Here is a 72,089-nt window from a genome sequence, read left to right as displayed (position 1 = left end):
TTTATATCCATTGATTAGCTTGTAGTGCAAATATATTCAATCAGAAGTAAATTGCTTGCAAAGACATAATATATTATACTTTATTGAACATCATCGTTTAACCAGTAAATGATATGTTACAGTAATTAAATATTTATATCTCTGGATTATGAAAGTTAATATTAAAAGTATTGTAGCCAAGAAAATATAAATTCTATTATGAGTCTGATCTAGGCGGCACAATTGTTACTTCCAAATTTTACAATTTTAGCGATTTCAAATTTATCATCCTACGATTACTATATATATATATATATATATATATATATATATATATATATATATAACTACTTCATTTATTCACATAAATTCAATATACGTCTACCTAAAACCACTAACCTAGTTCTAAAACAGATCCTTTGTTTGATAAAATGCATGCCCATTGACTGATAGGAAGGGGCGCGGTGGATACTAGAAAGCTGATTGGCCAACTAGAAATCCTCAACATATATAAAAACAAGAAGCAACCACAGAATTCGCGCATAAGCCTGACGAATTCTATAGTTGGATGAAACGCAGAATATTCAGTGTAGCTTAATCGCCATATATATTTTATAAATTACTAATTACTATATATATATATATATATATATTCAGACAAGTACTATTGAATAGCACAGAGTGTTCTTGTTTAATGAGCTTTTTTGTAATTTTTCAAATTTTCAAATTGTCTTTCTTGTTTCCTTATTTCTCGATTGAATCTGTGCAAAGTTAGCTTGTAGTGCAAATAAGTTGTTTGCAAAGTCATAATATATTATACTTTATCGACCATCATCATTTAACCAGTAAGTCATACGTTACAGTAATTATATATTTATGTATCTGGATTATGAAAATTAATATTGAAAGTATTGTATCCAAGAAAATTTAAATTCTATTTTATAAATAGTGTCTGGGTGAATAAATCGTTATAATAAGTCAAACATATTTATATCCCACACTTCATACACATTTTTATACGAATTAATTAAAGTAAACTTTTGTATAATGTGATTTGCCTTTTGTGAAAAAACGAATCACATTCTACACAGTAATATTGTTTCCCTCCTTCATAAGTTTGGATATGTCGCAACAAAAATGACTTCTGTGTAAAAGAAGAACATACTTCACAAGAATGTTATTTGTCGCATGTTTGTGTAAAAATATGTTGCACAAAAGTTGACTTCCGGGTAAAAGAGGAAGGTTTGTCTCCTGTATGCGTTTGTATATGATTCAACAAAGTTGACTTCTCTGCAAAATATGATTGTGGTGTTTCTCCTATATGAGTTCGCACATGTTGCAATAAATTTGATTACATCTAAAAGAACAACACATACTTCACATGAATTTAGTTTGTCTCTTGTACGTGTAAACATATGTTTCAACAAAGATGACTTCTGTATAAAAGAAGAACCACATATTTCACAAGAATGTGGTTTGTCTTATTTATGTGTTGACATATGTTGCAACAAAGATGACTTACATGTAAAAGAAGAACAACATACTTCACAAGAATGTGGTTTGTCTCCCCTCTTTTTTCATTTTTCTTAAACTTTTTCTTCTAGGGATGGGACATCCAACCAGATGTCTGACATTTACCCCTATTTTAGTGAGTCCAACCAAGAGATCTTTTCAGGATTCTAGCCGTCCCTTTCAGTGCAATCGTTTGTATTTCACTTGCACTTGGTTCACCGGGTATGCTTGCTATGTACTTTTAAAAGTTCTTTTTCATAAGCCCAGTTGCTCCTATGATGACTGGTATAATTGAAACGTCTTTTAATTTCCAATTTCGTTTCATATCATACATAAGTCCTTGATACTTTGTTATCTTTTCCCTCTCAACTCTGTTAAGCCCTGTATCATTGGGTACACTGACCTCTATTACGGTCGCTTTTTTGTTTGCTCTGTCCCAAATCACTATATCTGGTTTAACAGCTGCGTTTTCAAGATATGTAGCAGTAGGGATTATGTAGTCATGTTGTCTCCTGTATGTGTTCGCATATGTCGCAAAAAATTTGACTTACATGTAAAAGAAGAACCACATACTTCACACGAGTGTGGTTTTTCTCCTGTATGTGTTAACATATGTTGCAACAAAGATGACTTCCGTGTAAAAGATAAACAACATACTCCACAAGAATGCGGTTTGTATTCTTTATGTGTAACTATATGTTGCAACAAATATGACTTCTGTGTAAAAGTGGACCCACATACTTCACAAGAATGTGGTCTGTCTCCTGTATGTGTTAACATATGAAGCAACAAATTTGACTTTCGTGTAAACGAAGAACTACATACTTCACAAGAATGTGGTTTGTCTCCTGTATGTGTGCACATATGTTGCAATAAATGTGACTTTCGTATAAACGAAGAACTACATACTTCACACGAATGTGGTTTTTCTCCTGTATGTGTTCGCATATGTTGCAATAAATTTGACTTCCGTGCAAAAGAAGAACCACATACTTCACAAGAATGTGGTTTGTCTCCGGTATGTGTTTGTATATGTCGCAACAATGTTGACTTCTGTATAAAAGAAGAACCACATACTTCACAAGAATGTGGTTTTTCTCCCGTATGTGTCAACATGTGTCGCAACAAATGTGACTTTCGTGAAAAAGAAGATCCACATACTTCACAAGAATGTGGTTTGTCTTCTGAATGTGTTAACGTATGTCTCAATAAATGTGACTTCTGTGTAAAGCAGGTACTACATATTTTGCAAGAATATAGTCTGTTTTCCATGTTACTTTGCATATAGTAAAATAAACTTAAGTTTAATTAGAAAAACATTCAATTATATAAAATTATTAGTCTATAGTATATGTCCGAATATTTCACTAATAAAAACAAGCTACATTTACTAAAAAAGTTTTATTCTTTTCACATTTGTTTCTATTTTACTTAACCGTTGTATGTTTCTTAAACATTATAGATGTAGGATTTTTATTGCATTTTTTAATTTTGCACGTATTTTTTACATTGATGGTAATGCTATATGTAAAAGAATTCATACACTTAACAAGAACACTGTTTTTAACGACTTTCTTTTCAATGATTTCTTTCTTTTTTACATTTAGTAAAGAATTGTTTCTTTTCCCTTTGTTTCTATTTTACTTGACTCTTTGATACACCAGATTTTTGCAGAAACAAGAAAATCTTTTACATTGATATGTAAAAGAATTCATACACGTAACAAGAACAATGTTTTGAACTTCTTTGCATCAAATTTGATGTCACGTGTTTCTCAAGTCTATGATTTCTTTGCTTTCTGATATTTTCACGAAATTTATATGTAAATGTGGATATTTTATATGTGGACATTTCCAAATATGTTATGAGTTTCTTATATTATCAAAGGAAAATGAAGATCCATTCTAATCAAATAACTGATTTCTGTTGATTGCTGCAAACTCTGAAAATATAAAATAAATATATAAAATAGATTTCATGCGATATTATTTAATTTTTCAACATATTCTTATAAAAATGTAAACAAATTAGTTAAAAAAACAAAATATAATCAGTACTTCTTCTTGTAAACAAAATGTCCTTTATGTTATTTCTTTGTAAACAAAATGAATTTTCAGCTCCAACTTTTGGAGATGAGTTGTAAATGCTTGTGTAATTTGATTAATCGGACTATTATTATTCTGATCTTTTTGGCATTAGTACAACACTTGGGTGCATCAGCTTGAATCGTATTTATATATAGCTAATAATAATAATAATAATAATACCAGATGTCATACTAATTAAATAATAATAATAATAATAATGATAATAATAATACCAGATGTCGTACAAACTAAATAATAATAATAATAATAATAATAATAATAATAATAATACCAGATGTCGTACTAATTAATTAATAAATAATAATAATAATAATAATAATAATAATAATAATAATAATAGATGTCGTAATATTTAACAAGAAAAAAATCCTGTCAAATCGTAGACTTTGCTGTTCTAGCTGACCACAGGGTGAATATCAAAGAAAAGGAGAAATGGAGCAAAAAACACAGAGAGCTGAAAGGGATATGGAAAACGAAGAAAATCAAAATAATACCAATAATAGTAGGAGCACTAGGAACAATTCAAAAAAACTTTGAAAAAAGAATGGTAGAAATTGGAATCAAAGGAATAACTAAAAAAATACAACAAACAACAATAATGAAAACAGCTGAAATATTAAGAAAAACCCTTGAATGTGGAGCATAACACAGATGAACCAAAAGTGTAGACCAGACAAACTGCTACAGAGACAAAACATGAAGTGCTATATGGAACCAAGAACATTGAAGCAGCATACTTACGAAACTATTTAAGCGCTGCCTTAAGGAGAAGTGCTTTCCGACCCCCTGGAAGACCTCATCAGTTTGCCCTGTATTTAAGAATTCAGGAGATAAGTCATCTCCCTCTTAGTACAGACCAATAAGTCTTCTCTGTGTTATGAGTAAGTTGCTGGAATCCATATTAAATAGAGAAATAGTCAACCACCTCAGCAGGAATAACCTTCTTAGTGACACACAATATGGTTTCCGCTCTGCAAGATCTACCGCAGATGTGCTGACGGTTATATCTCACAGGATTAGTGAATCTCTTGACAAAGGCTTTCTTTCTAGGGCAATTGCTCTTGACATATCAAAGGCCTTCGACAAAGTATGGCATAAGGGTCTACTTCACAAGATTTCCAGCTACGGTATAACTGGAAATGTTTTCTCAATCATTAAATCATTTCTCTCCGATAGGCTCATAAAAGTAGTGGTAGATGGTCAAAAATCAGAGGTCTGCAATATAAATGCTGGAGTCCCTCAGGGGTCAATCCTGGGCCCAACTCTCTTCCTGATCTACATCAATGATCTCCCAAAACACATACTTAAATCATTCGTTGACATCTATGCCGATGACACGACCATCTATGGCAACACATCAAAGGCTGTAAATGACGAAGTTCTCTCGGATTCTCTCTCCTCTGATCTCGAGCGCGTGGTTCAGTGGGGGAAGATGTGGCTAGTTACCTTTAATGCATCCAAAACCAAACTCCTATCCTTACATCATCAACGCTCTGATCCCCAGCTGGCATCAATTGTGATGGATGGCTCTTGTCTGGGTGAGGCCCCGTGTTTTGACAAGCTTCTGGGTTTGACCTTTACTCCTGATCTGAAATGGAACACGTACATCAAGTCTGTTGCCAAGGTCGCTGGAAAGATGGTGGGATCCTTCTACCGCTCCAGAAGATATCTCACTACTGATGCAATTCTCTATCTATATAAAAGCCAAGTACGGCCAAGGATGGAATACTGTTGCCATATCTGGGCAGGAGCTGCCAAAAAAAGCCTATCATGCCTTGACAGAGTACAAAATAGACTTCGTGGTTTAGTGGGGATGCCCTTTTCTCTACCCTGCAACCCCTCTCCCACAGAAGAGACGTTGCAAGCCTATCCTTGTTTTATCGTTATTTTCATGGCAAGTGCTCATCAGAACTCCAATCCCTGGTCCCCCCTCGCCAATCTTTCACGAAAAACACCCGTCTAGCTGAATCCACTGTGAAAAATTTCCCCCCCTCTATATCTGTGCCTAAATCAAAACGCGGATTTCATGAACAAAGCTTCTTTCTTAGAACTGCACGCCTGTGGAACTCTGTTCCGTCTGCCTGCTTCCCTCCGGACTACAACTTGGATGTCTTCAAGTCTAATGTTAACAAATTCCTAATGAACCGCCCCCTTAAGTAAACACTTCCTCAAATCTCCTCACTAACGTAATGTACTTGCAATAACTCTTATCCCTGAGTGGCTTCCGGGCCTTGATAAGTGGTGATCTCTGTGTAAAAAAGAAAAAAAAATACATATACATTCTCTAACTCCATACCCATACCCCATTACCACATCACTGTTCCCCCCCCCCCAAAAAAAAAGAGTGAAACGAAATAGTGAAGTAGTCAAGGAAGAAGGAAAGATCTAGGAGTGAGCACTTACAAGACCTCCACTCTGTAAGTGCAAAAAGAACTGGAACCTTGGTGAGGCACTGCCAATGAGAAATCAATGGAAAGCAGCTGTTGCGATAATGCAAATTGATTTGCAAATGTTATCGAACGTGGAGAGTACTAGAAAATCTGGGGAGACTTGTTGTCACTCAGATTCCAGGAGACACCACAGGTTTTATTCAATATCTTTAATAAACCGTGTGAAAGTTCCTTATGACCCACAATAATAACTCCTGACACAGTTCGAAATGCTTAACTTTAAAAAACTCAGATCTTTCAGACCGTGTTTATAACGCAGTGCATAAAGGTGCTGATTCAATGCATGTATGCAAGTTAATTCACAAGAGCCCACCATTATATAATAATATTTTTTCAGATACTCTTTCGTAGGGACCCCCACGTTAGAAAAAAAACGGGAACTTGTGCATTACTGTTAGTTGGACAATATATTTGTTTTCATTTTTAAAGAACCTCTTTTAAAGGGAAGTCAATTCAAGATCACCCTATTCAAAAGATTTGTGTAACTTTTAGTTAAAGAAAAACTTATTTAGAAAAGCATTCGGACATGTGGAGGGAATTTGTTTGTAAAGTCGAACAGAATGATTGGCTGATGATGAACGCTTGGACAATAAAAGGAGTATGTTCAGAAGATCGAGGACAGTGTGTATCAACTGCATCAGTGTGATTAGAAGTTCGACGTGTGTGTTAATCAACTGCCATAGTTGCGAAATTCAAGCTATTTCGGCAAAATGGGGGAAGAAATTGACCTCAAATTAATGCCAGAGTTTTATGGATCGACCCCGGTACTTGACTGGGTGGAAAAGGTTGAATTACATTGCCTTTTGTCTGGCATAAAAAACTTCGAACATGTTGTTCCTCTGCGTTTGTCTGGTGGCGCCTTTGCAATGTATCAGCAGCTCAGCCATGAGGGCAAACAGGACTACCAGAAAATCAAGGCGGCGCTGTTCAAGGCGTTTGCAATTGACTCCACCACTGCTTGAGAGCAACTTGAGGCAAGGACCTTACATCCAGGCGAAACGGTCGACGTGTACTTGGCAGAGCTGACAAAGTTGACAGTGTTGTTTAGTGGACTGCCTGAGCGGGCCTTAGAATGCAAATTCCTAGCAGGACTCCCGATAGGAGCAAAGCAACTACTACGAGCTAGATTCGTTGCCCCTTAATGACCTAGTAGATCAGGCCAGGACTGTAATGAAGAATTACTCCGAGATGAGGGAACCAGTAATTGCTGCTGCTCAATACACACCGAATGATAAGAAACCGTATCAGGGACCCGGTCCACATGGTGGAATTATATGCTACAGATGCAATGGACAGGGCCACATTGCAAGGAACTGCCGGCAACAACCAACGGCTGTTCGCTGCTACCGGTGTAAGGAAACTCGCCATATAGCTCAAGACTGTCCGGAAAACGGAACCGGGGACAAGGTGTCAGCGTCGACCTCTTCCCCATGCAGAAATTAAATGAGACGCTGCCGATCATCCCGATATATTTCAATGAAACACTGTGCTCAGCATTCCTCGATTCTGGGTGCTCCCGCACTATCGTATGTGCAAATCTCTGCCACATTTGGAGAAAGAAGAATGTCAGAGTGACTACCATCAGTGGAGAGACGCGCACATGTTACAGGGTGGGCAATGTAATCATTTGGATGAAAAATTGAATCTCCGCTAACCTAGAGGCACTGGTAGTGCTCGAAAAACCACTGAGTTTTGACCTGCTCCTAGCTATCTATCGCCATCTGTGCTGAAGTTATCAGCCATGTCATCACGGCAATGAGCCGTGATGACATGGCTGATAACCTCAGCACAGATGGCAATAGTTCCAGCGCCATTCTGAGAGCCCCAATGACGATGGAGCCCAGCGTGATGGAAGGACTGCTGGCAATGTTAATGGCGACAGGTCTGTTACCCCTTCTGAGAGCTTGGATGAAGATGGAGCACAGCTGGATAGTAGGACTGTGAACACTGACCCAAGCAGCTCCGATGAAGATGAAGAAGTCCAGCTAATCCCCCTCCATAGGAGTGCCCATAACAAACGACCGCGGCCGCAATGCCGCATGTGTGATCTTGAGACCAGGGGGGGTGTAAAGTCGAACAGAATGAAGGAAGAAAGCAACCACGTGTCTGCGCGTGTTGTCTTACCTGCTGGGAGGATCACAGGGAGGGAAGAAATTAAAAATGGCGACTGTGGTTTTTGTAAGATTATTGAGCAATGACGTCAGGCCTCACGTGACTGTTTTTCTGGCCACCGATTCGCTAATGACGAACGCTTGGACAATAAAAGGTATGTTCAGAAGATCGAAAACAGTGTGTATCAACTGCATCAGTATGATTAGAAGTTATTATTTAGAAAAGCATGTTTAATATGCATGACAGTTGTACATGTTTAATATGCATGACAGTTGTACATGTTTAATATGCAGGCAGTTGTACATGTTTAATATGCATGACAGTTGTACATGTTTAATATGCATGACAGTTGTACATGTTTAATATGCATGACAGTTGTACATGTTTAATATGCATGACAGTTGTACATGTTTAATATGCAGGACAGTTGTACATGTTTAATATGCATGACAGTTGTACATGTTTAATATGCATGACAGTTGTACATGTTTAATATGCATGACAGTTGTACATGTTTAATATGCATGACAGTTGTACATGTTTAATATGCATGACAGTTGTACATGTTTAATATGCATGACAGTTGTACATGTTTAATATGCATGACAGTTGTACATGTTTAATATGCAGGACAGTTGTACATGTTTAATATGCATGACAGTTGTACATGTTTAATATGCATGACAGTTGTACATGTTTAATATGCATGACAGTTGTACATGTTTAATATGCATGACAGTTGTACATGTTTAATATGCATGACAGTTGTACATGTTTAATATGCATGACAGTTGTACATGTTTAATATGCATGACAGTTGTACATGTTTAATATGCATGACAGTTGTACATGTTTAATATGCATGACAGTTGTACATGTTTAATATGCATGACAGTTGTACATGTTTAATATGCATGACAGTTGTACATGTTTAATATGCATGACAGTTGTACATGTTTAATATGCATGACAGTTGTACATGTTTAATATGCATGACAGTTGTACATGTTTAATATGCATGACAGTTGTACATGTTTAATATGCAGGAAACTTATTTTTGTAATTAACCATTGACTGCTTAAACATTTATAAACTGACGTGCAATTCTTTGTCATTAAACAATTGTAACCAAACTAATTACATATGTGCTGTTGTACAAGTAGTTTAGAATTGTAGTGGCTAATATATATATTGGCTTTTTTAAGTTCTGTTGTACAAGTAGTTTAGAATTTTAGAAATTAAAAAAAGAGTTGTCGGTACATTGCTCTAAAAAATTGTACCATCAAAAATAGATCAATTAAAAATTGTCTATTAAAAATACGTCACCTTCACGCACACAAAATACATTTCTGTTATACAAAAAAAAAACGAAATAAAACCAAAAATATTTTTGTAAATCTTTACTATCTAACCCAACATAGTTTTCCCCTAAATCTTTAATTTGTATCTTTTGGAGGTTTTTATATTTCAACAGCCTTAAAATATACGAACTGAAGTAATTAAAAAATAATAAATATTTTAGGTCTTAGCATAGGAAATCACTTTCCTATATAAATTAAACATAAAATTGAACACTGACTTCATGGCCAGTTAGTGATCAACCAGGCATGTAATTAGTTGCAATTTCTAATTAGTGAGGGGGGGGGGTAATATATGTTTTGGCTTTTTTACGTTTCTTAAGGAGTATAAAAGCCCATGTGTTGTTAACTAGTCAACAATTTTCACCAACTAATTTATTAAACAAAAGATACCATAATTTTTACTCGTACATTTTTTGTTGTTCTGTTTTAAATAAAAAGAACATTCACCAATGTTGAGTTGAATGTAATAGTCAAAGAAGCAAGCGCCCATGTGTTTGTGCCTTGGGTGGCTGTACAACTCATCTTCTGAGAGAGATTAAAGATCGCAGCTGTGTCAGTTTTTTTTTATTAATAAAAAGCCTGTTGGTGAGAGGCAGGCTGGAAGTTGAGAGAGAAAATTGTAAGGATGAGGAAATACAGTGATGAATTCTATCTGTAAACTTTTTTTATCAAGGCCAAGAGACCATTCGAAGATAATGATTAACAAGTGTACAGTTGTCAATGAGAAATATCATGGTAATCGTCAGTAGTTGAAATCGGTAAATTTGTTAACTAAGTGGAATGGCTCATCAAGAACTTGTTTATGTTGGACTTGAAGACGCCCATATTGTAGTCAGCTGGAAAGCAGGCAAACAGAAGACAGTTCAACAGGCATGCAGTTCTAAGAAAGAAACTTTGTTCATGGAATCTATGTTTAGGTTTAGGCACAGACAAAAAGTAGGGTAAATCACTGATAGTGTTTTCAGCTAAATGGGTGTTTCTCATGAAAGTTTGGCAAGGAGGAACCACAGATCGGAACCAAGACGAGCACCTGCCATGGAATATATAACAAATGATTGTTACCAAAGGCAACATTAGTAACTCTTCTACTTATTTGAATACGCTTGTTTTGTGCTTTAACTTATTTTGAAGTGTTTATTTACTTTAAAAAATCATACAGAGTCTTATGTTAAAATTAGATAAATTGGGTGACATAAAACAGCCATCTAGGAAGTTCCAATAATCATTCGAAAATCAATAATTAAACCACCAAATATATGTCACATGTTTTTTATGCGTAACGATTTTTCTTGTATCTTTGGTTTATTAAATTGTTAGGAGGAAGTACAAAATAGTTAAAACACTTAGGATCTAATCCCCATCGAAAAAAAAAACGTAAGAAAGCAAAAACTGACATGAGCGTCACTCTCTTCCCCTCCAACAACAAAAAATTACAGATATTATTGACTGATAACTGGTCATGAAGTGAGTGCTCATTTTACGTTAAATTTATATAAGAAAGTGATTACCCACCCCCATAACTTCAATATCTGTGATTTCTAAGATTCTTTTTGCGGATATTTTAAAGCTGTAAAAACGTAGGGGTACTAGTGCATAAAATGATCTGGACGTAAATAATAACGTTATTATTCAAAAAGCCATTCCTAACATGGGGAGGGGAGGGTGTTTTTGTATCTATTCTATACTTAAACCTTACAATTGAATAAAAAAAAACATATCATAAAACTTTAATTAAATTTGGAAATACGATTTAAAAAAATAGCGCGGATCACTCTCTGCACGGTGCTTGTGCAGAGAGTGATCCATGCTATCAACGTAGGTGCCAAAATAAAGGCAGCTTTTTATAAAAGGACCAAAATACGCTGGGTTAGATTGTACCGTTTTACAACTATTTTTTTATATTAAGTTTCTACTAATTGGTGATGGCCAATAAATGTGTTTATTTTATGTAAATTTATCAAAGAAAGTGATCCCCATTCTAAAGTTTAAAGGAGAAAACATAAAAAAATCAAACGGAATTCTCTAGTGAAATAAAAAGTTATGTAAACATATATATATATATGTTTATATATATATATATATATATATATATATATATGTAAACACATATATATATATATATATATATATATATATATATATATATATATATATATATATATATATATACATACACAAAAATGTAAATGTCAGGTTAAATAATATAATTATAGTAGCTTTTTGGTGCTCCTTTAAGATAGACTCGATAGATCCATTTTTTAAATTATGTCGTTTTAAGCAAAAACGTACTTAACTAATATATCGAAAATAGTAATATTTTTAAACAAAAACATTATTACGTACTTAACTAATATATCGAAAATAGTAATATTTTTAAGCAAAAACATTATTACGTACTTAACTAATATATCGAAAATAGTAATATTTTTAAGCAAAAACATTATTAGGTACTTAACTAGGCACCGCCAAAAATGGCCGCAAAATCAAGTTGTTGTTGTTTTTTAAAACGAAATTACATTTATTAAAATCCATTATTTCCGAGTAACTTTTTTTTTTCCAGAAAGATAAAACCCTGAATTTTATCATATAGAAAACAGAATAATGTAAAACTTTATCTACTATTTTTAATTCAATTTTAAATGTTAAATTTTCCCAAAAAGTTAACAATTGACATTTTTTGTCTTGCACAAAAAACGTACTTAAATATTAAAAAAAAAGTGTTTTTGAAATAATTAATTAATTTATTTATTGTCTAACTAAGATTTAGGATGATTTTCTAGGAGAATATGCAAAAATATTATAATATAAGTACCTGAATTTCAAATAATTCCACTTATTCATATAGGTAACCAGATATTTCGCGTTAACGTAGAGTTCAGATCGACTCTGTGTTTACGTTTTCGTTTGATAAACAGCAAACTATGGAAGACCAAACAGGCCAAAAAAAACTTATTTTTCAGTGACGAAAAATTTCAATGTATTATTAAGCTGAGGCTGGCCAGTACCAGATGGGTGACCATTTGTATGCGTTTGGTTTTTAATGTGTATGTGTGTGGGGGCCAGGCTCCCCAAAATGGGGGGGGGGGCAATTTAAAGCAGAATAAAAAAAAATTATTTCAGCGCGTTTGGTCCACCATAGTCGAAAGGCGGCAAACGTTTTCAAACGGGATCGAAAAAAATGATGCTATTTTTAACACAAAGGGCACAATATTTATCGAATTTTTTTTTTTGGTATCGATTATTCAAAGCATGCCCTGTTTAATAATGCCCATGCATTATTCGGCTCGCTAAAAAAAAATTGTTAATTTATTTATCAAAAATTTTAAAATAGCTTTTTTCGTATAAATATAAATTTTTTTTTTTTTTGTTTTGCTTAACTTAAATTAATTATTTTACTTAACATATTCACCAAATTTCACACTTCAAAACTCAAAAGCGGGATAATTAAACACAATCGAAGTTCTGATATTCAGACGTCAAAATAAGGTATGCCAACAATTTTTTTTTTTTTTTTTTTTGAATCTATAATTCTGTCCCTTACAACAACACAATATGTTGATTTCAGTTTCAGATGATTATTTTAAGCATATTTGTTCCCACTTCAAAACAAGGGGGGGTTTTGTAAGCAAAAAAATATATATATATAAATATCGTTTATGAAAAATAAGTACACTGTTATAAAGTTCATTCTTCTCTTAATAATCGCTGAAAATTTCGTATTGATCGGATAATTACCTGATTTTTGGTAGATTTTTAAAAAGACGGTCCGTCAAAAAGTACTTACCTGCCCCCCCAGTTTTGGCGGTGCCTATACTTAACTAATATATCGAAAATAGTAATATTTTTAAAAATTACAAAAAATTTTACAAGTGAAAACTATTTATAGGTAAAAGTAACTTTTTTAAAACAGTTGGATAAAATTGCATTTTTCTTAGATGTCCTACAGTAGACAATGAAGATTTCAACGTTTAGATTAAATCAACATTTATACTTTATAGTGATAGACTTTTTTTTTTTTTTTACTAAAAATACAAAAACAGTTGTTCAATTCAATGAGTTTCCGTAATTTTTTCATTTTTTTTATTGAATTGCAATAAAAATAAATGTTTAAAATTGTTTTCAAAGTTATTGAATTTTTAAATTGTTTAAAAGTAAAAGAAAAAACTTACCTTTTATTTCAGGAATTAAAAAAAAAAAAAATTGGGATGAATTCGTTTTTTTCTTTTTTCTTTTTTGTTCAAAACAGAAAAATTGTTTTGTTTTTTATGATTTCTTTAGTAAATTGATGTAATTTTGTTTTGTGTTTTCAATTCATTAAGAAATAAAATACATGAAAATATAAAAGAATCAAAATTAAAAGATGAAAAACACGATTTAAACGTGAAATTATTTAAAAAGAAAATCAACTGCTAAAGAACAAAGGATTTAGGTCATCATGAGACGGTGTAATCATTATTTTGTTCCTCGTGTAAAAATGTCCGTTTATTAGTTAAATGTGCCGAATTGTTTTGAGTTGAGATTTGTTGTTTGTTTGTTGCAATTCTTCTAGAATTTATTGTGTTAAATATCATTTATTAAAAAATAAAAATTATGAAGATTTATTTTGAAAAATTCATTTTTTTAAATACAATTTATTTGTCAATACTTAAGGTTTATTTCGATTTATTTCGTAAAATATTTTTTTTTATTATACAATTTATTAAAAATAATATATATATATATATATATATATATATATATATATATATATATATATATATATATATATATATATATGAAGATATTTATTGTGTAAAATTCATTTTCATATACAATTTATTAAGAAATAACAAAAAAAAAACATATGAAGATATGAAAACCAGGTTTGTTTTCTAAGATTGTTATATTAAAAATAAGCGTACCGTAGCAGGAAAAAACCAGACAATATCAGTTTAATTTTAAGTGATTGATTGTTCAATGTTTTGTTTTTTTTTAATACCAAAATTAGATTTATTTTTTAAGACAGAACATTTCATTATTATTTGAATTAATCGAACTAATGTTAACATCCAAAGTCAGAATAATTCAAATAATCATCGCATAAAAAAATTAAAAACTGAATATTTCGCATAAACAACTCAAATAAGAGGGAAAAATTGCACAAACAGCAAAGTCAGTTAAATTACAAAATTAATAAACTAAACGATTAAAGTGTAGTAGCTGTGTTATATTAAAAATAAGCGTATGGTGGCAAGAAAGAACCAAACAAACAATATAAGTTTAATTTTAAGCGATTGATTGCTCAATCGTTTATTTTTAAAATAAACTTAAGAAACTAAAAAAAAGAAGTTCTTCAGTTCAACAAGAGTTTGTCCCTGCTGTTAATATTATTCATTCAACATAGTCCTTATCGGCGATAAAAGAAAATCCATTTTTGTTCACGTTCTTCCTTGTTGATAAAATACGTCAATATGTGTTATTCCTTCTGCTGGGTTAGGTTTTCATAATAATATCGGAGAATAAGAGTTTGGGGTTCGATGAAAAATATTCAAGGGAGACAACTTTGCATAAACAAATTTTTTTAAATAAAATGTTCAAGAAAGATAACTTGGTTTTTGTATTACTGTACACATGAATTCGAAAAAGTTGTCAAAAAAACAAATATATAACAAATAAATGTTATCAAAGGAAAGATAAGTTACTTTTCTATCAAACTGGATATGTTTTTAGTGTTTATATTTAATGGAACATGTTTATTCAGCTCGAAAAAACATACAATGTTTACCGATGTATTGGGAAATTTTAAATGGCTGCCGACTCTCTCTTTGAGGCGATAAGTTTGGGGAAATGAGTTATAAATAAAGGAGCTCCGACGGGATTTGCCTCCGCGCTAGCAGACGAATTCCGTTCTAATCACGTGATCTTATTTCGTGCGGTAACTACCAAAAAAGTAATTGGAAATAAAGAAACGAAATAAATATAAGAAATGACGCGCTTTTCTTGAATTTTATTTGAGTTTTTACGTAATATATTGTTTTTACGCGTGTAATTATGATTTTCGTTACTTTTATATTTACCTGGCTTATTTTTTTTACGATATATGTATTTTTTATGAAGTCAGGTGGCTACTCGAATTAAAAAAGGATTAATATTTGATATGAAACAAACATTTTAAAACTACTTTAAAATGCCATGCAGGTAGATTATTACAAAGTAATTTTTATTGACAATACATTTATCTGTTGTATATTTGCTTTTAATTTGATTTTATTGTAAATTTGAATGGGAAAATTTTCTTTTGGTTTTCTAGTTAGCCAATAAACGAAATAAAATAAAACTACGTAAACACTAAAAAAAAAATTGAAACTACGTAAAAACTCAAATAAATGAGCCAACGTTATTATTTAGAAAACTATTACTTAACATTGGAAGGTGAGGGTGTTTTGTAACTATTCTGTACTTTCACCTAACAATTCAATAAAAAATATATCGTAAAACTTGAAAATGCTATAAAAGCAACTAAAATCATAATTACACGCGTAATTAGCTATAAGTACACGCGCAATTATTTCAAATTGAACAAAAGCTGGAGAACCCATTTATTTGCTATATATTTGAGATAAATGTTTAACAAAAACAACAACAACAACAACAACATAATTACAAGCGCAACAAACTACGTAAACACTGAAATAAATGAGCCATTGCGTTTCGTATTATTACCCTTTCACTTTTTTGCAGTCGCCGCACGAGACCACGTGATTAGAACGGAATTCGTCTGCTAGCGCGGAGGCAAATCCCATCGGAGCTCCACATCGGTAAACATTGTATGTTTTTCGAGCTGAATAAACATGTTACATTAAATATAAACACTAAAAACATATATATTTGTTTTGTGACAACTTTTTCGAATCTATGTGTACCGTAAAACAAACCCGACAACTTAGCACAAATAATACATTTTTTATAAAACATGTCAATATACGTTATTTTTGTGCTGCTGGGTTGTTTTGGCAACAATATTGGAAAACAAGAATTTGTTTTACGATGAAGATTTTCAAGGGAAGCAACTTAACATGTTTTGTTTTTAAAATATATCAATATGTGCTATTCTTTTGTCGTATTGTTTTGTTAATAATATTGAAGAATAGGAGCTTACTCTTTAATGAAAAATGTTCAAGGAAGACCATGTAGCGTAATTAATATGGCGTTTATGTCAACGGATCATTTAATCTAAGGGAGATAACCAGAAATTAAAAAAAAAAAAAAAACTTGTTAATTAACAAAAAAAAACGAAACCTTTTTGAAGGAGATTTTGAAGTATTTAAACCGTCATTTTAATTTTTTTTAAACGAAAATAAAAATTAAAAAATAAGAAATTTGTTTTTCTTTATTTCAGGTAATCAATCAACGTCATGATGATTAAAACTTTTTTGAAGGAGATTTTGAAGTATTTAAACTGTCAATTTCTGGCTATGATTCAAGTTTTTTTTTTCTTTACTATTTTGTAGTTTCGTTTTACAAGATATGATTTGGGGCGCATAGTAATTAACGTACACAAAACAACGAAAATAGAAAACGTTTATGAAGGAGATTTTGACGTATTTTAACTGTCAATATTTGTTATTCTTTTATTGTGAAGGTGTTAACAATGTCGAAGAATAAGATCTTGAAGTTTGGTTTTCAATGAAGACAATTTAACAGCTTGTCATCTATTTGACGTGGAAATATTATTCAACTCACGTTTGATGGGGCAGTTGTTCAGATGCGTTTTTCACGGCTTTATTGATCCTAAACTTAAGATGCAGATTTGTCGTCTGCCAAGTTGGTGATGTCAAAATGCTGTCCCCGGTCTTCTCTTTGGTAAGATGCTGGAGAAGTTTGGGTCTTCCCTTAAATATTGATCAGCTGGCTCCCAGGACGACTGTTTTTTGATTGGTTGAAGTTGGATTACAGTAACCAATCAAACTTTGAACTTTTAACCAATCAGACTTAAGAATTTTACATAATTGTCTGTTTTTGTTGTTTTCTGCTAATTGCTGCTGCTGTATTTTCGATAGGACCAGTGTTGCATCGTTAAGAATGTGTTGAAAGAAAAGCAGAGAGAACACAAAGCCGATATTGAGTTAAGAATGTGCCGCAGCTTTATTGCCTGAATGAATGGTGTCTTGCGAAGTCGTGTTTTCATACGTATAGTTTTGCAGGAGTTTGTAGTCGTAGCTACATACTTACATACTCCATGTACGTACTACATACTCCATAACATACCTCTTCTTCTCTATTGGTTTTGGTTTGACTGAAGGAAATGTGTGGTGTATTATAGTCGGTGTGTGTGTGTGTGTGTGTGTGTGTGTGTGTGTGTGCGTGCGTGCGTGCGTGTGTGTGTGTGTGTGTGTGTGTGTGTGTGTGTGTGTGTGTTAGAGTGTATAGTCTGTCAATCGTGCAGGGGGTTTGATCACCCGCTTAGAGCTACACAGTTGTTTCTCATATGTTGGGGATCGTTGTAGTCCTGGGTTTGTCTGATAATCTTTGTTTCAGATGCTGTGGCGTGGCGGCATGTTGTTATATGGAGTCCATACCCGTTGGGAAAGTGGCGGATGTGGATTCTGTTTCTTCTATAACATCCTCCGTTTACTTCGACCCCATAACTGCCTTGAGCTACATTACTAATGACTGTGCCCAATTCCCAGTTGCTGTTAGGGATTTGTGGGTGACATTTCACCCTTACAGGCTGTCCTATGGTGAGATTGGGTAGTGGCTTGGTATGACGGTCATAATATGTTTTTGTCATTTGTCGCTTTTTTATGAGGCTATCTCATACCTCTGCTTGCACTTGCGGTGTGTAATCTGTGGTTTTGCAGAGTAGCATGGGGCGAGTGCGCCTGGAAAAGAATCTTTGTGCTGGTGAGCTATGCATACCACGTAAGAAATCGAAGTGACCGTTCCAGACGGTCAAGATCAAAGGGACTCGCTATTGTTTGACCAGGCCTGAACGTGACCCCGAACATTATGACACCAATTACGCAGGCGATCCGGTGTCAGAATGAAGATGTGCAACAGGCGACGTCATCGTATATTGACGACATTTTTGTGAACGAAAGCCTCATGTCTGCCCATGTGGTGAAAGAACATTTTGACAGCTTTGGGATGTCGTGCAAGGGGCCAGAGCACCTGAAAGATGGAGCAAAAGTTCTTGGCTTGCATGTAAGTGGCAGCGCAGACGGACTCCGCTGGGGAAGAGGTGGTTATATCCCAGAAGTTCTAACCAACATCACACGTCGGAGCATTTTTTCCATCTGCGAAAAACTGGTGTCCCACTTCCCTGTGTGTGGGAGGCTTCGGGTGATGGTGGCGACCCTATAGTGACGTGCAACTTCCATGTCAACGGGATGGGAGGATGAGGTGCACGATCCCTCCCTGTGAAGCATGCTGGTGGAAGCTGTGGCCAGTGTGACCAAGGATGACCCCGTGCAAGGGATTTGGTGCATTGATGGGAGTGAGTTTACAGTTTGGATGGACGCCAACTCACTCGCCCTTGCCGTTGCTCTGGTTGTCAACAGATTATCATAGAAGAGGCCTGCTGGCTTGTGCCAGAAAATGACGCTAGGCACATAAACCTGACTGAGCTTGATGTTACACTAAAAGGAGTAAATCTGGCACTTCAGTGGCAGGTCAGAGTGCTGCACATCGTAACAGACTCTACGTGCGTGCATCAGTGGATAACCAATCCTTTGAGTGGGAAAGCACGGTTGACAACGAATGTATCGGCCAAAATGCTAATATGGAGATGACTTGCTACCCCGACCGAGATCATCAAGGAATTCAACCTGGCCGTAGATGTTACACTGGTGCAGTCCTATCAGAATCGCGCTGATCGCCTGACCAGAGTGCCATGCTGTTGGCTGAACCTGCTGAAAGAAGTGGACGCACTGGCACCTGTTAATTGTGCTGTGGTTGGGCGTCGGCTTAGCCTGGACCATGTTGCTGATATCCATTGCCAAAGCGGGCACCCAGTGCAAACCGAACCCTTTACTTCGCCAGCATGGTCGAATCTTATGTGTCAAAGAGGGATATGAAATCTGAGTGTTAGAGGAAATTGGAACAGGCTCGCACTGGACATAACTCATCACAACAGCATTTTTTGACGCTCATCGATTGCGGACTATCTAGATTTGCATTGTGCTGGCCCCTTCGCAGGCAAGACTCGAGCACCATTGTGAGCTGGAAAGTGTCATTCTCTGGCGTGGTCCCCTTTTTGAGATACTGACCAATAATGGCACCGCCTTTGTTAGCGAGCAGTTCAAACAGTTCGCAGACAGCTGGGGTATACGTCTGCAATTTCGGTACACCCATGTGCCCAGCGGAAATGGAATTATTGAGAGAAACCAAAGGACCATCAAGACCATCGCAGCTAGGAAGTGGTGTATGGTGCCGGAGGTTGTCTATTAGTATAATATCACTACTAAGGACGACATTTCACCCTCTACCGTGCCAGCCGAAGCACTGCACAGGTACCACGTCAGGGTGAGAGAGGCATGGAGACCAGCTCACTGCCCGAGCTAGAGGCGATGAGAGAGAGTATCAAAGAGGGGGATGCCGTCTGGGTTAAAAAAAAACCCACAGCAAGTGCACCACACGCTACGGAACCAGGTGTGTTACTGAGGTGATAAGCCCGCAATTGGTGTAGGTTGACGGGGTGTCCCATCACATCAAGGATGTTCGATTGACATCACAAGCGCAGCCGCCACTCGGCGATGAGAGCAAGACTGGATCTGAGACCAGTGAACTATCATTCTGGGTTATGCCAACTTTGTCAGACAGCGACCCTAAGATTAGCAGCCTTAGGTTCACCGACCTTGAAACTGAGGATAAAAGCACAGGTGAGGACGAAACCCCCAATCCCCCTCTTCGAAGAAGCACCCAAAGAAAAAGGCCACTACGTCCCTGCCCTCTCTGTGATGATGATATCGAGGGCAGTGTGGTGAAAATTGTGGGAACGCTGGCTTACCACTTAAACGTCCTAGGTGTGCGCTTTGCCAACGCAGCGTCATGATGCTGAAAAGGGTCCAAGATGGCGGGTTTAACGGAACAATGGGCGACCAAAACCAGTGTCATTTGAAAATCATTTACAATATAAAATTGTTTCGCTTCCCAGACCGAAGTTCCTGTGGCAAGATTGGAGATTGAGTGAAAAAATTCTCTCAATTCTTATATCGCATAAAAGGAATATAATTCCTCCTAATGAACGATATGTTACTACGCAAACAATACGTAAACAATAATATCGGTATTTCAGAAGTTTACAGTTTTAAATAAGCAGAGCTTTCTTTCAAAAGTAAACATTACAAACAGGACTTTTTAAAAATAAAAAATAACATTTATTTATTTATTTAAAATAATATATACAATTTTTTTTTTTTTTTACAATATACTTCGGACTACTGTTCTCCTCTTAGATGTTAACAGTAATTCGACAAGTCCAAAAAATAATGAAATGTTCAAAACAAACCTGTTTTTTGTATCTTCATATTTAAAAAAAAAAAATTTTTAATAAATTGTATATAAAAATGAATTTTACAAAATAAATATCTTCATATATATATATTTTTTTAAATAAATTGTATAATAAAAAAATAATTTTACAAAATAAATCGAAATAAACCTTAAGTATTTACAAATAAATTGTATCAAAAAAATGAATTTTACAAAATAAATCTTCATATTTTAATTTTTTTAATAAATTTTATTTAAAAAATAAATTTTACCAAATGAATTGTAACAAACCTTAAGTATTGACAAAAGTGATAGAAAACAATTCGGCACACTTAACTAATAAACGGACATTTTTACACGAGGAACAAAATAATGATTACACCGATTTTCGATGTATTAAATCCATTGTTCTTTAGCAGTTGATTTTCTTTTTAAATAATTTCACGTTTAAATCGTGTTTTTCATCTTTTAATTTTGATTCTTTTATATTTTCATATATTTTATTTCTTAATGAATTGAACACACAAAACAAAAGTTGTATCAATTTACTAAAGAAATCCTAACAAACAAAATAAATTTTCTGTTTTGAACAAAAAAAAAAAAAAAAAAAAAAAAAAACGAATTCATCCCGATTTTTTATTTTTTTATTTTTATTGAATTCCTGGAATGAAAGGTAAGTTTTTTTTCTTTTACTTTTTAACAATTTAAAAATTCAATAACTTTAAAAATAATTTTAAACATTAAAAACATTTGCTTTTATTGCAATCCAATAAAAACTATTACGAAAACTCATTGAACAAATGTTATTGTACTTTTAGTTAAAAAAAAAAGTCTATCTCTATGCCATCTAAGAAAAATGCAATTTTACCCAACTTCTCGAAAAAGCTATTTAGTAAAAAAAAAAAAAGAAAAAACAGTCTATATCACTATAGACTACAAATGTTGGTTTAATCTAAACTTTGCGTTGTTGCGAGTGTTAAATAACTTTCCACTCGGTGAATTTTCGTAATTTTAAAAAATATTACTATTTTCGAAATTTTAGTTAAGTAGGTAATAATGTTTTTGCTTAAAACGACATAATTAAAAAAAAACGAAAGGTACTTGTACAGTTTAATGAAGACATAAAAAATGGAAATATCGAAAAAAGTTTATTATTCCACGTATCCGTTATGAAACAAAGTTCTCCAAACAAAAATTCACTTAATTTCATCAAGTATTTTTTTAGCGAAAAAACAATTTGTTGTGATACCGAGCAAAAGGTTCGATTTTTAGGAAGAAAAGCTAGAATTAAAGATGGGGAGGGAGTATCGGCGATTTACATGGAGTTATCTCCCCATGGCGTTTAATAAATTTCATAATAGTTGATTCATCGCGCTCCCATAAGAACATATTTTTCAGCTAAAAAAAAAAAAAATATACCCAATCAAATTAAATGAATTTTTTTCGGCGATCTTCAGTCAAACGGATATGTACAATATAACCTTTTTCTCAATATTTCTCTTTTTGAATTTTTATCAATATATATATATATATTTTTGAATGTCTTCATTAAACTGTACAAGTGCAAAAAAAAAAATCGATCTATCGACCCAAAATTTCATAAAATTATATTATTTAATTTTTATCAATATATATATATATATATATATATATATATATATATATATATATATATATATATATATATTTCTTGTACAAATTTATATAAAATAAACCCATTCATTGGTCAGCACCAACTAGAAAAAAAACTTAACATAAAAAAAAACGAATAGTTGTAAAACTTTACAATCTAACCCAGGATAGTTTACTCTTTAAAAAATTGACTTATTTTGGCGACGACATTTCAACAGCTTTAAAATATTCGCAAAACGAATACAATAGTAATAAATATTTAAGTTTTTAAGGTGGGTAATCACTTTCCTATATGAATTTAACGTAAAATGAGCACCCACTTCATGCCCAGTTAGCAGTCAATAATATCTGTATTTTTTGTTGGAGGGGAAGAGATTGGAGCTCATATCAGTTTTTGCTTTCCTACGTTTTTTTTGTTTTTTTTATTTCGATGGGGATTAGATCCTATGTATTGTTAACTATTCTGTACTTCGACTTAACAATTTAATCAACCAAAGATACCGTAAAAAAATTGTCATTGTGACATTTATTTGGTGGTTTCTACCAGTATTTTGTTTAATTATTGATTTTTAAATGATTATCGGGACTTTCTAAATGGCTGTTTTATATCAGCCAATTTTTCTAATTTTAACATAAGACCTGGTATGGATTTTAAAAAGTTTATTTAACGCTTCAAAATAAGTTAAAGCACAAAGCAAGCTTATCCAAGTAGGTAGAAGAGTTACTTATGTTGCCTTTGGTAACAATCATTTGTTATGTATTTGATTTTTAACCACTTTTTCGGTTTTCTTTGTCTAAAATGCCCATTTAGTTTATTACATTGTTAGGTGAAAGTACAAATTAGCAAGGACCCACTTTCTCGTATTAAGAATAAAATTAGTTAACGAAGACCCCATTTCTCATGTTAAGAATAGTTTTCAAAATAATATCATTATTATTAATAAGTGGAGGGGTCCTTTAAAAAAAAATTGAAATGTCAAAAAAATGTTTCCCCCCCAGATTAAAAAATTAAAAAAAATTTAAATTAAACTTCATTTTCATAGAATGTAAAAAATAAATAAGATGCCACTTTTTTAAATATCAAATATGAATTTGAATTTTAACATTTCAAAAAACAAACATGTTGTTGGCTTTTTGATATTTTTAAATATCAAATATGAATTTGAATTTTAACATTTCAAAAAACAAACATGTTGTTGGCTTTTTGATATTTTTAAATATCAAATATGAATTTGAATTTTAACATTTCAAAAAACAAACATGTTGTTGGCTTTTTGATATTTTTAAATATCAAATATGAATTTGAATTTTAACATTTCAAAAAACAAACATATTGTTGGCTTTTTGATATTTTTAAATATCAAATATGAATTTGAATTTTAACATTTCAAAAACCAAACATGTTGTTGGCTTTTTGATATTTTTAAATATCAAATATGAATTTGAATTTTAACATTTCAAAAAACAAACATATTGTTGGCTTTTTGATATTTTAAAATATCAAATATGAATTTGAATTTTAACATTTCAAAAAACAAACATGTTGTTGGCTTTTTGATATTTTTAAATATCAAATATGAATTTGAATTTTAACATTTCAAAAAACAAACATATTGTTGGCTTTTTGATATTTTTAAATATCAAATATGAATTTGAATTTTAACATTTCAAAAACCAAACATGTTGTTGGCTTTTTGATATTTTTAAATATCAAATATGAATTTGAATTTTAACATTTCAAAAAACAAACATATTGTTGGCTTTTTGATATTTTTAAATATCAAATATGAATTTGAATTTTAACATTTCAAAAAACAAACATGTTGTTGGCTTTTTGATATTTTTAAATATCAAATATGAATTTGAATTTTAACATTTCAAAAAACAAACATGTTGTTGGCTTTTTGATATTTTTAAATATCAAATATGAATTTGAATTTTAACATTTCAAAAAACAAACATGTTGTTGGCTTTTTGATATTTTTAAATATCAAATATGAATTTGAATTTAAACATTTCAAAAAGGAAACATGTTGTTGGCTTTTTGATATTTTTAAATATCAAATATGAATTTGAATTTTAACATTTCAAAAACCAAACATGTTGGCTTTTTGATATTTTTAAATATCAAATATGAATTTGAATTTTAACATTTCAAAAACAAACATATTGTTGGCTTTTTGATATTTTTAAATATCAAATATGAATTTGAATTTTAACATTTCAAAAAAGCAAACATGTTGTTGGCTTTTTGATATTTTTAAATATCAAATATGAATTTGAATTTTAACATTTCAAAAAGCAAACATATTGTTGGCTTTTTGATATTTTTAAATATCAAATATGAATTTGAATTTTAACATTTCAAAAAACAAACATATTGTTGGCTTTTTGATATTTTTAAATATCAAATATGAATTTGAATTTTAACATTTCAAAAAGCAAACATATTGTTGGCTTTTTGATATTTTTAAATATCAAATATGAATTTGAATTTTAACATTTCAAAAAACAAACATGTTGTTGGCTTTTTGATATTTTTAAATATCAAATATGAATTTGAATTTTAACATTTCAAAAAACAAACATGTTGTTGCCTTTTTGATATTTTTAAATATCAAATATGAATTTGAATTTTAACATTTCAAAAAAGCAAACATGTTGTTGGCTTTTTGATATTTTTAAATATCAAATATGAATTTGAATTTTAACATTTCAAAAAGTAAACATATTGTTGGCTTTTTGATATTTTTAAATATCAAATATGAATTTGAATTTACCATTTCAAAAAACAAACATATTGTTGGCTTTTTGATATTTTTTAATATCAAATATGAATTTGAATTTTAACATTTTAAAAAGCAAACATATTGTTGGCTTTTTGATATTTTTAAATATCAGATATGAATTTGAATTTTAACATTTCAAAAAACAAACATGTTGTTGGCTTTTTGATATTTTTAAATATCAAATATGAATTTGAATTTTAACATTTCAAAAAAAAAACATATTGTTGGCTTTTTGATATTTTTAAATATCAAATATGAATTTGAATTTTAACATTTCAAAAAAGCAAACATGTTGTTGGCTTTTTGATATTTTTAAATATCAAATATGAATTTGAATTTTAACATTTAAAAAAAGCAAACATGTTGTTGGCTTTTTGATATTTTTAAATATCAAATATGAATTTGAATTTTAACATTTCAAAAAACAAACATATTGTTGGCTTTTTGATATTTTTAAATATGAAATATGAATTTGAATTTTAACATTTCAAAAAAGCAAACATGTTGTTGGCTTTTTGATATTTTTTAATATCAAATATGAATTTGAATTTTAACATTTCAAAAAGTAAACATATTGTTGGCTTTTTAATATTTTTAAATATCAAATATGAATATGAATTTTAACATTTAGAAAAACAAACATATTGTTGGCTTTTTGATATTTTTAAATATCAAATATGAATTTGAATTTTAACATTTCAAAAAAGAAACATGTTGTTGGCTTTTTGATATTTTTAAATATCAAATATGAATTTGAATTTTAACATTTCAAAAAACAAACATGTTGTTGGCTTTTTGATATTTTTAAATATCAAATATGAATTTTAATTTGAACATTTCAAAAAACAAACATGTTGTTGGCTTTTTGATATTTTTAAATATCAAATATGAATTTGAATTTTAACATTTCAAAAACAAACATATTGTTGGCTTTTTGATATTTTTAAATATCAAATATGAATTTGAATTTTAACATTTCAAAAAAGCAAACATGTTGTTGGCTTTTTGATATTTTTAAATATCAAATATGAATTTGAATTTTAACATTTCAAAAAGCAAACATATTGTTGGCTTTTTGATATTTTTAAATATCAAATATGAATTTGAATTTTAACATTTCAAAAAACAAACATATTGTTGGCTTTTTGATATTTTTAAATATCAAATATGAATTTGAATTTTAACATTTCAAAAAGCAAACATATTGTTGGCTTTTTGATATTTTTAAATATCAAATATGAATTTGAATTTTAACATTTCAAAAAACAAACATATTGTTGGCTTTTTGATATTTTTAAATATCAAATATGAATTTGAATTTTAACATTTCAAAAAGCAAACATATTGTTGGCTTTTTGATATTTTTAAATATCAAATATGAATTTGAATTTTAACATTTCAAAAAACAAACATGTTGTTGGCTTTTTGATATTTTTAAATATCAAATATGAATTTGAATTTTAACATTTCAAAAAACAAACATGTTGTTGCCTTTTTGATATTTTTAAATATCAATTATGAATTTGAATTTTAACATTTCAAAAAAGCAAACATGTTGTTGGCTTTTAGATATTTTTAAATATCAAATATGAATTTGAATTTTAACATTTCAAAAAACAAACATGTTGTTGGCTTTTTGATATTTTTAAATATCAAATATGAATTTGAATTTTAACATTTCAAAAAACAAACATGTTCTTGGCTTTTTGATATTTTTAAATATCAAATATGAATTTGAATTTTAACATTTCAAAAAACAAACATGTTGTTGGCTTTTTGATATTTTTAAATATCAAATATGAATTTGAATTTTAACATTTCAAAAAAGCAAACATGTTGTTGGCTTTTTGATATTTTTAAATATCAAATATGAATTTGAATTTTAACATTTAAAAAAGTAAACATATTGTTGGCTTTTTGATATTTTTAAATATCAAATATGAATATGAATTTACCATTTCGAAAAACAAACATATTGTTGGCTTTTTGATATTTTTAAATATCAAATATGAATTTGAATTTTAACATTTCAAAAACAAACATGTTGTTGGCTTTTTGATATTTTTAAATATCAAATATGAATTTGAATTTTAACATTTCAAAAAACAAACATGTTGTTGGCTTTTTGATATTTTTAAATATCAAATATGAATTTGAATTTTAACATTTCAAAAAACAAACATGTTGTTGGCTTTTTGATATTTTTAAATATCAAATATGAATTTGAATTTTAACATTTCAAAAAAGCAAACATGTTGTTGGCTTTTTGATATTTTTAAATATCAAATATGAATTTGAATTTTAACATTTCAAAAAACAAACATGTTGGCTTTTTGATATTTTTAAATATCAAATATGAATTTGAATTTTAACATTTCAAAAAACAAACATATTGTTGGCTTTTTGATATTTTTAAATATCAAATATGAATTTGAATTTTAACATTTCAAAAAAGCAAACATGTTGTTGGCTTTTTGATATTTTTTAATATCAAATATGAATTTGAATTTTAACATTTCAAAAAGTAAACATATTGTTGGCTTTTTAATATTTTTAAATATCAAATATGAATATGAATTTTAACATTTAGAAAAACAAACATATTGTTGGCTTTTTTATATTTTTAAATATCAAATATGAATTTGAATTTTAACATTTCAAAAAGCAAACATATCGTTGGCTTTTTGATATTTTTAAATATCAAATATGAATTTGAATTTTAACATTTCAAAAAACAAACATGTTGTTGGCTTTTTGATATTTTTAAATATCAAATATGAATTTGAATTTTAACATTTCAAAAAACAAACATGTTGTTGGCTTTTTGATATTTTTAAATATCAAATATGAATTTGAATTTGAACATTTCAAAAAACAAACATGTTGTTGGCTTTTTGATATTTTTAAATATCAAATATGAATTTGAATTTTAACATTTCAAAAACAAACATATTGTTGGCTTTTTGATATTTTTAAATATCAAATATGAATTTGAATTTTAACATTTCAAAAAAGCAAACATGTTGTTGTCTTTTTGATATTTTTAAATATCAAATATGAATTTGAATTTTAACATTTCAAAAAGCAAACATATTGTTGGCTTTTTGATATTTTTAAATATCAAATATGAATTTGAATTTTAACATTTCAAAAAACAAACATATTGTTGGCTTTTTGATATTTTTAAATATCAAATATGAATTTGAATTTTAACATTTCAAAAAGCAAACATATTGTTGGCTTTTTGATATTTTTAAATATCAAATATGAATTTGAATTTTAACATTTCAAAAAACAAACATGTTGTTGGCTTTTTGATATTTTTAAATATCAAATATGAATTTGAATTTTAACATTTCAAAAAACAAACATGTTGTTGCCTTTTTGATATTTTTAAATATCAATTATGAATTTGAATTTTAACATTTCAAAAAAGCAAACATGTTGTTGGCTTTTAGATATTTTTAAATATCAAATATGAATTTGAATTTTAACATTTCAAAAAACAAACATGTTGTTGGCTTTTTGATATTTTTAAATATCAAATATGAATTTGAATTTTAACATTTCAAAAAACAAACATGTTCTTGGCTTTTTGATATTTTTAAATATCAAATATGAATTTGAATTTTAACATTTCAAAAAACAAACATGTTGTTGGCTTTTTGATATTTTTAAATATCAAATATGAATTTGAATTTTAACATTTCAAAAAAGCAAACATGTTGTTGGCTTTTTGATATTTTTAAATATCAAATATGAATTTGAATTTTAACATTTCAAAAAGTAAACATATTGTTGGCTTTTTGATATTTTAAATATCAAATATGAATATGAATTTACCATTTCGAAAAACAAACATATTGTTGGCTTTTTGATATTTTTAAATATCAAATATGAATTTGAATTTTAACATTTCAAAAAACAAACATGTTGTTGGCTTTTTGATATTTTTAAATATCAAATATGAATTTGAATTTTAACATTTCAAAAAACAAACATGTTGTTGGCTTTTTGATATTTTTAAATATCAAATATGAATTTGAATTTTAACATTTCAAAAAACAAACATGTTGTTGGCTTTTTGATATTTTTAAATATCAAATATGAATTTGAATTTTAACATTTCAAAAACAAACATATTGTTGGCTTTTTGATATTTTTAAATATCAAATATGAATTTGAATTTTAACATTTAAAAAAAGCAAACATGTTGTTGGCTTTTTGATATTTTTAAATATCAAATATGAATTTGAATTTTAACATTTCAAAAAGCAAACATATTGTTGGCTTTTTGATATTTTTAAATATCAAATATGAATTTGAATTTTAACATTTCAAAAAACAAACATTGTTGGCTTTTTGATATTTTTAAATATCAAATATGAATTTGAATTTTAACATTTCAAAAAGCAAACATATTGTTGGCTTTTTGATATTTTTAAATATCAAATATGAATTTGAATTTTAACATTTCAAAAAGTAAACATATTGTTGGCTTTTTGATATTTTTAAATATCAAATATGAATATGAATTTAACATTTCAAAAAACAAACATATTGTTGGCTTTTTGATATTTTTAAATATCAAATATGAATTTGAATTTTAACATTTTAAAAAGCAAACATATTGTTGGCTTTTTGATATTTTTAAATATCAAATATGAATTTGAATTTTAACATTTCAAAAAACAAACATGTTGTTGCCTTTTTGATATTTTTAAATATCAAATATGAATTTGAATTTTAACATTTCAAAAAAGCAAACATGTTGTTGGCTTTTTGATATTTTTAAATATCAAATATGAATTTGAATTTTAACATTTCAAAAAGTAAACATATTGTTGGCTTTTTGATATTTTTAAATATCAAATATGAATATGAATTTAACATTTCAAAAAACAAACATATTGTTGGCTTTTTGATATTTTTAAATATCAAATATGAATTTGAATTTTAACATTTTAAAAAGCAAACATATTGTTGGCTTTTTGATATTTTTAAATATCAGATATGAATTTGAATTTTAACATTTCAAAAAACAAACATGTTGTTGGCTTTTTGATATTTTTAAATATCAAATATGAATTTGAATTTTAACATTTCAAAAAACAAACATGTTCTTGGCTTTTTGATATTTTTAAATATCAAATATGAATTTGAATTTTAACATTTCAAAAAACAAACATATTGTTGGCTTTTTGATATTTTTAAATATCAAATATGAATTTGAATTTTAACATTTAAAAAAACAAACATGTTGTTGGCTTTTTGATATTTTTAAATATCAAATATGAATTTGAATTTTAACATTTCAAAAAAGCAAACATGTTGTTGGCTTTTTGATATTTTTAAATATCAAATATGAATTTGAATTTTAACATTTCAAAAAACAAACATGTTGTTGGCTTTTTGATATTTTTAAATATCAAATATGAATTTGAATTTTAACATTTCAAAAAACAAACATATTGTTGGCAATTTGATATTTTTAAATATCAAATATGAATTTGAATTTTTACATTTCAAAAAAGAAAACATGTTGTTGGCTTTTTGATATTTTTTAATATCAAATATGAATTTGAATTTTAACATTTCAAAAAGTAAACATATTGTTGGCTTTTTAATATTTTTAAATATCAAATATGAATATGAATTTTAACATTTAGAAAAACAAACATATTGTTTGCTTTTTGATATTTTTAAATATCAAATATGAATTTGAATTTTAACATTTCAAAAAGCAAACATATTGTTGGCTTTTTGATATTTTTAAATATCAAATATGAATTTGAATTTTAACATTTCAAAAAACAAACATGTTGTTGGCTTTTTGATATTTTTAAATATCAAATATGAATTTGAATTTTAACATTTCAAAAAAGCAAACATGTTGTTGGCTTTTTGATATTTTTAAATATCAAATATGAATTTGAATTTTAACATTTCAAAAAGTAAACATATTGTTGGCTTTTTGATATTTTTAAATATCAAATATGAATATGAATTTACCATTTCAAAAAACAAACATATTGTTGGCTTTTTGATATTTTTAAATATCAAATATGAATTTGAATTTTAACATTTCAAAAAACAAACATGTTGTTGGCTTTTTGATATTTTTAAATATCAAATATGAATTTGAATTTTAACATTTCAAAAAACAAACATGTTGTTGGCTTTTTGATATTTTTAAATATCAAATATGAATTTGAATTTGAACATTTCAAAAAACAAACATGTTGTTGGCTTTTTGATATTTTTAAATATCAAATATGAATTTGAATTTTAACATTTCAAAAAACAAACATATTGTTGGCTTTTTGATATTTTTAAATATCAAATATGAATTTGAATTTTAACATTTCAAAAAAGCAAACATGTTGTTGGCTTTTTGATATTTTTTAATATCAAATATGAATTTGAATTTTAACATTTCAAAAAGCAAACATATTGTTGGTTTTTTGATATTTTTAAATATCAAATATGAATTTGAATTTTAACATTTCAAAAAACAAACATGTTGTTGGCTTTTTGATATTTTTAAATATCAAATATGAATTTGAACATTTCAAAAAACAAACATGTTGTTGGCTTTTTGATATTTTTAATATCAAATATGAATTTGAATTTTAACATTATAAAAAACAAACATGTTGTTGGCTTTTTGATATTTTTAAATATCAAATATGAATTTGAATTTTAACATTTCAAAAAACAAACATATTGTTGGCTTTTTGATATTTTTAAATATCAAATATGAATTTGAATTTTAACATTTCAAAAAACAAACATGTTGTTGGCTTTTTGATATTTTTAAATATCAAATATGAATTTGAATTTTAACATTTCAAAAAACAAACATGTTGTTGGCTTTTTGATATTTTTAAATATCAAATATGAATTTGAATTTGAACATTTCAAAAAACAAACATGTTGTTGACTTGTTGATATTTTTAAATATCAAATATGAATTTGAATTTTAACATTTCAAAAAACAAACATGTTGTTGGCTTTTTGATATTTTTAAATATCAAATATGAATTTGAATTTGAACATTTCAAAAAACAAACATGTTGTTGGCTTTTTGATATTTTTAAATATCAAATATGAATTTGAATTTTAACATTTCAAAAAACAAACATGTTGTTGGCTTTTTGATATTTTTAAATATCAAATATGAATTTGAATTTTAACATTTCAAAAAACAAACATATTGTTGGCTTTTTGATATTTTTACGGCATATTGTTTATTAAATTAGTTGGGTTTTTTTGTTTTATTTTTTATTACATTTTCACACTAAACAAGGCACGTTGCCATTTTGATAGTTCGCAATAAATAAAAATTAATAAATAAAACTCATCTCAATAATGAATTCTAATTTTAATTTAAGCTCGTGTGTAATTATTTGCTTACAATTGTTTAATGACAGAAAATTGCAGCGTCCGATTAAAAATGGTTCAGCACTCACTGGTTAATTGTGAAAATCAGTTTAATGCATATTTAACACGTATTCTGTATATATGAGAGGCATGATACATGTAAAGAGGGAGAGAGTTCTTATATATAACGAGATAGACAGTTCTGTATATATGAGAGGCAGAATACATGTAAAGAGAGAGAGAGAGAGAGAGAGACAGTTCTTATATATAACGAGACAGACAGGTACATGTTACTACAAGAGAGCCAAGCCTGTAATTCAATGAGAGGGAGATGTTTGAATATCTTGATAGATAGACCGAGAGTGCATTTCATATTTACGTTTGATAGCTGTACATATAATATAAACACGTTACCTTTCTCGTTGTAATGATGAACACAGAAGACGGCAATTATAAAAAATATGATGATCATTTATTCTTCGACCAGTCGGAAATGAATCTGTATTTCAGGGATTCAAAGTTGTTGCATGGTTATTTCTAAACTCTCTCACTTCCAGAGGGAGCCTTGACTCTAACCGAGAATCGGTCTGAACCTCTCTGCTTCTCTGGTCTGACTGATCTGATTCCCCCTAACTAACTTCGAACTCTTTCCTATATTGAGAAATCACATGTATGTCTGGTCAACGTGACTATAACTCACATGTTATCAACATGTGCGATTTGCACGTTTTTGAAACCATTTCTGACGACCAGGAAATTTCCCATTCTCTTTGTTGTTTTACAAAGAATTTAACCTACTTGTCTAATTCTGTAACCCATATTTTATTATGCATTCTCTCTAAGAATGTGAATAGTTTCCAGCCGAATTTGTATTTATTAAATATTTTAACAGAATCAACAATTTACTGGACATTCCATTTATAATAACATTCTGTGTTTATTTTAACTTATGATTGGAATTCTCAATTCCAAGTCTAGCATGGCAAGTTCAAATCCTTGACTATCCTATTTCATATTTACATTTAACTAATTCCCTATTTTTTTACTTACATGAAAATGGAACAGCTCTTATCATGTAATATCCTTTCCTCTTATTTTTCAAAAAAAAAATGCATTTTTAAATTTTAGTACATTTTTTTTATATAACCACTTGGCTAAGAAAGATCAGACCCCATAAAACAAAAACGAAACTTTTTTCCAAGTCAGCCCTTTTCCAACTGACTTTATAATTTTATTTTTTAGACCTGACTCTCTATCTGATCTCCCTGGCATATTCCTTTTGGGTGTAGGGTAGTACCTCCTATAACTCACGTCAGCTGCTTCATCCAGCCACCCTTATGCCATAAACTAGGTTTCATTTTACCTCTTTTCAAAATCGACAACAACAAATGTGTCCTTGATCCTTTCTCCCGTATGGTTCTTCTATTTATTAGAGATTTGTTTTCGTTTTGTAACTAACTTATCTTTTTGGGACATTCTCAAAGCTTATTTATCTCTGTGGTTGGCTTCCAAAGTTTAAGATATACCTTGCCTGGACCCTTGGAACTTGATGAAGACCTAGAAATAGCAGCCTTAACTAACACCTTTTGTGGCAAAATTCCTATTTGCACATTAAATTCTACCTAATGGCCCGCTTTTTGTGATTTCTCTTTTCTCTCATCAGAGCTTCCAAGATCTAGCAGAGATATCCCACATTCATACATCTCTAAAAAATACAAGATTATATCTTACTACGTACTTACAGTATATTTTACTTTTCTCTCACTTCATTATGCTATGTGCTTAGCCTTCGGGCTCTCATAGCCCTTTTTTCATAAGGATTCTCGTATCCTTCCAACGCCTGCATTTTAACTTATTGTGTTGAGACTTATCCTCTGCTCGTAACTATTACATGCGGCATGCTTTAAGAGCACACAATATCGCAGGTTCCCATCTGTATTTTTCTAATTAGGGGCACCTCTAGTGCTTATCATCTCCTACCAAGTTACTCTTCTTGGGAAAAATGTTATGGGCATCACAAAAAAACAAAAACAAACGAAAACCAATTGTCAAAGTTTTTTTTTCTTTCTTTCGGCTTCTCACATCTGAAAACTCTCAAAATACCCGTTTACGTAATTTATCTTGTCCTCTCTCTAAAATTTTAACCGATTTCCACGCCAACCATTCGGATTAAATTATTGTTTCCTATTTTACTTATTTTCCTATTTCTTGTTTCTTTTGATTTTAATGTATATTTAATTAAAACTTTGAATTCCTGATGGGAAATAAAATAACATACATTTAAGACAATTTACAATATTTGTTCAACAAAACAAAATGCATTATTAATATATTTAACTGGATTTCACTAAACTTACAATTATTACTTTTTCATTGAAATAAATCTTGTTTCGTAACAAACAACAATAAAAGTCTTAAAAAATAACTGGAACATGCAGAGAAAAAAACAGTTTTTTTTAAGTATCTATATAGAGTCAATATTTAAAATTGTCCTTTTTTTTCAAAAACAAAAAAATTAAAACACACAAAAAGTCGAAAAGTTCAACTATGAACACAGAATTGATTTTCATTTAAGCATATTTCATTCTACATAATACCACAAGATTTTAAAAGTATCTTCGACTTTGAGACAAAATTGTTACAATTGATTGACACAAAATTGTTACAATTGATTAACACAAAATTGTTACACTTGATTGACACAAAATTGTTACACTTGATTGACACAAAATTGTTACACTTGATTGACACAAAATTGTTACACTTGATTGACAGCTTTTTTTTAACTTTAAACAAAGTCTGCTTTGACCCGCATTTACAATAACATTACTGACACAAATTAATTTTGTTGTGTGTATGTGTACATATATTTTTTAAAACAAACAATTTTATCACTAAATATATTTACAATAACATTACTGACACAAATTAATTTTGTTGTGTGTATGTGTACATATATTTTTAAAAACAAACAATTTTATCACTAAATATATTTACAATAACATTACTGACACAAATTAATTTTGTTGTGTGTATGTGTACATATATATTTAAAAACAATTTTATCACTAAATATATTTAAAATAACATTACTGACACAAATTAATTTTGTTGTGTGTATGTGTACATATATTTTTAAAAACAATTTTATCACTAAATATATTTACAATAACATTACTGACACAAATTAATTTTGTTGTGTGTATGTGTACATATATTTTTAAAAACAATTTTATCACTAAATATATTTACAATAACATTACTGACACAAATTAATTTTGTTGTGTGTATGTGTACATATATTTTTAGAAACAAACAATTTTATCACTAAATATATTTACAATAACATTACTGACACAAATTAATTTTGTTGTGTGTATGTGTACATATATTTTTAAAAACAAACAATTTTATCACTAAATATATTTACAATAACATTACTGACACAAATTAATTTTGTTGTGTATGTGTACATATATTTTTAAAAACAATTTTATCACTAAATATATTTACAATAACATTACTGACACAAATTAATTTTGTTGTGTGTATGTGTACATATATTTTTAAAAACAATTTTATCACTAAATATATTTACAATAACATTACTGACACAAATTAATTTTGTTGTGTGTATGTGTACATATATTTTTAAAAACAATTTTATCACTAAATATATTTACAATAACATTACTGACACAAATTAATTTTGTTGTGTGTATGTGTACATATATTTTTAAAAACAAACAATTTTATCACTAAATATATTTACAATAACATTACTGACACAAATTAATTTTGTTGTGTATGTGTACATATATTTTTAAAAACAATTTTATCACTAAATATATTTACAATAACATTACTGACACAAATTAATTTTGTTGTGTGTATGTGTACATATATTTATAAAAACAATTTTATCACTAAATATATTTACAATAACATTACTGACACAAATTAATTTTGTTGTGTGTATGTGTACATATATTTTTAAAAACAAACAATTTTATCACTGAATATATTTACAATAACATTACTGACACAAATTAATTTTGTTGTGTGTATGTGTACATATATTTTTAAAAACAATTTTATCACTAAATATATTTAAAATAACATTACTGACACAAATTAATTTTGTTGTGTGTATGTGTACATATATTTTTAAAAACAATTTTATCACTAAATATATTTACAATATCATTACTGACACAAATTAATTTTGTTGTGTGTATGTGTACATATATTTTTAAAAACAATTTTATCACTAAATATATTTACAATAACATTACTGACACAAATTAATTTTGTTGTGTGTATGTGTACATATATTTTTAAAAACAAACAATTTTATCACTAAATATAATTATAATAACATTACTGACACAAATTAATTTTGTTGTGTGTATGTGTACATATATTTTTAAAAACAAACAATTTTATCACTAAATATATTTACAATAACATTACTGACACAAATTAATTTTGTTGTGTGTATGTGTACATATATTTTTAAAAACAAACAATTTTATCACTAAATATATTTACAATAACATTACTGACACAAATTAATTTTGTTGTGTGTATGTGTACATATATATTTAAAAACAATTTTATCACTAAATATATTTAAAATAACATTACTGACACAAATTAATTTTGTTGTGTGTATGTGTACATATATTTTTAAAAACAAACAATTTTATCACTAAATATATTTACAATAACATTACTGACACAAATTAATTTTGTTGGTGTATGTGTACATAAATTTTTAAAAACAAACAATTTTATCACTAAATATATTTACAATAACATTACTGACACAAATTAATTTTGTTGTGTGTATGTGTACATATATTTTTAAAAACAAACAATTTTATCACTAAATATATTTACAATAACATTACTGACACAAATTAATTTTGTTGTGTGTATGTGTACATATATTTTTAAAAACAATTTTATCACTAAATATATTTACAATAACATTACTGACACAAATTAATTTTGTTGTGTGTATGTGTACATATATTTTTAAAAACAAACAATTTTATCACTAAATATATTTACAATAACATTACTGACACAAATTAATTTTGTTGTGTGTATGTGTACATATATATTTAAAAACAATTTTATCACTAAATATATTTAAAATAACATTACTGACACAAATTAATTTTGTTGTGTGTATGTGTACATATATTTTTAAAAACAATTTTATCACTAAATATATTTACAATAACATTACTGACACAAATTAATTTTGTTGTGTGTATGTGTACATATATATTTAAAAACAATTTTATCACTAAATATATTTACAATAACATTACTGACACAAATTAATTTTGTTGTGTGTATGTGTACATATATTTTTAAAAACAAACAATTTTATCACTAAATATATTTACAATAACATTACTGACACAAATTAATTTTGTTGTGTGTATATGTACATATATTTTTAAAAACAAACAATTTTATCACTAAATATATTTACAATAACATTACTGGCACAAATTAATTTTGTTGTGTGTATGTGTACATATATTTTTGAAAACAAACAATTTTATCACTAAATATATTTACAATAACATTACTGACACAAATTAATTTTGTTGTGTGTATGTGTACATATATTTTTAAAAACAATTTATCACTATTACTGACACAAATTAATTTTGTTGTGTGTATGTGTACATATATTTTTAAAAACAAACAATTTTATCACTAAATATATTTACAATAACATTACTGACACAAATTAATTTTGTTGTGTGTATGTGTACATATATTTTTAAAAACAAACAATTTTATCACTAAATATATTTACAATAACATTACTGACACAAATTAATTTTGTTGTGTGTATGTGTACATATATTTTTAAAAACAATTTTATCACTAAATATATTTACAATAACATTACTGACACAAATTAATTTTGTTGTGTGTATGTGTACATATATTTTTAAAAACAATTTTATCACTAAATATATTTACAATAACATTACTGACACAAATTAATTTTGTTGTGTGTATGTGTACATATATTTTTAAAAACAATTTTATCACTAAATATATTTACAATAACATTACTGACACAAATTTATTTTGTTGTGTGTATGTGTACATATATTTTTAAAAACAATTTTATCACTAAATATATTTACAATAACATTACTGACACAAATTAATTTTGTTGTGTGTATGTGTACATATATTTTTAAAAACAATTTTATCACTATATATATTTACAATAACATTACTGACACAAATTAATTTTGTTGTGTGTATGTGTACATATATTTTTAAAAACAATTTTATCACTAAATATATTTACAATAACATTACTGACACAAATTAATTTTGTTGTGTGTATGTGTACATATATTTTTAAAAACAATTTTATCACTAAATATATTTACAATAACATTACTGACACAAATTAATTTTGTTGTGTGTATGTGTACATATATTTTTAAAAACAATTTTATCACTAAATATATTTACAATAACATTACTGACACAAATTAATTTTGTTGTGTGTATGTGTACATATATTTTTAAAAACAAACAATTTTATCACTAAATATAATTATAATAACATTACTGACACAAATTAATTTTGTTGTGTGTATGTGTACATATATTTTTAAAAACAAACAATTTTATCACTAAATATATTTACAATAACATTACTGACACAAATTAATTTTGTTGTGTATGTGTACATATATTTTTAAAAACAATTTATCACTAAATATATTTACAATAACATTACTGACACAAATTAATTTTGTTGTGTGTATGTGTACATATATTTTTAAAAACAAACAATTTTATCACTAAATATATTTACAATAACATTACTGACACAAATTAATTTTGTTGTGTGTATGTGTACATATATATTTAAAAACAATTTTATCACTAAATATATTTAAAATAACATTACTGACACAAATTAATTTTGTTGTGTGTATGTGTACATATATTTTTAAAAACAAACAATTTTATCACTGAATATATTTACAATAACATTACTGACACAAATTAATTTTGTTGTGTGTATGTGTACATATATATTTAAAAACAATTTTATCACTAAATATATTTAAAATAACATTACTGACACAAATTAATTTTGTTGTGTGTATGTGTACATATATTTTTAAAAACAAACAATTTTATCACTAAATATATTTACAATAACATTACTGACACAAATTAATTTTGTTGGTGTATGTGTACATATATTTTTAAAAACAAACAATTTTATCAATAAATATATTTACAATAACATTACTGACACAAATTAATTTTGTTGTGTGTATGTGTACATATATTTTTAAAAACAAACAATTTTATCACTAAATATATTTACAATAACATTACTGACACAAATTAATTTTGTTGTGTGTATGTGTACATATATATTTAAAAACAATTTTATCACTAAATATATTTAAAATAACATTACTGACACAAATTAATTTTGTTGTGTGTATGTGTACATATATTTTTAAAAACAAACAATTTTATCACTAAATATATTTACAATAACATTACTGACACAAATTAATTTTGTTGTGTGTATGTGTACATATATTTTTATAATAAATAATTTTATCACTAAATATATTTACAATAACATTACTGACACAAATTAATTTTGTTGTGTGTATGTGTACATATATTTTTAAAAACAAACAATTTTATCAATAAATATATTTACAATAACATTACTGACACAAATTAATTTTGTTGTGTGTATGTGTACATATATATTTAAAAACAATTTTATCACTAAATATATTTAAAATAACATTACTGACACAAATTAATTTTGTTGTGTGTATGTGTACATATATTTTTAAAAACAATTTTATCACTAAATATATTTACAATAACATTACTGACACAAATTAATTTTGTTGTGTGTATGTGTACATATATATTTAAAAACAATTTTATCACTAAATATATTTACAATAACATTACTGACACAAATTAATTTTGTTGTGTGTATGTGTACATATATATTTAAAAACAAACAATTTTATCACTAAATATATTTACAATAACATTACTGACACAAATTAATTTTGTTGTGTGTATGTGTACATATATTTTTGAAAACAAACAATTTTATCACTAAATATATTTACAATAACATTACTGACACAAATTAATTTTGTTGTGTGTATGTGTACATATATTTTTTAAAACAATTTTATCACTAAATATATTTACAATAACATTACTGACACAAATTAATTTTGTTGTGTGTATGTGTACATATATTTTTAAAAACAATTTATCACTATTACTGACACAAATTAATTTTGTTGTGTGTATGTGTACATATATATTTAAAAACAAACAATTTTATCACTAAATATATTTACAATAACATTACTGACACAAATTAATTTTGTTGTGTGTATGTGTACATATATTTTTAAAAACAAACAATTTTATCACTAAATATATTTACAATAACATTACTGACACAAATTAATTTTGTTGTGTGTATGTGTACATATATTTTTAAAAACAATTTTATCACTAAATATATTTACAATAACATTACTGACACAAATTAATTTTGTTGTGTGTATGTGTACATATATTTTTAAAAACAATTTTATCACTAAATATATTTACAATAACATTACTGACACAAATTAATTTTGTTGTGTGTATGTGTACATATATTTTTAAAAACAATTTTATCACTAAATATATTTACAATAACATTACTGACACAAATTAATTTTGTTGTGTGTATGTGTACATATATTTTTAAAAACAATTTTATCACTAAATATATTTACAATAACATTACTGACACAAATTAATTTTGTTGTGTGTATGTGTACATATATTTTTAAAAACAATTTTATCACTAAATATATTTACAATAACATTACTGACACAAATTAATTTTGTTGTGTGTATGTGTACATATATTTTTAAAAACAATTTTATCACTAAATATATTTACAATAACATTACTGACACAAATTAATTTTGTTGTGTGTATGTGTACATATATTTTTAAAAACAATTTTATCACTAAATATATTTACAATAACATTACTGACACAAATTAATTTTGTTGTGTGTATGTGTACATATATTTTTAAAAACAATTTTATCACTAAATATATTTACAATAACATTACTGACACAAATTAATTTTGTTGTGTGTATGTGTACATATATTTTTAAAAACAAACAATTTTATCACTAAATATATTTACAATAACATTACTGACACAAATTAATTTTGTTGTGTGTATGTGTACATATATTTTTAAAAACAAACAATTTTATCACTAAATATAATTATAATAACATTACTGACACAAATTAATTTTGTTGTGTGTATGTGTACATATATTTTTAAAAACAAACAATTTTATCACTAAATATATTTACAATAACATTACTGACACAAATTAATTTTGTTGTGTATGTGTACATATATTTTTAAAAACAATTTATCACTAAATATATTTACAATAACATTACTGACACAAATTAATTTTGTTGTGTGTATGTGTACATATATTTTTATAATAAATAATTTTATCACTAAATATATTTACAATAACATTACTGACACAAATTAATTTTGTTGTGTGTATGTGTACATATATTTTTAAAAACAAACAATTTTATCAATAAATATATTTACAATAACATTACTGACACAAATTAATTTTGTTGTGTGTATGTGTACATATATATTTAAAAACAATTTTATCACTAAATATATTTAAAATAACATTACTGACACAAATTAATTTTGTTGTGTGTATGTGTACATATATTTTTAAAAACAATTTTATCACTAAATATATTTACAATAACATTACTGACACAAATTAATTTTGTTGTGTGTATGTGTACATATATATTTAAAAACAATTTTATCACTAAATATATTTACAATAACATTACTGACACAAATTAATTTTGTTGTGTGTATGTGTACATATATATTTAAAAACAAACAATTTTATCACTAAATATATTTACAATAACATTACTGACACAAATTAATTTTGTTGTGTGTATGTGTACATATATTTTTGAAAACAAACAATTTTATCACTAAATATATTTACAATAACATTACTGACACAAATTAATTTTGTTGTGTGTATGTGTACATATATTTTTTAAAACAATTTTATCACTAAATATATTTACAATAACATTACTGACACAAATTAATTTTGTTGTGTGTATGTGTACATATATTTTTAAAAACAATTTATCACTATTACTGACACAAATTAATTTTGTTGTGTGTATGTGTACATATATATTTAAAAACAAACAATTTTATCACTAAATATATTTACAATAACATTACTGACACAAATTAATTTTGTTGTGTGTATGTGTACATATATTTTTAAAAACAAACAATTTTATCACTAAATATATTTACAATAACATTACTGACACAAATTAATTTTGTTGTGTGTATGTGTACATATATTTTTAAAAACAATTTTATCACTAAATATATTTACAATAACATTACTGACACAAATTAATTTTGTTGTGTGTATGTGTACATATATTTTTAAAAACAATTTTATCACTAAATATATTTACAATAACATTACTGACACAAATTAATTTTGTTGTGTGTATGTGTACATATATTTTTAAAAACAATTTTATCACTAAATATATTTACAATAACATTACTGACACAAATTAATTTTGTTGTGTGTATGTGTACATATATTTTTAAAAACAATTTTATCACTAAATATATTTACAATAACATTACTGACACAAATTAATTTTGTTGTGTGTATGTGTACATATATTTTTAAAAACAATTTTATCACTAAATATATTTACAATAACATTACTGACACAAATTAATTTTGTTGTGTGTATGTGTACATATATTTTTAAAAACAATTTTATCACTAAATATATTTACAATAACATTACTGACACAAATTAATTTTGTTGTGTGTATGTGTACATATATTTTTAAAAACAATTTTATCACTAAATATATTTACAATAACATTACTGACACAAATTAATTTTGTTGTGTGTATGTGTACATATATTTTTAAAAACAATTTTATCACTAAATATATTTACAATAACATTACTGACACAAATTAATTTTGTTGTGTGTATGTGTACATATATTTTTAAAAACAAACAATTTTATCACTAAATATATTTACAATAACATTACTGACACAAATTAATTTTGTTGTGTGTATGTGTACATATATTTTTAAAAACAAACAATTTTATCACTAAATATAATTATAATAACATTACTGACACAAATTAATTTTGTTGTGTGTATGTGTACATATATTTTTAAAAACAAACAATTTTATCACTAAATATATTTACAATAACATTACTGACACAAATTAATTTTGTTGTGTATGTGTACATATATTTTTAAAAACAATTTATCACTAAATATATTTACAATAACATTACTGACACAAATTAATTTTGTTGTGTGTATGTGTACATATATTTTTAAAAACAAACAATTTTATCACTAAATATATTTACAATAACATTACTGACACAAATTAATTTTGTTGTGTGTATGTGTACATATATATTTAAAAACAATTATATCACTAAATATATTTAAAATAACATTACTGACACAAATTAATTTTGTTGTGTGTATGTGTACATATATTTTTAAAAACAAACAATTTTATCACTAAATATATTTACAATAACATTACTGACACAAATTAATTTTGTTGGTGTATGTGTACATATATTTTTAAAAACAAACAATTTTATCAATAAATATATTTACAATAACATTACTGACACAAATTAATTTTGTTGTGTGTATGTGTACATATATTTTTAAAAACAAACAATTTTATCACTGAATATATTTACAATAACATTACTGACACAAATTAATTTTGTTGTGTGTATGTGTACATATATATTTAAAAACAATTTTATCACTAAATATATTTAAAATAACATTACTGACACAAATTAATTTTGTTGTGTGTATGTGTACATATATTTTTAAAAACAAACAATTTTATCACTAAATATATTTACAATAACATTACTGACACAAATTAATTTTGTTGTGTGTATGTGTACATATATTTTTATAATAAATAATTTTATCACTAAATATATTTACAATAACATTACTGACACAAATTAATTTTGTTGTGTGTATGTGTACATATATTTTTAAAAACAAACAATTTTATCACTAAATATATTTACAATAACATTACTGACACAAATTAATTTTGTTGTGTGTATGTGTACATATATTTTTAAAAACAATTTTATCACTAAATATATTTACAATAACATTACTGACACAAATTAATTTTGTTGTGTGTATATGTACATATATTTTTAAAAACAAACAATTTTATCACTAAATATATTTACAATAACATTACTGGCACAAATTAATTTTGTTGTGTGTATGTGTACATATATTTTTAAAAACTGTTATATTTTTTTCTTTGTAGCATATCGGCCTCTTTTCTAATTTTCTCGTATACTTTTGTTCCATTGTGTGTATATGTGTGTTCATTTTTTTCTCTTTAATACTGCATATGTGTGAATGCTTCTTTTTTCCTTCTTAATTATTGTTTTATTTCGTTTTGCCTTTTTTCCTCCGTTTTTTCTTTTTTACTTTTTCACGTTGTGTGATCATCTAGTTGTAATGGACCCTTTCTCGTTGTAATGATGAACACAAAGACGACAGTTATAAAAATATGATGATCATTTATTCTTCGACCAATCGGAAATGATTCTGTATTTCAGGAATTCAAACTTGTTAGATGGGTATTTCTAAACCCTCTCGCTTCCAGAGGGAGCCTTGACTCTAACTGGGAATCGGTCTTAACATCTCTGCTCCTCTGATCTGTCTGATCCGATTTCCCCTAACTAACTTCGAACTCTTTCCTATATTGAGAAATCACATGTATGTCTGGTCAACGTGACCATAACTCACGTGTTATCAACATGCGCGATTTGCACGTTTTTGAAACCATTTCTGACGACCAGGAAATTTCCCATTCTACGTATCTAATTCCGTAACCCATATTCATAACTGAATTCTGCACTAAGAGAAAATGCATTTTGTTTACATACAAGTATTACATGAAGAAATACTAATTATATTTTGTTTTTCAACAATAATGAAGATTGAACTTTCTTTATGATTTACTGACCAACCCTCAAACCACAATTCCAAATTTTGTAATGCAGACGCAACCCCTTTTCCTGAGTGGAGAAAAAGAAGCATGTTTTCAACACCTGATGAAGGTGACAGGGTGCAGCGACTGAAATGTTGTGCTACAAACACCCAAGATAAAATAGTCCGATTAATCAAAATAACACAAACATTCACATATTATCTCAAATATTAAGAATTGTAAATTCATTTTGTTCAAAGACAAATATTACATTAAGAAGTACTAATTATATTTTGTTTCTTTAACAATAACTAATTTGACTTTTTAATAAGTATTACATGAACTACAATGATATTTTGTTTACAAGCAATAACAATTTGTTGATTTTTTAAAATAAGTATTACACAGAGAAGCACTAATTATATATTGTTTACAAACAAATATTACATGAAGAAGTACTAATTTATATTTTGTTTCTTTAACAATAACAAATTTGACCTTTTAATAAGTATTACATGAACTACAATGATATTTTGTTTACAAGCAATAACAATTTATTGATTTTTTAAAATAAGTATTACACAGAGAAGCACTAATTATATATTGTTTACAAACAAATATTACATGAAGAAGTACTAATTATATTTTGTTTCTTTAACAATAACTAATTTGACTTTTTAATAAGTATTACATGAACTACAATGATATTTTGTTTACAAGCAATAACAATTTGTTGATTTTTTAAAATAAGTATTATACAGAGAAGCACTAATTATATATTGTTTATAACCAAATATTACATGAAGACGTACTAATTATATTTTGTTTCTTTAACAATAACTAATTTGACTTTTTAATGAGTATTACATGAACTACAATGATATTTTGTTTACAAGCAATAACAATTTGTTGATCTTTTTAAAATAAGTATCACACAGAGAAGCACTAATTATATATTGTTTACAAGCAATAATAATTTGTTGATTTTTTAAAAAAAGTATCACACAGAGAAGCACTAATTATATATTGCTTACAAGCAATAACAATTTGTTTATTGTTTTAAATAAGTATTACACAGAGAAGCACTAATTATATATTGTTTAAAAACAAATATGACATGAAGAAGTACTAATTATATTTTCTTTCTTTAACAAAAACTAATTTAACTTTTTAATAAATATTACATGAACTACAATGATAGTTTGTTTACAAGCAATAACAATTTGTTGATTTTTTTTAAATAAGTATAACACAGAGAAGCACTAATTATATATTGTTTACAAGCAATAACAATTTGTTGATTTTTTAAAATAAGTATCACACAGAGAAGCACTAATTATATATTGTTTATAAACATATATTACATGAAGAAGTACTAATTATATTTTGTTTCTTTAACAATAACTAATTTGACTTTTTAATAAGTATTACATGAACTACAATGATATTTTGTTTACAAGCAATAACAATTTGTTGATTTTTTACAATAAGTATTACACAGAGAAGCACTAATTATATATTGTTTACAAACAAATATTACATGAAGAAGTACTAATTATATTTTGTTTCTTTAACAATAACTAATTTGACTTTTTAATAAGTATTACATGAACTACAATGATATTTTGTTTACAAGCAATAACAATTTGTTGATTTTTTAAAATAAGTATTACACACAGAAGCACTAATTATATATTGTTTACAAACAAATATTACATGAAGAAGTACTAATTATATTTTGTTTCTTTAACAATAACTAATTTGACTTTTTAATAAGTATTACATGAACTACAATGATATTTTGTTTACAAGCAATAACAATTTGTTGATTTTTTAAAATAAGTATTATACAGAGAAGCACTAATTATATATTGTTTATAACCAAATATTACATGAAGACGTACTAATTATATTTTGTTTCTTTAACAATAACTAATTTGACTTTTTAATGAGTATTACATGAACTACAATGATATTTTGTTTACAAGCAATAACAATTTGTTGATCTTTTTAAAATAAGTATCACACAGAGAAGCACTAATTATATATTGTTTACAAGCAATAATAATTTGTTGATTTTTTAAAAAAAGTATCACACAGAGAAGCACTAATTATATATTGCTTACAAGCAATAACAATTTGTTTATTGTTTTAAATAAGTATTACACAGAGAAGCACTAATTATATATTGTTTAAAAACAAATATGACATGAAGAAGTACTAATTATATTTTCTTTCTTTAACAAAAACTAATTTAACTTTTTAATAAATATTACATGAACTACAATGATAGTTTGTTTACAAGCAATAACAATTTGTTGATTTTTTTTAAATAAGTATAACACAGAGAAGCACTAATTATATATTGTTTACAAGCAATAACAATTTGTTGATTTTTTAAAATAAGTATCACACAGAGAAGCACTAATTATATATTGTTTATAAACATATATTACATGAAGAAGTACTAATTATATTTTGTTTCTTTAACAATAACTAATTTGACTTTTTAATAAGTATTACATGAACTACAATGATATTTTGTTTACAAGCAATAACAATTTGTTGATTTTTTACAATAAGTATTACACAGAGAAGCACTAATTATATATTGTTTACAAACAAATATTACATGAAGAAGTACTAATTATATTTTGTTTCTTTAACAATAACTAATTTGACTTTTTAATAAGTATTACATGAACTACAATGATATTTTGTTTACAAGCAATAACAATTTGTTGATTTTTTAAAATAAGTATTACACACAGAAGCACTAATTATATATTGTTTACAAACAAATATTACATGAAGAAGTACTAATTATATTTTGTTTCTTTAACAATAACTAATTTGACTTTTTAATAAGTATTACATGAACTACAATGATATTTTGTTTACAAGCAATAACAATTTGTTGATTTTTTACAATAAGTATTACACAGAGAAGCACTAATTATATATTGTTTACAAACAAATATTACATGAAGAAGTACTAATTATATTTTGTTTCTTTAACAATAACTAATTTGACTTTTTATTAAGTGTTGCATGAACTACAATGATATTTTGTTTACAAGCAATAACAATTTGTTGATTTTTTTAAAATAAGTATTATACAGAGACGCACTAATTATATATTGTTTACAAGCAATAACAATTTGTTGATTTTTTTAAAATTAGTATTACACAGAGAAGCACTAATTATATATTGTTTATAAACAAATATTACATGAAGAAGTACTAATTATATTTTGTTTCTTTAACAAAAACTAATTTGACTTTTTAATAAGTATTACATGAACTACAATGATATTTTGTTTACAAGCAATAACAATTTGTTGATTTTTTTACAATAAGTATTACACAGAGAAGCACTAATTATATATTGTTTACAAACAAATATTACATGAAGAAGTACTAATTATATTTTGTTTCTTTAACAATAACTAATTTGATTTTTAATAAGTATTACATGAACTACAATTATATTTTGTTTACAAGCAATAACAATTTGATGATTTCTTTACAATAAGTATTACACAGAGAAGCACTAATTATATATTGTTTACAAACAAATATTACATGAAGAAGTACTAATTATATTTTGTTTCTTTAACAATAACTAATTTGACTTTTTAATAAGTATTACATGAACTACAATTATATTTTGTTTACAAGCAATAACAATTTGTTGATTTTTTAAAATAAGTATTATACAGAGAAGCACTATTTATATATTGTTTACAAGCAATAACAATTTGTTGATTTTTTAAAATAAGTATTACACAGAGAAGCACTAATTATATATATTGTTTATAAACAAATATTACATGAAGAAGTACTAATTATATTTTGTTTCTTTAACAATAACTAATTTGACTTTTTAATAAGTATTACATGAACTACAATGATATTTTCTTTACAAGCAATAAAAATTTGTTGATTTTTTAAAATAAGTATTACACAGAGAAGCACTAATTATATATTGTTTACAAACAAATATTACATGAAGAAGTACTAATTATTTTTTATTTTCTTTAACAATAACTAATTTGACTTTTTAATAAGTATTACATGAACTACAATGATATTTTGTTTACAAGCAATAACAATTTGTTGATTTTTTTAAAATAAGTATTATACAGAGACGCACTAATTATATATTGTTTACAAGCAATAACAATTTGTTGATTTTTTTAAAATTAGTATTACACAGAGAAGCACTAATTATATATTGTTTATAAACAAATATTACATGAAGAAGTACTAATTATATTTTGTTTCTTTAACAAAAACTAATTTGACTTTTTAATAAGTATTACATGAACTACAATGATATTTTGTTTACAAGCAATAACAATTTGTTGATTTTTTTACAATAAGTATTACACAGAGAAGCACTAATTATATATTGTTTACAAACAAATATTACATGAAGAAGTACTAATTATATTTTGTTTCTTTAACAATAACTAATTTGATTTTTAATAAGTATTACATGAACTACAATTATATTTTGTTTACAAGCAATAACAATTTGATGATTTCTTTACAATAAGTATTACACAGAGAAGCACTAATTATATATTGTTTACAAACAAATATTACATGAAGAAGTACTAATTATATTTTGTTTCTTTAACAATAACTAATTTGACTTTTTAATAAGTATTACATGAACTACAATTATATTTTGTTTACAAGCAATAACAATTTGTTGATTTTTTAAAATAAGTATTATACAGAGAAGCACTATTTATATATTGTTTACAAGCAATAACAATTTGTTGATTTTTTAAAATAAGTATTACACAGAGAAGCACTAATTATATATATTGTTTATAAACAAATATTACATGAAGAAGTACTAATTATATTTTGTTTCTTTAACAATAACTAATTTGACTTTTTAATAAGTATTACATGAACTACAATGATATTTTCTTTACAAGCAATAAAAATTTGTTGATTTTTTAAAATAAGTATTACACAGAGAAGCACTAATTATATATTGTTTACAAACAAATATTACATGAAGAAGTACTAATTATTTTTTATTTTCTTTAACAATAACTAATTTGACTTTTTAATAAGTATTACATGAACTACAATGATATTTTGTTTACAAGCAATAACAATTTGTTGATTTTTTAAAATAAGTATTATACAGAGAAGCACTATTTATATATTGTTTACAAGCAATAACAATTTGTTGATTTTTTAAAATAAGTAAAACACAGAGAAGCACTAATTATATATTGTTTACAAGCAATAACAATTTGTTGATTTTTTAAAAATAAGAATTACACAGAGAAGCACTAATTATACATTGTTTATAAACATATATTACATGAAGAAGTACTAATTATATTTTGTTTCTTTAACAATAACTAATTTGACTTTTTATTAGGTATTACATGAACTACAATGATATTTTGTTTACAAGCAATAACAATTTGTTGATTTTTTTACAATAAGTATTACACAGAGAAGCACTAATTATATATTGTTTACAAACAAATATTACATGAAGAAGTACTAATTATATTTTGTTTCTTTAACAATAACTAATTTGACTTTTTAATAAGTATTACATGAACTACAATTATATTTTGTTTACAAGCAACAACAATTTGTTGATTTTTTAAAATAAGTATTATACAGAGAAGCACTAATTATATATTGTTTACAAGCAATAACAATTTGTTGATTTTTTAAAATAAGTATTACACAGAGAAGCACTAATTATATATTGTTTACAAACAAATATTACATGAAGAAGTACTAATTATTTTTTATTTTCTTTAACAATAACTAATTTGACTTTTTAATAAGTATTAAATGAACTAAAATGATATTTTCTTTACAAGCAATAACAATTTGTTGATTTTTAAAAATAAGTATTACACAGAGAAGCACTAATTATATATTGTTTACAAACAAATATTACATGAAGAAGTAATAATTATATTTTGTTTCTGTAACAATAACTAATTTGACTTTTTAATAAGTATTACATGAACTACAATGATATTTTGTTTACAAGCAATAACAATCTGTTGATTTTTTAAAATAAGTATTACACAGAGAAGCACTAATTATATATTGTTTACAAACATATATTACATGAAGAAGTACTAATTATATTTTGTTTTTTTAACAATAACTAATTTGACGTTTTAATAAGTATTACATGAACTACAATGATATTTTGTTTACAAGCAATAACAATTTGTTGATTTTTTAAAATAAGTATCACACAGAGAAGCACTAATTATATATTGTTTACAAACAAATATTAGACGAAGAAGTACTAATTATATTTTGTTTCTTTAACAATAACTAATTTGACTTTTTAATAAGTATTACATGAACTACAATGATATTTTGTTTACAAGCAATAACAATTTGTTGATTTTTTAAAATAAGTATTACACAGAGAAGCACTAATTATATATTGTTTACAAACAAATATTACATGAAGAAGTACTAATTATATTTTGTTTCTTAAACAATAACTAATTTGACTGTTTAATAAGTATTACATGAACTACAATGATATTTTGTTTACAAGCAATAACAATTTATTGATTTTTTAAAATAAGTATTACACAGAGAAGCACTAATTATATATTGTTTACAAGCAATAACAATTTGTTGGTTTTTTAAAATAAGTATTACACAGAAAAGCACTAATTATATATTGTTTACAAGCAATAACAATTTGTTGATTTTTTAAAATAAGTATTACACAGAGAAGCACTAATTATATATTGTTTACAAGCAATAACAATTTGTTGATTTTTTTACAATAAGTATTACACAGAGAAGAACTAATTATATATTGTTTACAAGCAATAACAATTTGTTGGTTTTTTAAAATAAGTATTACACAGAGAAGCACTAATTATATATTGTTTACAAGCAATAACAATTTGTTGGTTTTTTAAAATAAGTATTACACAGAGAAGCACTAATTATATATTGTTTACAAGCAATAGCAATTTGTTGGTTTTTTAAAATAAGTATTACACAGAGAAGCACTAATATATTGTTTACAAACAAATATTACATGAAGAAGTACTAATTATATTTTGTTTCTTTAACAATAACTAATTTGACATTTTAATAAGTATTAAATGAACTACAATGATATTTTGATTACAAGCAATAACAATTTGTTGATTTTTTAAAATAAGTATTACACAGAGAAGCACTAATTATATATTGTTTACAAACAAATATGACACGAAGAAGTACTAATTATATTTTGTTTCTTTAACAATAACTAATTTGACTTTTTAATAAGTATTACATGAACTACAATGATATTTTGTTTACAAGCAATAACAATTTGTTGATGTTTTAAAATAAGTATTACACAGAGAAGCACTAAATATATATTGTTTACAAACAAATATTACATGAAGAAGTACTAATTATATTTTGTTTCTTTAACAAAAACTAATTTGAATTTTTAATAAGTATTACATGAACTACAATGATATTTTGTTTACAAGCAATAACAATTTGTTGATTAGTTTAAATAAGTATCACACAGTGAAGCACTAATTATCTATTGTTTACAAGTAATAACAATTTGTTGATTTTTATAAAATTAGTATTACACAGAGAAGCACTAATTATATATTGTTTACAAACAAATATTACATTAAGAAGTACTAATTATATTTTGTTTCTTTAACAATAACTAATTTGACGTTTTAATAAGTATTACATGAACTACAATGATATTTTGTTTACAAGCAATAACAATTTGTTGATTTTTTTGAATAAGTATCACACATAGAAGCACTAATTATCTATTGTTTACAAGTTATAACAATTTGTTGATTTTTTTAAAATTAGTATTACACAGAGAAGCACTAATTATATATTGTTTACGAACAAATATTACATGAAGAAGTACTAATTATATTTTGTTTCTTTAACAATAACTAATTTGACTTTTTAATAAGTATTACATGAACTACAATGATATTTTGTTTACAAGCAATAACAATTTGTTGATTTTTTAAAATAAGTATCACACAGAGAAGCACTAATTATATATTGTTTATAAACAAATATTACATGAAGAAGAACTTATTATATTTTGTTTCTTTAACAATAACTAATTTTACTTTTTAATAAGTATTACATGAACTACAATGATATTTTGTTTACAAGCAATAACAATTTGTTGATTTTTTGAAAATTAGTATTACACAGAGAAGCACTAATTATATATTGTTTACAAGCAATAAACATTTGTTGATCGTTTAAAATAAGTATTACACAGAGAAGCACTAATTATATATTGTTTACAAGCAATAACAATTTGTTGATTTTTTTAAAATTAGTATTACACAGAGAAGCACTAATTATATATTGTTTACAAACAAATATTACATGAAGAAGTACTAATTATATTTTGTTTCTTTAACAATAACTAATTTGACGTTTTAATAAGTATTACATGAACTACAATGATATTTTGTTTGCAAGCAATAACAATTTGTTGATTTTTTTAAATAAGTATCACACAGAGAAGCACTAATTATCTATTGTTTACAAGTAATAACAATTTGTTGATTTTTTTAAAATTAGTATTACACAGAGAAGCACTAATTATATATTGTTTACAAACTAATATTACATGAAGAAGTACTAATTATATTTTGTTTCTTAAACAAAAACTAATTTGACTTTTTAATAAGTATTACATGAACTACAATGATATTTTCTTTACAAGCAATAACAATTTGTTGATTTTTTTAAATAAGTATCACACAGAGAAGCACTAATTATATATTGTTTATAAACAAATATTACATGAAGAAGAACTAATTATATTTTGTTTCTTTAACAATAACTAATTTTACTTTTTAATAAGTATTACATGAACTACAATGATATTTTGTTTACAAGCAATAACAATTTGTTGATTTTTTTTTAAATTAGTATTACACAGAGAAGCACTAATTATATATTGTTTACAAGCAATAAACATTTGTTGATCGTTTAAAATAAGTATTACACAGAGAAACACTAATTATATATTGTTTACAAGCAATAACAATTTGTTGATTTTTTTTAACCTAGTATGACACAGAGAAGCACTAATCATATATTGTTTACAAGCAATAACAATTTGTTGATTTTTTTTTAAATTAGTATAACACAGAGAAGCACTAATTATATATTGTTTACAAGCAATAACAATTTGTTGATTGTTTAAAATAAGTATTACACAGAGAAGCACTAATTATATATTGTTTACAAACAAATACTACATGAAGAAGTACTAATTATATTTTGTTTCTTTAACAATAACTAATTTGACTTTTTAATAAGTATTACATGAACTACAATGATATTTTGTTTACAAGCAATAACAATTTGTTGATTTTTTAAAATAAGTATTACAGAGAAAAGCACTAATTATATATTGTTTACAAACAAATATTACATGAAGAAGTACTAATTATATTTTGTTTCTTTAACAATAACTAATTTGACTTTTTAATAAGTATTACATGAACTACAATGATATTTTGTTTACAAGCAATAACAATTTGTTGATTTATTTAAAATTAGTATTACACAGAGAAGCACTAATTATATATTGTTTACAAGCAATAAACATTTGTTGATCTTTTAAAATAAGTATTACACAGAGAAGCACTAATTATATATTGTTTACAAGCAATAACAATTTGTTGATTTTTTAAAACTAGTATTACACAGAGAAGCACTAATCATATATTGTTTAAAAGCAATAACAATTTGTTGATTTTTTTTTAAATTAGTATAACACAGAGAAACACTAATTTTGTATTGTTTACAAGCAATAACAATTTGTTGATTGTTTAAAAAAAGTATTACACAGAGAAGCACTAATTATATATTGTTTACAAGCCATAACAATTTGTTGATTTTTTTAAATTAGTATTACACAGAGAAGCACTAATTATATATTTTTTACAAGCAATAACAATTTGTTGATTGTTTAAAATAAGTATTACACAGAGAAGCACTAATTATATATTGTTTACAAGCAATAACAATTTGTTGATTGTTTAAAATAAGTATTACACAGAGGAGCACTAATTATATTTTGTTTACAAGCAATAACAATTTGTTGATTGTTTAAAATAACTATCACACAGAGAAGCACTAATTATATATTGTTTACAAACAAATATTACATGAAAAAGTACTAATTATATTTTGTTTCTTTAACAATAACTAATTTGACTTTTTAATAAGTATTACATGAACTACAATGATATTTTGTTTACAAGCAATAACAATTTGTTGATTTTTTAAAATAAGTATCACACAGAGAAGCACTAATTATATATTGTTTACAAGCAATAACAATTTGTTGATTGTTTAAAATAACGATCACACAGAGAAGCACTAATTATATTTTGTTTACAAGCAATAACAATTTGTTGATTGTTTAAAATAAGTATCACACAGAGAAACACTAATTATATATTGTTTACAAGCAATAACAATTTGTTGATTTTTTAAAATAGGTATTTCACAGAGAAGCACTAATTATATATTGTTTACAAGCAATAACAATTTATGGATTGTTTAAAATAAGTATAACACAGAAAAGCACTAATTATATATTGTTTATAAGCAATAACAATTTTTGGATTGTTTAAAATAAGTATCACACAGAAAAGCACTAATTATATATTGTTTATAAGCAATAACAATTTGTTGATTGTTTAAAATAAGTATCACACTGAAAAGCACTAATTATATATTGTTTACAAGCAATAACAATTTGTTGATTGTTTAAAATAAGTATCACACAGAGAAGCACTAATTATATATTGTTTACAAGCAATAACAATTTATTGATTGTTTAAAATAAGTATCACACAGAAAAGCACTAATTATATATTGTTTATAAGCAATAACAATTTGTTGATTGTGTAAAATAAGTATCACACAGAAAAGAACTAATTATATATTGTTTACAAGCAATAACAATTTGCTGATTGTTTAAAATAAGTATCACACAGAGAAGCACTAATTATATATTGTTTACAAGCAATAACAATTTGGTGTATTTTTTAAAATAAGTATCACACAGAGAAGCACTAATTATATATTGTTTATAAGCAATGACAATTTGTTGATTGTTTAAAATAAGTATTACACATAGAAGCACTAATTATATATTGTTTACAAGCAGTAACAATTTGTTGATTGTTTAAAATAAGTATCACACAGAGAAGCACTAATTATATATTGTTTACAAGCAATAACAATTTGTTGATTGTTTAAAATAAGTATCACACAGAGAAGCACTAATTATATATTGTTTACAAGCAATAACAATTTGTTGATTTTTAAAATAAGTATTACACAGAGAAGCACTAATTATATATTGTTTACAAGCAATAACAATTTGTGGATTTTTCAAAATAAGTATCACACAGAGAAGCACTAATTATATATTGTTTTCAAGCAATAACAATTTGTTGATTGTTTAAAATAAGTATCACACAGAAAAGCACTAATTATATGTTGTTTACAAGCAATAACAATTTGTTGATTGTTTAAAATAAGTATTACACAGAGAAGCACTAATTATATATTGTTTACAAGCAATAACAATTTGTTGATTGTTTAAAATAAGTATCACACAGAGAAGCACTAATTATATATTGTTTACAAGCAATAGTAATTTGTTGATTTTTTAAAATAAGTATCACACAGAGAAGCACTAATTATATATTGTTTACAAGCAATAACAATTTGTTGATTGTTTAAAATAAGTATCACACAGAAAAGCACTAATTATATATTGTTTACAAGCAATAACAATTTGTTGATTGTTTAAAATAAGTATCACACAGAAATACACTAATTATATATTGTTTGTAAGCAATAACAATTTGTTGATTGTTTAAAATCAGTATCACACAGAAACGCACTAATTATATATTGTTTATCAGCAATAAAAATTTGTTGATTGTTTAAAATAAGTATCACACAGAGAAGCACTAATTATATATTGTTTACAAGCAATAACAATTTGTTGATTTTTTAAAATAAGTATCACACAGAAAAGCACGAATTATATATTGTTTACAAGCAATAACAATTTGTTGATTTTTCAAAATAAGTATCACACAGAGAAGCACTAATTATATATTGTTTACAAGCAATAACAATTTGTTGATTGTTTAAAATAAGTATCACACAGAAAAGCACTAATTATATATTGTTTACAAGCAATAACAATTTGTTGATTGTTTAAAATAAGTGGTTCACAGAAAAGCACTTATTATATATTGTTTACAAGCAATAACAATTTGTTGATTGTTTAAAATAAGTATCACACAGAAAAGCACTAATTATATATTGTTTATAAGCAATAACAATTTGTTGATTGTTTAAAATAAGTATCACACAGAAAAGCACTAATTATATATTGTTTACAAGCAATAAAAATTTGTTGATTGTTTAAAATAAGTATCACACAGAGAAGCACTAATTATATATTGTTTACAAGCAATAACAATTTGTGGATTTTTCAAAATAAGTATCACACAGAGAAGCACTAATTATATATTGTTTACAAGCAATAACAATTTGTTGATTGTTTAAAATAAGTATCACACAGAAAAGCACTAATTATATATTGTTTACAAGCGATAACAATTTGTTGATTGTTTAAAATAAGTATCACACAGAGAAGCACTAATTATATATTGTTTACAAACAAATATTACATGAAAAGTATTAATTATATTTTGTTCTTTAACAATGATGAATTTGTTGACATTTTTATAAGAATTTTTCAAAATTAAATATTATCGCAGGAAATCTATTTGATATATACATTTTATATTTTCAGACTTTGCAGCAATCAACAGAAATCAATTATTCATTTGATGATATGAGAAACCTGTGACAAATTTTGAAAAAATATCAGAAAGCAGAGAAATCATAGACTTGTGAAACACGTGACATACAATTTGATGCAAAGTAGTTCAAAACATTCAATACTTGTTACGTGAATGAATCCTTAAACATATGTAACAAAAATGCATAGACATTTTTAAAATACAAATGTTTAAAATTAAAATCAATACAAGTTAGAGTTGATAAAATAATCAACTAAAAATCGAAAAATGCACGAAAAATACTTATGAAAAAAATCATGTGTTTACTATAAAAGAAAACTTGAAGTCTAAGGCGAAACAAGATAAATCTTTTGGTAAAAATCTGGTGTATCAAATACTAACGGTTAAATAAAATAGAAACAAAGAGAAAAGAAAATCGAAAATTCTTTAATAAATGTAGGTTGTTTTCATTAGTGAAAAGTAATTTTTATTGTGGAACATTTGAACATATACTATAGACTAATAATTTTATTAAATTGTGTTTTTTCGCATTGAACTTAAGTTTGTTTGACTATATGCAAAGTAATATGAAAAACAAACTACATTCTTTTGAAGTATGTAGTTCCTGTTTTACAAAGAAGTCACATTTATTGCAACATATGACAACACACACGACAGCCAAACCACATTCTTGTGAAGTATGTGGTGCTTCTTTTGCACGGAAGTTACATTTGTTGCGACATATACGAACACATACAGGAGAAAAACCATATTCTTGTGAAGTATGTGGTTCTCCTTTTACAGAGAAGTCGAATTTGTTACGACATATCTTAACACATACAGGAGACAAACCACATTCTTGTGAAGTATGTGGTTCTTCTTTCGCACAAAAATCAGATTTGTTGAGTCATATACGAACACATACAGGAGACAAACCACATTCTTGTGAAGTATGTGGTTCTTCTTTTGCACATAAATCAACTTTGGTCAATCATATACGAACACATACAGGAGACAAACCACATTCTTGTGAAATATGTGGTCATTCTTTTACAGAGAAGTCTAATTTGTTGCGACATATGCAAACACATACAGGAGAAAAACCACATTCTTGTGAAGTATGTGGTTCTTCTTTTACACGGAAGTCGCATTTGTTGCGACATATGTTAACACATACAGGAGACACACCACATTGTTGTGAAGTATGTGGTTCTTCTTTCGCAGAGAAATCAACGTTGTTCAAGCATATACGAACACATACAGGAGACAAACGGCAATATTGTGATCTATTTGTTGCTTCTTTTACACATAAATAAACTTTGTTGCAACATATGTTAAGACATACCGGAGAAAAAAAACACCTTTTTTTGAAGTATGTGCTTTTTTTACACAAAAGTCACATTTGTTTCAACATGTTTTCGCATACAGGAAACAAACCACATTCTTTTTAATTATGTGGTTCTTCTTTTCACGTAAGTCACATTTGGTTCCACACATGTTAAAACCACATACTTATGAAGTATGTGGTCCTCATTTTGAATACAAGTCAGCTTTGTTGTATCATATACAAACACATACATATGTATATGAAAACTGGAATCTTAAAGAGATATCAATCATACCAGTTATTATAGGTACCACAGTGCTTTTGGAGAAGAATCTGAAGCCTTACTCTACTAATATTCCTGATGAACCAAATGCAAAAGAGATCCAGACAATTGCACGTAAGGGAACAATGAGGATACTAAAAAGAGCTCGCGGTTGATTTCAATGAAAACCAGGGCAATGTTGGCAGCTGGTTTACTGCCCCATACCCAGTAGTACAATCTTCATAGGAAGAAAATTAAAATAAGAGAGAAAACACATTCGTGTGAAGTATTTGGTGTTTTTTTGCATGGAAGTCACATTTGTTCCAACATATGCGAACATATACAGGGCACCCCAGGTCGTGGGCCCCTTGATTTCTGAGAACTTCGACTACAGTAAAATAAAACAAAAAACGGCAGAAACAATATTCTTGTGGAGGGTGATGATAAAACATCGAATTTGACTCCTAGAATGCCGACTCCAACTCTAACTACTTTGATATCTTTGACTCCTACTCTGACTCTGAGCCCTATGTAGAAAACTATACTGCCTCCCACGCCTATTCAGCATGCATTTTATAATTTTCATGAATATCATTTTTCACGTTTAACATTCCCTTGAATGATAAATATTTTTTTGTTTTTGTTCTGTTTTTTGTTTTCTTTACTTTGCTTAGTTTGAAACTCCCCCCCCCCGAAAAACTCAACCACGTTCTTTTCCAGTTTAAATGATTACTTCCACGCTCTGTACTAAGGCTAGAGATAAAATACCATTAGGCAGGATAAATTTTCTGAAATTAACACAAACGCAGATTTATTTTTTCTACCATAGAAGTCAGAAGAACTTTAAGTAATATACTTAATATCTACAATTGCCATATGCTCGCTTGTGTAAAGAAAGAGGCCTCGTTGATATCTCTACCAAACCACTGGATATAGCTTATAATTAACTGTTACTATAATTGAAATCTACAGTGATCTTAGCTGCATCACTAGGACTATTTTCTGAATAGATACAATTGTTTTGTCTCCAACCTTAACGACTGCCTATAAGTATAAATTCCGAATCTCGACGAAATAATTGTTTCTCTTTACCTCCAAGACGACTGCCTATGTCTAACCTGCATGCAAAGTAGGGGAAAAGAAGCGAAAAATTTTATTCCTTTTTCCCAAGCTAAAACAATACTTGAAACTCTAAATCCTAATGAAACTTTACTGCATTCTGTAAGTTAATAACCCCGACCCTTGAAAGTTAACAATCTGCACCCCCCTTCTAGCCGCCACTAAAACCCTACATTATACACATATCTTAGCCTCAAGCTCCTAACTTTCACATGCTAACCGCTTTTAGGCCATCACTATACATTTCTACCTCTGACATGCATTAGAGTTCATTCCTATCCAGTTTTGTACTTACCAACCAAAGGGTGCAAAGCGATCTTCATTACATTTACAATTGCCTCTTCCTAGATGGTTTTGAAATGAACAATGCTAAACCGAATCCGATACTCCCGGCTAAGCAAAACGCTCGATGACTCTTAAATGAAAACCGTAATTATCTCCTTTAATAGCAGAAACAATAACACAACTTCTATATATTTGCATCGACTGAAAATTTGCCCAAATATTTACTTAATTATACATACGGAATACGCCATGACTATAAATGTACCTCCAGTTATACCCTTACAGTACTGCACCTACATCTAAACCCTCGTAAATCTAAATATACAGTGACTGGGCAAAATTCTTAGCTCAATTCCTAATACCTACTCAAACTATAACGTTATCCTGAACGTAAACTTACATACAGTTTTAAAAAATGGAAAAACCAAAAGGTAAAGTCTTAATCCGCACTAACGCCTTTCTAACAAGCCTGCTCACATAACTGCTTCCACTGTATGTCCCTAAATCACTTGGAGGAGTGTAACTATTCATTAGATATATAACCTCTACAGACTAACCCTGTAGCATTAACTAACAACGCTGGGTCACAGAAATACCTGGATTAGGACCCAGGCGCTGAGCAAACCCTCTCAGGGCTGACAGACCTAGTAGATCTTCCCAAATCACCCGTCTATGAGAAGGAAAACTCTGAAACTAAACCAAAAAGGAGGGAGGCCTCTCCAGTCTTGGATGATAACCTTCCTAGAACTTGTGACTCAAACAAATTCCCGGTCTGCAAACCTAAATTGCTTAAGGAGTAGATAGGCTCTGTCTATCGCCTGGCTTCCATACTCCTTCTTTGCCTATTAGTCAAGCGCAGAGACACTATCAAAGTGAAGTGACAAAACATTTAGTGGTACATCTTGTTTCTTGTCTAGGGCAATGAATGCCGTTCCCCCACTTTCAACACATCCCACCCCTCAAAACTGGGCACTTGGGAGTGCTTGAGTACCACACATGCCTATGCAATTAGATTGGGGTGATCTCTGATGGGTATCGGATTGACAGTTCCTGGCTGCTGTTTTCGACTGGTACTACAGGAACCCTAATTCTTTGGTAGCGCTTAGAGTGGCTGCTCCATCATCAGTTGTATAATATCGGGATGTTTGTAGTGCCATGTCGCGCATGGAAAGGGACCCTGCACTCATCCCCGATGGGTTTTCCTGAGGCCACAGTCCTAGTTGAAGAAAGGTCATCTAATGGTCTACTTGTGTTGCATGTCTGATAACCTGCACAACCTCTTGTTCAGCCCCCTTTACTAAAACTCTTTAAAAACATGATGATAGTACAATAAAAAATAAGTGTAAACCAGGCTTAGGGACAAACAAATCGAACTTGCTCCCTCCCTTAAGCCTTGCATTCACTAACATCCGTGGGCTTAGAACTAATTTAGCTGATGTCAAAGCATTTCCCCTAACAAACACCCCGGATATCTTAGCACTAAGCGAGACTAACCTACACTCTTCAATCCCCTCTAACCACTTTAACATGCCTAGCTATCTCCCACTCTGCCGTAACGACTGTCACAGAGTCTACATTCATAACACCCTCCCCCTGTCTAGAGAAACACACCTTGAAACGGACGATCTAGCCTTTATGTGCTTTAGACTAAACATACAACATAACATTAGTTACTTTTATTTTCTCTACCGCTCTCCCTCGACCCAGGACTGCACCATAATAAACAAAGTCTCTGACAGCATAGACACGGCACTCTCCCTCGACACTAGCGCACAAGTACATGTATTTGGTGATTTTAGTGTTCACCACAAAAACTGGCTTGGATTCTCTACTCACACAGACCAAACGGGCAGCACAACACATAGTTTCGCTATATCTCACTCCCTATCAAAAATGGTTACGTTTCCAACCCGTTTCCCTGACCAGCAAGCACAACATGCATCACTTCTAGATCTGTTCCCTGACAGCCCACTCGGGAACGCTGACCATGCAGTGATAATGGTAGAAATCGCCCTAAACTCTAGACCCAAAACTGAAGAGCCAGTGCTCAAAACAACGAGATATCATAAAAAGGCTGACTGGGAAGCCATCAGGGATCTTATCAGAGATGCCCCATGGGGAAATATTTTTTCTTTTCCTGCTGAACAGTGCGCAAATGAGACGACTGAATGGTTCAAAAAAGCAATTGAAGCACATGTTCTCATGCGGAAATTTTATAGCAAGCCCAACTGTTCCCAATGGTTTACTTCTACTTGCGCAACTGCGATTGCTCAAAGGCAGCATGCCTACCAAAAATTTAACCGACATAAGTCCAGTTCAAATAAACATAAGTATATAGAATCTAGAAGTAATGTTAGGAAAGAAATAACGACAGCTAAGAGAAAATTTACGGAAACCACTAAAAAAAACGCATTAAAACACAAAAATTAGGAACTCGTGACTTCTGGGAAATCTACAACAGTGGAGTAAATAATGGGCAATCAACAATTCCCCCACTAACCAACAATCACGAGGTTGTTTGCTCAGCAACCGACAAGGCTAATATGCTTGCCAGCTGGTTTGCCTCAAACTCCACACTGAACCCTTCCAACCACACCCTGCTGGATTTTCCTTTGTGGACAGACGCCACGCTAGACGATCTAAAAATCACCCCTGCTCAGGTACATGCTATCATAAACAACCTTGATATTCAAAAGCATGTTGACCTGATCTCATTCCAGCTGTGCTATTAAAAAAGTGCTCAGCCGAAGTAGCTCCAGTTATCTCCAAACTCTACAACAAATGCCTTAATGAATCATGATTTCTAGGCTGGTGGAAAACTGTCTCTGTGGTACCAGTATTCAAGAATTCTGACGAAAGAACAGACCCAGTAAATTATCGCCCCATTAGCCTCCTCCCACTTTTCGCCAAAATATTTGAGACCATAATTAACCATGCTCTAGTCCATCACCTTACAGATGTTAAACTTCTGACTGGCAAACAATATGGATTTAGATAAGCCCGTTCCACAGCAGATATCCTCACTGTAATCTCTGAACGTATATACCATGCACTGGACAAAGAGGAGGAGGCAGAGTGGTAGCTCTAGATATATCAAAGGCTTTTGAAGGGTATGGCATGAGGATCTCCTCAGGAAAATTAGATCATACGGTATCACTGGAAGAATACTTTACATAATTAAATCCTTCTTAGATAAGAGAAAAATCCAGGTTGTCCTGGATGGTCGTACGTCTAAACAATATGATATAAATGCGGGAGTGCCTCAGGGGTCTATCCTTGGTCCTCTATTGTTCCTACTATTTATTAATGACCTCCCCGACAAAATTGCCTCTGAGATGGGCATATATGCTGATGACACCACACTCTATAGCAGGCACGACAGGAAAGCAAATGAACATATATCTAAAGTAATGGCAGAAACACTAGAGGATGACCTCCAATCAGTAGTGGAATGGGGACAAAAATGGATGGTCACGTTCAATGCCACCAAGACAAAACTGGTTTCATTCAATAATTACAAGAAACCTTCTCTACCACCTATAGCAATGGCCAACAACTCTTTATCTGAGAGTATGTCTTTCAAGCTCCTTGGCCTAACGTTCACAGGAAACATGAGTTGGAACAATTACATCGAGGGCATTGCCAGGGCCGCTGTGAGGAAGGTGGGCTCTCTCTCTAACACCCGAAAGTATCCTGTACCTCTATAAGGCCACTATTCGCCCATGTATGGAGTATTGCTGTCATATTTGGGCCGGTGCATCGGCTACTAGTCCCTCGCTCCTTGACAGAGTTCAAAAGAGAGTCGCAAATCTGATAGGCCCTAAACTGGCATCTAAACTTCAAATGAACATATATCTAAAGTAATGGCAGAAACACTAGAGGATGACCTCCAATCTGTAGTGGAATGGAGACATAAATGGATGGTCACATTCAATGCTGCCGAGACTAAAGTGGTTTCGTTCAATAATTACAAGAAACCTTCTCTACCACCAATAGCAATGGCCAGTGACTCCCTGTCTGAGAGTACATCTTTCAAACTGCTTGGCCTAACGTTCACAGAAAACCTGAGTTGGAACAATTATATTGAAAACATTGGCAGGGCCGCTGCGAAGAAGGTATGCTCTCTCTACCATGCTAGAAAACTACTGACACCTGAAAGTATCCTGTACCTCTATAAGGCCACCATTCGCCCATGTATGGAGTATTGCTGTCACATTTGGGCTAGTGCATCTGCTACTAGTCTCTCGCTCCTAGACAAGGTTTAAAAGAGAGTCGCCAATCTGCTAGGCCCTGAACTAGCATTTAAGCTTCAGCCTCTGTCCCATCGACGAAATGTTGTATCCCTCTGCCTCTTCTACAAGTATTTTAGCGGTGAATGCTCTGACGAACTGCAGACACTTGTGTCCCCACGACGTAGACACACTCGACAAACCCGACAGGTAGCTAAATCCCACCCCCACACAGTTTCTTCCCCAGAACTGCTAGACTCTGGAATTCCATTCCAGGTCCCTGCTTCCCCAACTGTACTGACATGCAGAAGTTCAAGTGTAACGTGAACCGACACCTTGCTGCCCAAATCCCAACATAGTGGCCTAGTAGTTGCTGCCCCTAATAGTAGCCACCTACACCACAGTGGCAATGTGTCTTGTTTGGGGTGAAAATGTAATAAAAAATATATATATACTCACATATACACTCAACCAGTTTTATTTTTTAATTATATTTTCACCCCAAACAAGGCGCATTGCCACTTATCAGGGTAAACATGGTACTAAGTAGGGATTTGGGCAGCAAGATGTCGGGTCACGTTACACTTGAACTTCTGCACATCAGTGCTGTTGGGGAAACATGGACCTGGAATGGAATTCTAAAGTCTAGCAGCTCTGGAGAAGAAACTACTGGAGTAGAAAGATCTTTGACATCTAGGGATCTTTACTCTGTTGGGTGGGATTTTGCATCCTGTCGGGTTTGTCGATGGTGTCTGCGTCGTGGGGGCACAAGTGCTTGTCGTTCGTCAGAGCATTCACCATTAAAATACTTGTAGAACGGGCAGAGGGACGCAACATTTCGTCGATGGGACAGAGGCTGAAGCTTGGATGCCAGTTCAGGACCAATCAGATTGGCGACTCTCTTTTGAACCTTGTCTAGGAGTGAGAGACTATTGTCAGATGCGCCAGCCCAAATATGACAGGTACAGGATACTTTCGGGTGTTAGTAGTTTTCTAGCACAGTAAAGAGAGTACTTTCAGATAGGGAGTCATTGGCCATTGCGATTGGTTGTAGAGAACGTTTCTTGTAATTGTTGAAGGAAAGAAGTTTAGTCTTGGCAGCATTGAATGTGACCATCCATTTTTGCCCCCACTCCACTACAGAATTCTTGAATACTAGTATCATAGAGACAGTTTTCCAACAACCCAGAAAGAAAGATTCATTAAGGCATTTGTTGTAGAGTTTAGAGCGAACAGGAGCTACTTTGACGGGGCACTTTTTTAATAGAACAGTCGGGATGAGATCAGCTCCACATGCTTTTGAAGTGTCAAGGTATTTTATGATAGCTTGTACCTGTTGTTTTCAGATCGTCTAGCGTGTCATCTGTCCGCAAAGGAAAGTTAGGTAGGGGTTGTTCAGAGGGTCCAGAGTTGGCGGCAAACCGACAGGCAAGCATGTTAGCCTTCCCGGTTGCTGAGCAAAAAACCTCCTGATTGTTGGTTATTGGGGGAAATCTCAATTGCCCATTTTTTCCAACACTGTTGTAGATTTTCCAGAAGTTGTGCGTCCCTAATTTTTCTGCTTCAATGTGTTTTTTAGTGGTTTCAGTAGATTCGTTATTAGCTGTGGCTATTTCTTTCATATAGTTACTTCTGGATTCTATATACTTCTGTGGTCTCATTTGCGCACTGTTCAACAGGAAGAGAAAAAATATTTCCCCATGGGGCATCTCTGATAAGATCCCTGATGGCTTCCCAGTCAGCCTTTTTATGATATCTCGTTGTTTTGAGCACTGGCTCTTCAGTTTTCGTTCTAGAGTTTAGGGCGATTTCGACCATTATCATTGCATGATCAGCGTTCCCAGGTGGGCTGTTGGCATTCATGATACAATCATTGGAAACTGTCGTTAGAAGCAGATCTAGAAGTGATGCGTGTTGTTCTTGCTGGTCTGTGAAACGTAACCATTTGTGATAGGGAGTGAGCTATAGAGAAGCTATGTGTTGTGCTACCCGCTGCGTCTGTGTAAGTACAGAATCCAAGCCAGTTTCTGTGGTGGACATTGAAGTCACCAAATACATGTACTTGTGCGCTAGTGTCGAGGGAGAGTGCTGTGTCTATGCTGTCAGAGACTTTGTTTATTATGGTACAGTCCTGGGTCGAGGGAGAGCGGTAGAGAAAATAAAAGTAGATAATGTCTATGATGGCTTCCTAGTCAGCCTATTTATAATATCTCGTTGTTTTGAGCATTGGTTCTTCAGTTTTGGTTTATGAGTTTAGGGCGATTTCAACCATTATCACTGCATGATCAGCGTTCCCAAGTGAGCTGTCTGCATTCGTTATACAATCATCAGGAACGAATATAGACTCTAAGCCTGTATATATCTATCCGAATCCTCACTGCGAAGACGGGGGTATCCTGTCATGTCAAAGTAGTTAGAACCCAGAGAACTTGTGCGTGTCACAGAACACGAACATGTGTCTTAAATACAGACTATTCATCAGTCTAGTGGACATCCCGGTGTGAAAAGGACAAGGTACTTTGTGAAGTTAGCCAATCCTCTAATAACTGAAATTTAAGTACGGTCGGTGGTTGGGGATCGTAAAGAATGCCAGTCCATAGATCCAATCCAGGTGCATTGGAAGCCAGGTAGGCTTGATGTTCTGGAAACCTGGAGCACGATTGCTATGGATATAACCCATTTTGGATATAACCCATTTTGGATATAACCCATTTTGGATATAACCCATTTTGGATATAACCCATTTTGGATATAACCCATTATGGATATAACCCATTTTGGATATAACCCATTTTGGATATAACCCATTTTGGATATAACCCATTTTGGATATAACCCATTTTGGATATAACCCATTTTGGATATAACCCATTTTGGAACTCAGTTGTACTTGACAATGATAGACAGTGACCCTAGCCATTTTGCTATTTGGGGGCAGTTGTACCGACAGGATTCTGAACTGATTGGACTATTTCGTTTGATCATACCTCTAGAACATCACCAACATGACCTCCCTCAACACCAAACCATGCCTGATCGCCGCAATATGTCGTTTTAGTTTTGTTTTCATTATGACGACAATTTTATTGTTCTACCCTGCAAAACCTTGATTTCAATAGCTAAAACTTGGCCAACCTTCACCTTTATTCTGCCGTGTCCTTGGCAATTCAATGTCTTTCTGTCGTCCTGCTAACAAAAGCTGCATACAGCTTTAATCACCAGCGTCTGAATCCATCAACACCTTTAACTCTGGTTCATCTACGTGTAATTTCATGGTAGGGAGTGTAATATATTGGACAGGATTATCTCCCTTGCACTTCAATGAACTACCACTAGAGGACGCGACAGTCTTGAAATCTGTTCTTTTTGTAAATAAAAGGACCGGGAGACGATCTTTCCCTACGAGACGTACTGTCTGCCGATCTATCTATAATGTTATTTTGTCTTGTGCATTTTTATTCATTATGCATTGTTAATGTTTGATATACTTCAATTGGCGACGAATAACGAATAATGCGGAGGAGTAACAAGACAATTTAAAATTAAAAGCGAACACCCACAACAAATCGAACGAGGAAAAGTTGCCGAGTAGCGGATAAAAATGCCTTTATTAGGCACAATTGGAGAATGGAACAGTGCGGAAGAAGAATGGTCGCACTATATTGAGAGAGTAAAGTTGTTTTTTTTACTGCCAATGATGTGTTGAATGAAGGTAAGAAACGTGCTATATTTTTGTCGGTTATTGGGGCAAAAAATTATGCTATTCTCAGGGGTTTAGCCGAAAACAGGCCAGAGCAGAAAACATTTGAAGAACTATGTATTCTGATGGAGAGGCACATCTGGCCGGCCCCCAACGAGATACATGAACGTTTCTTATTCAACACGAGAGACAAACAAGAAGGTGAGTCCATTAGTGAATATGTGGCCACACTGAGAAAAATGTCGGAACATTGCAACTTTGAAGAAAAAGTAAATGAACACATACGTGATCGTTTGGTTGTGGGAGTGAAAGATGAGAAGATACAGGAGCGCTTGCTGGGCGAAAGAATGCTAACTTTGCACAAGAATGTAGTAGGCAAAAAATAAATAAATAAATGTTCTGTCAGCAACAGTACAACTTCAAAATAGTCAATATCGCCCACCTCCAGAAGAGAGGGAATTCCTGTCCGTGATAACCGTGGTAAAAGAAGACACACTCCAATCGCCAGAAACACCCACACACACAGTTTGCAGGACACTGCCAACTCGTCTCTAGCCTCCTGCTTTTATAGTGGCCGGGAATTATCCATTTGCATAATCACATGAGACAGAAACGTGATTTTCCGAGAGTTGCATGGGGTAAATGCTAATAAAAACCCCCGGACGCCATCTTAGAATTCTCTTTTTCCCCCCAACTGGTGACACAACAGACATACCCGAGGTAAGCTCTTTTTCCCCTCATTTTAGTTATTGCTGCTTCTGCTACACTCCCCCCTGATCTCATGATCACAAATGGGGCAGGGGGCAGTCGTCTCTGTCTGGTACTTCTCCGAAGAACCGGAGGCAGCACTTCCTCCCTGCCATCCTCCTCATCGCCATTATTGCCACCAGTCTACTCCATAGGCGGTGTTTCACAATCAGGGCAGGAGGGCAGTATTCGTTTCTGTCGGGTACTCCTTCGTAGAGGCAAGACGGGTGGTCCTTCCTCCGCTTCTTCAGTATGTACATTATATGGCTCAAAATCCTCTTCGTCGTCCTGCATCATACTCTCTGTCTTTTCAGAAGATATCATACTGCCTGAGTCTCCCTCTTCCTCCGATGTAACAACATAATGGCGAGGGCGCAAATCCTTCACGTGACGAGGCACACCGTCCACCAAAATCGACTGAGGGCTGATCACCTTGGTCACCTCACCCTTGCCGAACCTCGTGGTACATCGATTTTGCGGTCTTCTGACCCATACGCGATCTCCAACCTGGTAAAAGCTGTTCTTGGGACCTGGGGACGCAGTTGCGAGATTGGTCTCCTTTACTCGAACTTCGTATTGATAAATCCTGTTGGCAGGCGCAGTGGAGGGAGATGTGTCGTCTCTTGGTGTGATGTTATACCAGTAGACAGCCTCCTGTATGGGACAACACATTCTAGCCGCTATTCGTTTCACTGTACGATGACATCGCTCCGCTATGCCATTCCCGGCTGGAGCGTATGCACAACGGAATCGCAAGTGAACTCCCCATTTACATGCAAATGCTTGAAACATATTGCTGCAGAAAGTTGTGTCATTGTCTAAAAGGAGTTCATGCGGCGCGCCACGCTCGAGGAACACTGCCTCCAACTGATGAATCACGCTTGCCGAGTCCTGCCTTGCCAATTTCCTCCAAATGGAGAAACGCGATGGACCACAGTCTGTTAAAGTTAAAAAATGGAAGGTGCCATAATGCGTGATATCCATTCCAATTCTCGTTAACTTCCAGCTTTCCCTTTTCCCACCTGACTGGCGCTGGGTCAATGGACTGACATTCCTCGCATTTCTGTATGACCGTTCTGACAGTTGCTTTTGTCGTGGTTGGACATCTTCTCCTGACAAAGTAGGTAGTGCGTCGCACCCCCGGATGTCCACTATCTTTGTGAATAGCCATGATTTGACTCTCATCCAGCTCGTCTGTGTGGACCGCGCCTATCACTGGGTTAAGACCGTTTTTCTTTTTCATTGCCTCAAATCACCGCTGTGGCACTCGTGTCAGTCGGTCAGCAATGTTTCGTGCTGATGGAACCAGCGTCACATCCACTGTCAGCCCGTACTCTTTCACGAGCTCCTTAAGAGTGCTTAATCGCCTCCTAATAAGCATCTCGCTTGCTGCTTTGGTGCGTACTCGCGCATTTCCAGTTAGCGTGTCCGAGACCCAATGGTATACGCAAACAGAATCTGTCTTTATGTGTAGCACCTTGCTCTGCCACTGGAGAGCCAAATTGATGCCTT

General features: G+C 28.8%; 1 long non-coding RNA gene across 1 annotated transcript; it reads left to right on the top strand.

Annotated features, from left to right (window-relative positions):
- The first annotated feature begins 21,300 nt into the window (after positions 1–21,300).
- Positions 21,301–61,139, top strand: LOC145270358 (uncharacterized). Its single transcript, XR_013865324.1, has 2 exons — positions 21,301–21,667; positions 58,920–61,139. It is a non-coding gene; the product is annotated as an uncharacterized LOC145270358 (long non-coding RNA).
- Positions 61,140–72,089: the final 10,950 nt, after the last annotated feature.

This window comes from Euprymna scolopes, chromosome 46 (genome assembly GCF_053919585.1).
Source record: "Euprymna scolopes isolate OS-2025 chromosome 46, ASM5391958v1, whole genome shotgun sequence".
Classification (NCBI taxonomy): domain Eukaryota; kingdom Metazoa; phylum Mollusca; class Cephalopoda; order Sepiida; family Sepiolidae; genus Euprymna; species Euprymna scolopes.
The sequence above is the reverse complement of the archived record's forward strand: the minus strand, read 5'-3'. Positions and strand labels throughout refer to the sequence as shown.